At 33.9% G+C, this 72089-nt stretch overlaps 1 pseudogene; it reads left to right on the top strand.

Annotated features, from left to right (window-relative positions):
* The first annotated feature begins 36748 nt into the window (after positions 1-36748).
* LOC120174075 lies at positions 36749-56341 on the top strand (annotated as a pseudogene).
* Positions 56342-72089: the final 15748 nt, after the last annotated feature.

Below are 72089 nucleotides of genomic sequence, written 5' to 3'. Positions count from 1 at the left end.
GTTAACAAGGATAAATAATATATTTTATTTTAATTTTTTTATTTAATCTTAAATCATTTTTGTTTATTTTTAAAATTTAAAATTTAAAATTAAATACAATGTTTGTTATTATTGATACAAATATTTTATTTACATGTAATATAAAATAAAATATAATAACTATATTAAATATTATATGTAATAATTTTATTTATTTTATTATTTTGATTAAGTGGGCAAGTATTATATTTTCAAAGTAAATGTCGAGATTGAACCTTGGTAAAGTAAGTAATCACTCAGTTAATTAATTGATTGGCTTATTTATATATATTTAAAATAATTAATATATATGTATTTAGTTAATCAAATCTATTAAATTAGTTTGAACAATCCCTTCAGTTATTCTCACTCACCCTCCTTTGTATGTTGTTATTATTAAACCCCATATTTCCCTTTTTATTAAATTCTTCCCACCGAACCATAAGAACCTCTTCCTTGATCTTCACTGAAATGATAACGATGCTTGGGAGATGAACAAAAAGGACAGAATGCTGAATCTGTAATTAAGGATAGTAAGATGAAAAAGAAGAAGATGAACAATTGGAATCAGGCAATCTATGCGGATTTAAAAATATTTTTTGAAATAGATATACATATATTAATAATATAAAAATTTTATATCATCTGACCATAAATAAAGTTTCAGGATGACTACAATTAATAAAATACACGTCAACATCATCATTAATTTTTTAATGTTTTCAAAATAGTTAGATGACCAAAATGGAATAAAACTAATAGTTGGTGTACTAAAAAATATAGTTTACCAATTATTACGTGTTTGAAAATTGAAGGGTGTACTAAATTATAAAATACTAACCCATTTTAGCTTAGTAAAATATTAATTAATTTTTAAAATCGCTTATAATATTATATTATATTATTTTTATTTTTATTTAATTAAGTTTTATTAAATTTTTAAAATTTGATTAATTACAAATATTACGTATCATATTTTTAATATAAATAAAATTAAAATCACTCACAAGTATAAATAAAAATACATACATACATACATATATATATATAAACAAAATTTAAAATAAAATATTAGACTAATTAAAATTTTAAAATAAATAGAATCAATTTAATTTAGAAATTAAATTAAAAAAAGAAATGTCCAATTACTCGAAATGTTATTTACTCTTTTTATTAAAATTATGTATATTTTTTAGTTGAAGGTGTCGCGTGATTTACTATAACTTATCGAAGAAAATTTAAACGGATATTGATGATTTTAAATGAAATTGTAAGGAAACTAAACTTGAAAAATATAAATATTTGAATTTAATAAAACATGTATAATTTAAAAGATAAGTTTGTATTCATTTAATATATTTTATATTGTGCCAGGTACATTGCCGCAAGTGATTAAGGTGGTTAATTTTCGTACACGCCACTGTAGTTTGAATTTCACTGGTCACGATCTCCCTTTCGTCGATGATCAAGTTCAATATATGACAACCACTCTAGCCCCTAAACTTCTATCGTTAGAAAGAATTAAATATACCGATAAATTAAATGTTTAGTATTTAAAATATCATTTTATTTATTTTAATATATAAATTTTATTTTTTAAAATTATATGTAATGCTTAATTTAGATTTAAATTTATGGTAAAGTATAGTAATGGTCACTGAACTTTTCTAAAGCTTTCATATAGGTCCCCAACTTTTAAAACTTGTAATACAGTTCTCCAACATTTAGTCCGTTTGCAATATGGTCCCCGACGTTACACTGCCGTTAGTACGTTTGCAATATGGTCACTGAACTTTTCAGGCACTTGCATTTAGGTCCCCCAACTTTTAATACTTGCAACACAATCCTCAATTTCATTATAAACCCCAAATTCTTTTTCGATCTCGAATTTCCTTTTTCGTTTCCCTCTTCTCATTTTCAGTGTAACTTTTCAGTCGGGGATACATGGGAAATTCTAATCTAACTTTGAATTATGTGGAGGTGTTGACTTGAATAAGGGTCCTTGAGAGAAGACCCAACCAAGGGACTATCGAGACCATCAATGATTCAAGGTGTAATGTTAGATACATGTCATCTCAGGTGAAGCATAGATGTTCGATGAAATGTTTGAGAGAAAAAAATGGGGTTAGAAAAGTAGAGTTGACAAATACTACTAAGATGAACTAAGTATTATTGTTGAAAGTCACCAACAAAGCTGGAATTATTTTGTATAAATGCCATATAATAATTTATTCGTTTAATTGTGGTTAAAGATTTCTAACAGATGATCAAATATAATGAAATCCCAAACAACGCATTCACCTCTCAGTCTCTTTCACAACTCGAAAGGCATTATGACAGGGTCAAGTAGCTGCTCCAAATATAATACCCTGTCATGATGTTTTTCGAGTTGCGTGCATGCAGAATTATCTTTTAAAGCTATAATTCAATACAATTCAACTGTAAAATTTCCAAAACATATAAAAAATCCAATTCGTTCACCATATATCAGTCTCATAATCAACATAAACTTATTAAAAAGAATACGAGCTCACAGGACATCGAAAACCACAGGTCGGATCAATACAATTCCCAGTAAACTAGTACCAACAGTCTCTCGGATTGAGCCTGACTATTTCACTATGTCGATACTCACAAGCAATTCCCTGATTTAAAGAAAAACAAAACAAAAAGATAAAAAAAAGTTAGCACATGACCCTCTTTCATTTATATTCTGATGAACTTAATATATTTCATAAGGAGTACTAAAAGTTTTGATTAAAAAGAAATAAAATTATATAGTTTTTGTAACACCCAAACCCATATTCGACCCGGATATGAATTCAAAGTGCTACATTGACTTTTCAAAACCTTTGACTTTAAAAAAATAGTTGATGAGAAAATATTTTTATGAGCAATTTACATTTTTACAAAAGATAAAAGATAAAAGGTACAACTTTTAAAGTTAACTACAAAAGTATCATACATCAGTTACATAAATATTTCAAAAATATTTACATTTAAAAGAAACAAAACTGATCAGAGCATTTTCATTTAAAGTAGGAATACATGCCAACCAAAAGGAGCAAAATGTAATAACCTACTATCTCAAATGATTCTGATATGATCTTCACCGCTTATGTTGTCCCCTCCTAACCTTCACTCTTCATATCTCTTAGAACCTACGTGGGAAAAACAATCCACGCGATAAGTCGTTGACTTAGTGAGGCAATAAGTAACATAAAACATTTAAAGGATCTTTTCGATTTCATAACAAAAAATGCTTTCAAATTGGATGAACTTTGATTTCTTACACTTCATTTAACTCATTATTTATTAAACTTATAACTTTATTCACTTAGCCCAATGTATAACACTGAGAATCTAGGATATCTGAGTACACTGAGGTTGTGCACAATTATTGTCACCACAACTCATATAATTTGCACCGAAGTGCCACGTAGAATTTGTCCTGAAGGATCGTGTAGAATTTGTCCCTAAGGACCACGTAGGAATATCCGAAGAATCATATGAATTGTCCCGTAGGACCGCGTAGAACCCTCGACTCTTGGCATGCCAACTGTACCCCTAATTCTCATATATACAATTTGGGCTTCCACTTATAATTATATTAAGTTCCATCATTTAAAGTGTATCTTATGTACATTTTTATCATTCTCGTAGACAATTTACTTGTAATCATTGTAAATCTTATTCACATGTTCATGTTCAAAACAATAGATCACAAAACTTGCTTGGACAAATAATTGAATAAATATCATCAAATATTGTATAAAAGAATTGAAATTAGTTTTCGATCGAAAACTTTGAAGTTGGATTATCGTAAGCCATCCTCAAGTCCAACATAAAACAATTTGATTTCACTCACCTTTGCCTCACTAAGGTCCGATACTCTTATATTCGAAACTTGAGCTATCAAGTTGTCTGAACGTTGACTTTGATCAAAGTCTATACAAAACAATCTAAAATCAATATCGTGCTTTAACTCAATTATAACTGTTGAAAACATTTTGATATTTCGATATAACAAATTAAGTTAAATGAATTTTAAGATTTTACAAATGATTTTCTAAGGTATATTCGAATTAATTAATCGGATATCAAATTATTACTCCAAGTCTTTCAAGATCAATTTTAATCCTTACTAAATGTGTAAAATTGTGATTTGTACTTAAACAATTTTTGAAACAATTTTTACAAAGTATTTTGAACCAAAATCAAGCCTTAAATTAATTTTTCAAAGGCATGCACCGATGAATCAATCCATGCATCGATGCACCATTGAATAAATTGAACATCGAATGCATTTCTTGCATCGATGCACTCTCTATGCATCGATGCACTTGGGTTTTATTAAAACATTGAATGCATTTCATGCATCGATGCACAAGCAATGCACCAATGCACTCAGGCTATTTTCAAACATCGAATGCATTTTTTGCATCGATGCACACTTGGTGCACCGATGCACTAAGTGTTCCAACGGTCAAAATATTTGAATTTTACACTGATGCACCGATGCACTATGGTCATGCATCGATGCACCGATGCTCCCAACCAGTTTTATTAATTGTTTTCACACAATAACAGCTCTATTGACTCCACTAATCATCCCCAATGTTTGGAATCATTTAAAGGTGTATTTAAACAAGCTTAGAAGCCATTGATCAACAACAAGAAACATTAAGCAACTAGAATCAAGAGAGAATCAAAGAGAAAGCATCAAACCTCAAGTTTGAGCATTTAAAGCCTATTTTTCATTCAATATTCATTTTGCTTTCAAGAACACTTATTGTGCTCAATTGTATTTATTCTTGAGTGTTCTTTCTTTGTTCTAGAATTGTGTAAACATATTTGCCTTGTGAGGTTTTTTCTTGTAAGTTTGCAAATTTGTAATATTCTCTTTGAGAAAAGAGTGTTCTCAAGAATTGGGGTATATTCTTGAGGGAGTTGTAAGGTTATCTCTTTGGCCTCAAAAGAAAGAACAAATTAGTGAGTTTTTTGGAAAATCCTTAGTGTGGATAGCTAAGGTAGTGGACGTAGACTTTGGTTGATAAAGTCGAACCACTATAAATCGCTGTGCAATTACTTTCAATTTTCTGTAAAAGCTTTCACCAAAATTTTTATTGCCAATTCACCCCCCTCTTGGCCGATTCCATCGATCGATTAACTCAACAATTGGTATCAGAGCCTCACTCATTTGAAGGTTTAATCGCCTCTGAGTCGATTCGGGAAGAGTTACATCGATTATCAAGTTATCAATGGCCTCCGCTTCAAATTACGACTCCGGTCTTGATTCGATGCCAGTCAACAAGCCTCCTTTCTTCAATAGAGCTAACTATGCCTATTGGAAAAATAGGATGATGTACTTCATTCATGCAAAGTGAAATGGGAGCATGGAATGCTGTAGAAGAAGGATACATCAAGCCTCTCACTCATCCAAGGTTGTGGAGTAAAGGAGAGACAAGAATGTTCCAGCTCAACTCCAAAGCCATTCATATCATATTTTGTGCTCTTGGACCAGATGAATACGGAAGAGTTTCATCTTGTACAACCGCCAAAGAAATATGGGACAAGCTTCATGTCACTCTTGAAGGTACTGATGAGGTAAAGAAATCTAAAATTAGCATTCTAACGCATAGCTATGAAAATTTCAGGATGAAATCAAATGAAGATATCAAAGCTATGACGGATAGATTTTCAACGATTGTCAATGATCTCAAATCATATGGAGAGATCATTTCAAATAAAAAGCTTGTGAGGAAGTTAGTGTACCCTCTTCCAAAATCGTGGCAATCAAAGAAGACGACAATCATCGAGTCTAAGGACCTAACGTCCTTAACTCTTGAAAAGCTAATCGGTTCCCTTCTCACTCATGAGAAGATGCTTGAAGATGAAGTGGACCTCGATAAGATTGACGAGACACCAAAGGAGAAGGAGAAGAAGAAAAACATTGGAGTTACTCTCAAATCCACCAAAAGATGAGAGTGATTCGAATAATGATGATGACGACGAGGAAATGGCATTATTTGCCAAACAATTCAGAAAGTTGATGATGCCCAACTGAGGAAGAAAATTCAAACGCAATGAAGGCTTCAAAACTGAATCGAAGGAGAAAGACCCGATCATTTGCTATGAATGCAAAAAGTCGGGGCATGTCAAATATGATTGCCCACAATTGAAGAAAAAGGGTCAATCCAAAAAGAAGCACAAGGCTCATGTAGCTACATGGAGCGATGAAGAAGGTTCCAATGAAGAGGAACAAGAAGTTGCAAACTTGTGCTTGATGGCTATCGGGGAAGATTCTAAGGTAACCTCTAACTCATTCGATTCGGATGAATTATCTTATGATGAGTTATTAGAGGATTATAATGATTTGGCTTGGGATTATAAGACTCAATTTTCAAAATAAAAAAAAATGATATTTCAAAATTGAAAAACGAAAATAGTCTTTTATCCAAGACCAACAAATGAGCTTGAAAGTAAGATCAAAGAATTACAAATCAAAATTAATGATTTTGAAAAGAAAAATATTGATTTGCATAACTTACTTTCAAAAGTTCATGATGATCATCAAAAGAAGATTGATGATCTTAAAACTTCTTTTAATAAGGTTGGTACAAAAAGTTTTGAAAAAGGTGAGAATTCAAAATCCAACTTTGTTAAGAAAAGTTTTAGAAACTACAATCATAGAAGTCTTCAAAGAACTTCAAATGGTAAAATCATTAGAAGTATATGGGTTCCTAAAGAACTCATTACTACTAAAGATAAAAATGTCCTTCATAAATGGATACCTAAGGGGACAAGGATTTTAGAAACTAATGAATATGGACCCAAAAGAATTTGGGTACCAAAAATTAGAAATTAATCTATGTTTGTAGGAAAAGGAGCATTACTACAAGGCATGGGAAACAAATCCAAATTCATGGTACCTTGATAGTGGATGCTCGAGACACATGTCCAGAGACAAAGACCGGTTCATAGAGCTTAACGTCAAAAATGGAGGAGAAGTGACTTTTGGTGATAATTCAAAAGGTCACATTGAAGGTATTGGTACTATAGGTAATATCTCTTCCATACAAATTAAAAATGTGTTATATGTGAATGGATTAAAGCATAATCTATTGAGTATTAGTCAATTATGCGATAAGGGATTCAATGTCATGTTTGAAATTAATGGTTGTAAAGTCATTGACATTGCATCTAATCGGATTATGCTTGTTGGTCATAGAATAAGAAACATTTACATGGTGCATTTAGATTCTATTAATGTGACTAATTTATGCCTAGTTGCTAAGGATGAGCATGATAGTTGGTTATGGCATAAGAGACTAGGACATGCTAGTATGAGTGTTTTACAATGGCTAATTCAAGGTGATTTAGTTCGAGGGTTGCCTAAACTAAAATTTGATAATGATAAAATCTGTGATGCTTGTGCTAAAGGAAAACAAAGCGAGTTTCTTTTAAATCCATTAATGATGTATCAACTAGTAGAGTATTACAATTGATCCATATAGATCTTTTTGGGCCAACTAGGACTACTAGCTTGGGTGGAAAACAATATGCATTTATCTTGGTAGATGACTATTCTAGATATACTTGAGTTCTATTCTTAAGTACTAAAGATGAAGCATTAGAAAATTTCATCACATTTTCAAAAGTAATCCAAAACGAAAAAGGTTACTCTATCACTAGTGTTAGAAGTGATCATGGCACTGAATTTGAAAATCTTGGATTTAATGAGTTTTGTAATTCTAATGGTATTAGCCATAATTTTTCAACACCTAGAACCCCTCAACAAAATGGAGTTGTTGAGAGGAAAAATCGAACTTTAGAAGAAATGGCTAGAACCATGCTTCGTGAAAACAATTTGCCAAAATATTTTTGGGCGGAAGCCACAAATACCGCTTGTTATATTATTAATCGATTAATGATTAGGACATTTTTAAAGAAAACTCCATATGAAATTTTCAAAAATAAAAAGCCTAACATTAGTTTTTCATCCTTTTGGATGTAAATGTTTTGTTTTAAACAACGGTAAAGAAAATCTTGGCAAATTTGATGCTAAAAGTGATGAAGGAATTTTTCTGGGTTATTCCTTAAATTCTAAAGCTTATCGTGTATTTAATAAAAGAACTTTAGTTGTAGAAGAGTCTATACATGTTTTTTTCGATGATAATCCCCTTCCGAGGAAGGATTCTTGTGTTAATGATGATGTAGGTATTGTACAAGCAAATGACGTTAGACATGACGTTGGAGAATCATCATCATCATCAAAGGAGGAAACGAAAGATGAGGAAACTCATGATCCATTAGAGAATCCAACCATTGAAGAAAGATAAGTTTCTTACCCAAGAGAGTACAACTATGTCAAGGATGGTGAAATTATAGGTGATCCATCCAAAGGGGTAACTACTCGATCTTCTCTTAGAAATATTTGTAATTATGTTGCATTTATTTCATGCATAGAGCCTAAGAACATCAAAGAAGCATTAAAAGATGAACATTGGATTATGGCTATGCAAGAAGAATAAAATCAATTTGAGAGAAGTAAAGTATGGACAATAGTCGAAAGGCCTAGTAATAAATTTACTATAGGTACTAGATGGGTATTTAGGAATAAGCTTGATGAAAGTGGTAATATAGTGAGAAACAAGGCTAGACTTGTTGCTCAAGGGTATACTCAAGAAGAAGGACTAGACTATGATGAAACACGCGCTCCTGTAGCTAGGATGGAAGCAATTAGAATGTTATTAGCATTTGCATATTTCAATGAATTTAAATTATATCAAATGGATGTTAAAAGTGAATTTTTAAATGGTTTTATAAAGGACTAAGTGTATGTGGAACAATCTCCTGGTTTTGAAGATTTAAAATTTCCAAATCATGTTCTTAAATTGACAAAAGCACTTTATGGTTTAAAACAAGCTCCTAGAGCTTGGTATGAAAGATTGTCAAACTTTTTAATTGAAAAAGGTTTTTCAAAAAGGAAGGTTGAAACTACATTGTTTTTAAGCATAAAGGTAAAGATTTATTAGTAGTTCAAATTTATGTTGATGATATAATATTTGGTTCTACTAATGATGTTCTTTGCCAAGAATTTTCTAAGCTAATACAAAGTGAGTTTGAGATGAGCATGATGGGGGAACTCTCATTTTTCTTGGGACTCCAAATCAAGCAAAGAAAAGATGGCATCTTCATCAATCAAGCTAAGTACGTCAAGGATATGCTCAAGAAGTTTGGACTGGAAAATAGGAAACCTCATGACACTCCAATGAGCTCATCTACAAAGCTTTAAAAAGATGAAGGAGGTTAATGTGTGGATGTTAAATTATATAGGCCAATGATTGGCTCTTTGCTTTATTTAACCGCAAGTAAACCGGACATTATGTTTAGTGTTTGCTTATGTGCAAGATTTTAATCATGTCCTAAGGAATCACATTTACTAGCTGTTTAGAGGATCTTTAGATACCTTAAGGACACTCCTAGTTTAGGACTTTGGTATCCTAGAGACTCTAGCTTTAGCTTGCATGCCTTTTTTGATGTGGATTATGGAGGATGCAAATTAGATAGGAAAAGCACCTCCGGTACTTGCCAATTCCTTGGAAATATGTTGATTTCATGGTTTTCAAAGAAACAAAATTGTGTTGCATTATCTACCACTGAAGCGGAATACATTTCAGCCAGTAGTTGTTGTACACAAGTTTTATGGATGAAACAACTTTTTGATTATGGAATTGAAGTAGGTACTATTCCTATCAAGTGTGACAATACTAGTGCTATTTGTCTCACTAAAAATCCCATCCAACACTCTAGAACTAAACATATTGAAATTAGACATCACTTCATTAGAGACCATGTCGCTAAGGAAGATGTAGTTCTAGAATTTGTTGATACTTTGCACCAATTAGCGGATATTTTTACAAAACCCTTAGATAAGGAAAGATTTTGGACACTTAGGTAAGAATTAGGTTTAACTGACCTATCTTCACTTAGTGTTTAAAATAATTTTAGCACTTTTAAGAATAAATGAAAAATGCTTATAATAATAATTTTTGATTGCATTCTTTGCTATTAGTTAGGGGGAGTTTATGTTCTTTGGTGAAAATTAATTTTATGTTCAAATAAAGTTTAAAGATTAATTTGATTGATTGAACATAATTAATTTTTGATATATGAGTTGCCAATACCACTAGAGCCAATTAATTTAGAATTTTGAGTGTTTAAAACGGATTTTTGACATTTTTGTGCTTAATGCATCGATACACTTAACAGTGCACCGATGCATCCATTTGAATGTGCATCGCTACATCAGCTGATGCACCGATGCACGCCCTTGAATGTGCATCGATGCACAAGATCCATGCATCGATGCATCCGTCGGGTTTTGGGTTAAAATGACTTATTTTCTTTATTTTTCTCAAACCCTAAAACTAAAAACTCTCCCGGCCGTTCGTTCCTCTCTCACTCTAAATCCTACTCTTGCTCAAAATCATCGGAACATCATCGGTTTCTTCGTGCTTTTCATCTTCAAAACCTGCTTATATCATTAAATCGTGCAAAACAACTCCTCATCCCTCTCAATCCGAATTTTCAAGGTAATATTTCAAAAACCTCTATTTTATTAATTTTTGATTTTAGAACTAGTTTTGATTAGTTCTAGGATGAACATTATATCGGGAATTGATTGTTTTTGGTTCTAAAACTAGATTTTACTACCAATTTTGTCAAAAACAAACAATTTTTCAAGATTTTTCTTTGAATTTTGAAATTTTAAAAAAATTATGATTTCGAAAATTAGTAATATTTTTGATTTAATTGTTTTGTTTTCATGAAAACTATATTATGATTATCAAATATTATTTTTAAATAGTTTTCAAAACATGCCCAGCAGGTGATATTCCTTATTTCGATTTCCTTTAATCATGTCTAATCCCAAACGCCCTAGAACTTCGTCAAGTCGTTCTCGTTTAAACCAACCTCCTAATCCTGTTCCTCAACCTCCTAACAGCCTATTAGGATCTTGCTTTAATATGCCTGAACGTCGGAGAGAAGAATTATACCATAGGTACATGAATTCTTTTCAATCTTATAGAATTAGGGAATAACATATTCCATCTCTACAAGCCATGATAGACTTTAAATTTGAATACCTCCCGATTCTTAGAACATGGAAGTTTGATAAACTGTTCTCTCTTAGACCTGTCGTCTTTCATCAATTAGTCTGTATTTTCTATTCTAATGGGGTCTGTATTCAAAACGAAACTCAATGTTGAACTATAGGAATTAGATCCTACCTTTTAGGACAATATATTCTTATTGATTCCACAACTATAGCTTCAAAATTTGGGTTAGATGACGATGGTGTCTATGACGAAAAAGAAACTGTGGATTATCCATATCTCCCAAACGGTAGTGTTAGTATCCTTCGATCTCATCACGATCGTTTTCTTCATTTCATGATCTCATGGTGGTTTCGACCATCAGCAGGTAGGTACTCCACACTACGTATTAGGGATTTATGGTGAATGCACTGTATAAATAATAAGAAGAAAATAAATTTTCCACATATTATGTTCAACGAGCTTGTCGATACCATAAACATTATCCCGTCCAAACATGTCGAAACCTTAGTATATGGTTGTGTTCTAAGTAATCTCTTTATCAAACTGGGTCTAGATGTCTCCCTTGACAATCCTATACCACTTCAAAACCCTATCAATATCACATCCTTGAAGAACTCATATTGGAAATTGGATGAGGTAATTGGTTTATGGGCTTTTAAACCCGGTAAACAAACTCCGAGAGCTAGTTCCTCACGAGCTGCTCCTAGCTCCTCTCGTGCTCCTCCTCAATCCTCCAGCTCCGGCTTCTGACGATGATCCTGAATTTCAATAGCTTATGCAAGACATCGATGATCACGTACCCGATGACAAGCCTACACCAGAACCAACTCCACAAGAAGATCAAATGCCTCCATATTTTCGTTTGTTTTTGGAGACATTTTATTTACGGTATGCATCCATGGATTCGCGCTTCACATTCATTGAGTCCCAGCTCTCTACCTTGGGAGCTCGACAACAAGATATGAATGACCGTTTGGATGCACTTACGCTTGAGATGAGAGCTCGTTACCCTCCTCCTCCTTCCGATCCTTCGATGGATGAATAGACTTATCTTGCTTTGATTGTTTTTGGGTATGAACTTGAATTTAAATTGTTAAAACATTTTGGATTGTCTTTCTTTGATTTTTGGATGTTTGTTTGATGGATATTTGAACTTTTATTTCATATATATTTTGGTTTGTTTCAATATATGCATCATTTACTTTTTAGTTGAAATATGACCAATTTACCATTTCACATGAATATTGATTTATGAAACTAATGGCTAATCTCTCTTTTGATTGTGATCTTAGCAGCTTAAGCTTTATATTAATCAATTGGCTTATTTTTTTTAAATTCTTGTTTAAAAACATTTTATAGAGTTTTTTTGATTTAACAAAAAGGGGGAGAAGTGTTATAGTAAGGGGGAGTAATAGTAATTTTGATTTCAAAATTAATTTTCTTAAATAAATCTTAAAATTACCCAAGTGTTTTGTTATATCAAAAAGTGGGAGATTGTTGAAAATATTTTGATATTTCGATATAACAAATTAAGTTAAATGAATATTAAGATTTTACAAATGATTTTCTAAGGAATATTCGAATTAATTAATCGGATATCAAATTATTACTCCAAGTCTTTCAAGATCAATTTTAATCCTTACTAAATGTGTAAAATTGTTATTTGTACTTAAACTATTTTTGAAACAATTTTCACAAAGTATTTTGAACCAAAATCAAGCCTTAAATCAATTTTTCAAAGGCATGCACTGATGCATCAATCCATGCATCGATGCACCATTGAATAAATTGAACATCGAATGCATTTCATGCATCGATGCACTCTCTATGCATTGATGCACTTGGGTTTTATTAAAACATCGAATGCATTTCATGCATCGATGCACAAGCAATGCACCGATGCACTCAGGCTATTTTCAAACATCGAATGCATTTTATGCATCGATGCACACTTGGTGCACCGATGCACTAAGTGTTCCAACAGTCAAAATATTTGAATTTTACATTGATGCACCGATGCACTATGGTCATGCATCGATGCACCGACGCTCCCAACCAGTTTTATTAATTGTTTTCACACACGGCTCTATTGACTCCACTAATCATTCCCAATGTTTGGAATCATTTGAAGGTGTATTTAAACAAGCTTAGAAGCCATTGATCAACAACAAGAAACATTAAGCAACTAGAATCAAGAGAGAATCAAAGAGAAAGCATCAAACCTCAAGTTTGAGCATTTAAAACCTATTTTTCATTCAATATTCATTTTGCTTTCAAGAACACTTATTGTGCTCAATTGTATTTATTCTTGAGTGTTCTTTCTTTTTTCTAGAATTGTGCAAACATATTTGCCTTGTGAGGTTTTTTCTTGTAAGTTTGCAAATTTGTAATCTTCTCTTTGAGAAAGGAGTGTTCTTAAGAATTGGGGAATATTCTTGAGGGAGTTGTAAGGTTATCTCTTTGGCCTCAAAAGAAAGAACAAATTAGTGAATTTTTTGGAAAATCCTTAGTGTGGATAGCTAAGGTAGTGGACGTAGACTTTGGTTGATAAAGTCGAACCACTGTAAATCGTTGTGCAATTACTTTCAATTTTTTGCAAAAGCTTCCACCAAAAGTTTTATTGCCAATTCACCCCCCTCTTGGCCGATTCCATCGATCGATTAACTCAACAATACTGAATCAAAATTACTTGGAATGCAAGAAACCCTACATGTCCCTTTTATGTTCAGAAGTATCGGTACTACCCTAACAGTATTGATACTTCCCTTCAAGGGTATCGTACCTCCTCATGGTACCGATACCAAAATAGCATTCGATGTTCAAGGGTATCGATACCTCCTCAAGGTATCGATACCAATCTGGTATTCTATGTTTCAAGGGTATCGATATCATCCTTCAGGTATCGATAATACCCCTTACAGTATCGATACTCTAGCAATCAGTACCAGTACCGATTCTTAATTTTCACTTATTTAAGCCTTGAAGTATAGGTACTGTTATTGGGGTACCGATACCCTTGCCTAGATTTCTAAATCTTCCTTTTCGAATTTAACCCAAAAAACATCTAATTCTTTAACTTTTAACTCTAATCATCTCCACAAACTCACTACTACTCATACTAATCACTTATCTTAAATAAACCTCTTATAACATCCAAAATTTCTCGCCATATCCTTCAAACTAAAATCACATCATTTCAACAAACATGCTATTAATTAGTTCTAACACCTTCAATCTCTTATTTAAGACATTGACAAGTCAATTCTACCTTTAGAATTCATTAAACAACCAAATTACACATTTTCACCTCAAAACCCATTTAGTTCATTTCCTAATAAATCCTTATTAACTTAGTTTTTCTTCAATATCAAGATTTCTAAATATTCTCTATCACTTAAAGCTTTAATCCAAACACATAATTTAAGAAGATCAACACTTCAAAAAACTCACCTTAATTCCCAAGATATCACGAACCAAGAGAGGAAGAAGAGAAAAACCAAATATCCAAAAATTTCCTTCCTTATCCACTTATTATCTCTATATAAAATGGATATAAATCCTTATACTAGAAAAAGACTATCTTGCCCTTCTTGTCTTCCTTCTTTGCAATTAACTCCTAACACAAATATTCAACCATTAGTCCTTGAACTTACCACCTATTCAAAATACACTGCTAAAGTTTAATTTCCTTACATTCCAATCATTGACACGATGTTTGGGATATTACAATTCTCTCCCCCTAAATAAAATTCGCCCTCGAATTTTCATTGAACAAAGAGATGAGAAAACTACGTTTCATGTCCTCTTCACGCTCCCATGTGGCCTCTTCCACTTTATGATTTCTCCATAAAACTTTAACCAATGGAATCATTTTACTCCAAAGCTTCTTGACTTCCTCAGCCAAAATTTGCACTGATTCTTCCTCATGGGTCAAATCATCTTGGATTTCTATTTTATCAGATGCCAAGATATGCGAAAGATCTGATCTATATCTCTGGAGCATAGATACATGAAAGACATTATGAATCTTCTATAATTCTGGAGGCAAAGCCAATTGATATGCTACAAATCCAACCCACTTTAAGATTTCATAAGGTCCTATAAATCTAGGACTGAGCTTTCCTTTACGCCCAAAACGAATTACTTTCTTCGAAGGTTACACTTTGAGAAAAACTTTGTCGCCTTCTTTAAATTCGATTTCCTTTCTCTTCAAATCTGCATAAGACTTTTGTCTGTCGGATGCCACTTTAAGATTATACTAGATCACCTGAACCTTTTCTTCCATTTCTTTTAACAAATCAGGACCATGAACCTCTTTTTTTTTCAATTCATACCAATTGAGAGGCATTCTACACTTTCTTCCATATAATACTTCATACGGTGCCATCTTAATACTTGCTTGATAACTATTATTATATGCAAACTCTGTATGCAGTAAATACTTTTCCCATGATCCATGAAAATCAATTACACATGCTCTTAGCATATCCTCCAACACTTGAATCGTCCGCTTAGATTGACCATCAATTTGAGGATGAAAAACAATACTAAAATTTAGTCGAGTACCCAAAGCTTCAAACAAAGATTTCCAGAATCTGGAAGTAAATCTTAGATCTCTATCGGATACTATTGAAATTGACACTCCATGTAATCGAACTATCTCCTTGAGGTACAAATCCGCATACTTTTTCATCGAATAATCTGTTCTAACCGGAAGGAAATGAGCAGTCTTAGTCAATCTGTCTACAATGACCCAAATTGAATCCTTCTTACCAGGTGTCAAAGGTAATCCAATTACAAAATCCATCGTAACTTTTTCCCACTTCCATTGAGGAATATAAATCGGTTGCAAAAGTCCTGAAGGAACCTGATGCTCAGCTTTCACTTGTTGACAAGTGAGACATTTCGACACAAACTCCGTCACATCTCTTTTTATGCCTGACCACCAAAAACGCTCTTTCAGATCTTGATACATCTTGTTTCCCCTAGATGCATAGTCAGTGGACTATAATGTACTTGAGAAATTATTTCTCGTCTTAAATCCTCATCATTGGGAATACAAACTCGATCTTTGAAATACAAACATCCATTTGACCTTACCACAAAGTTCTTGCTATCACCCGTCTGAATTTGCTTGAGCCAAAGTAAACACTTATCATCACTCTTTTGCAATTCTTGTATCCGCTCCAATAATAACAGACTTAACTTCAATTCAGCCAGTAAAGCACCATTACTTTTCACCATAAATCGAGCATTTAAGGCAAGTAAAGGGGCAAAATTCTTCCGACTTAGAGCATCCGCTACTACGTTAGCTTTCTCGGGATAATAGTCTATGATTCCATCATAATCCTTAAGTAGCTCAATCCACCTTCTTTGCCTTAAGCTCTTTTTGAGTCAATAAATACTTCAGACTTTTATGACCAGTAAAGATGAAACATCACTCACCATATAGATAGTGATGCCAAATTTTCAATGCAAACACTATGGATGCTAACTAAATCATGAGTTGGATAATTCTTTTTATAAGGCTTAAGTTGTCTGGAAGCATAAGCAATCACTTTTTCATCTTGTATTAAAACACAACCCAATCCATTTAGTGAAGCGTCACTTCAAATAGTAAATTATTTGCCCGATTCTAGTTGTACTAGAACCGGAGCCTCGGTAAGAATATTCTTTAGAGTTTTGAAACTTTTTTGACACTGATCCGTCCATGCAAAAATCACATCTTTCCTTAGCAACTTGGTCAAAGGGAAAGAAATCATTGAAAAGTCTTTTACAAACCTTCGATAATATCCCACCAAATCCAAGAAACTTCACACTTCTGAAATATTTCTTGGGACTTCCCAATCTAAGATAGCTTTTATTTTCAAGGGATCTACTCGAATCCTATATGCAGAATTCACATGACCTAAGAAAGTCACTTCAGAAAGCCAAAACTCACTCTTAGAAAGTTTAGCATACAACTTCTTGCCACGTAACGTCTGAAGAACCACACGAAGATGAGCCTTATGATCTTCCACAGACTTTGAGTATACTAAAATATCGTCAATAAAAACTACCACGAACTGATCGAGGTAAGGTTAAAAAACTCGATTCATCAAATCCATAAATGTTGCAGGTGCATTTGTCAAACCAAATGGCATTACCACAAATTCATAATGGCCATATCGAGTCATGAATGCCGTTTTTGAAATATCATAATCTTGAACCTTCAATCGGTGATAGCCTGAACGTAGATCGATTTTTGAAAACACTGCAGCTCTCTTCGGCTGATCAAATAAATCATCAATTCTAGGGAGAGGGTACTTATTCTTAATGGTAACCTTATTGTGCTGTCGATAATCAATACAGAGGCGCATCGACCCATCATTCTTCTTTACAAATAATACCAGCGCACCCCTCAGAGACACACTGGGTCTGATGAATCCTTTGTTTAAAAGCTTTTGTAATTGAACTTTTAACTCCTTTAGCTCTCTCGGAGCCATCCTATAAGGGGTCATAGAAATAGGGACGGTTCCTGACATAACTTCAATGTGAAATTTTACCTCCCTAACTGGAGGTAACCCTGGAAATTCTTCCGGAAATACTTCTAAAAATTCTTGAAGAATAGGAATATCTTCTAATCTTCTATCCTTAACTCGAGCATCAAATATATTTACAATAAAAGTTGTACATCCTTATAGCAACAATTTATTAGCAGACATCAAGGATATTACATTTGCTAAAGGATTTAATCCTTCACTAAATATCATCCATATAGATCCCTCAGAGCTTGTCAAAATTACTCGCTTCAAATGACAATCGACATTGGCATAATACCGATATAACCAGTTTATTCCCAAAATGATCTCAAAATCTTCAAAGGGTAATTCCATTAGATTAGCAGGGAATTCAATTCCCTGAATCTTTATGGGACACCTTTGACACAACTGATTTACCTGAGCACTATATCCCAAAGGATTAGTTATTATCACATCATTTCTTATAGTTTCTAATGGAAGTTTCAGTTATTTTACCAATTCACTACATATATAAGAATAAGTTGAGCCTGGATCAGTCAAAACCAAAACAGGTTTATCACATAACTGAAAAGTACCTGCAATAATCTTAGGATCATCACGATATTCACTAGTCTTGAGGTTGTAAATTCTAGCAGTGGAACGAATTTCAGGTTGACTAGTCGATTTAGACTGATTTCTCCCTCTTCCTCGACCTCTGCCTCTCTAAGATACAATAGCCGATCTCTCAAATGATGCATATTCTCTAGTCATAAATGGGCAGTCATGGATAAAATGTATCGTACCTCCACTCCTGAAACATGCTCCAGAGGCCACTCTACATATGCCACTATGTTGTTTACCACAATGCTGATATTGGTTTACTCCTCCTACTCTAGAGCCCATTGATTGATTTTGTCTACTTCTTCCCGGATTAGATCCTCTACATTAGGATGCAGCTGACTCATATCTTGTTTGAGGTCTAAAACCCCCAATTCTTCTTTGCTTAAGAAACACCAGACGAGGTTCCAGTTCTCTTGTTCCACTAGGTCTTTTGTTCTCTAAATCTTTCATTCTGATCTCGTTCTAAAGCTTTAGCTCTATTCATCACTTCTTGAAACGTGGAAAGATTCAAAGCTAACATTAATTCTTTCAATCTAGGACGTAATCCTTCCATAAACTAGTCACAAAAATCTTTCTCTACAGGAACCAACTCAGAGGCAAATCGACTTAGCTTAATAAATTCACACACGTATTCATATACTATATGATTCCCTTGTTTCATGTTCATAAACTCTTGTTTCATCTGACGAATAAATTGATCTCCAATATATTTGTTCTTGAATTCCACTAAGAAAAATAGATATATCAACTAATCTCTCGTAGCTCTCATTGACACATTTGTCCACCATATACGAGTTTGTCCTCTCAATAACGATACAACTCCATCTAGTTTCTCTGTTTCAGAACAGTGAAGACCCTCCAACATAATCTTTATATTATTCATCCAAAGGTCTAGCACCACAGGACCTTCATCTGTGTCACCTTTAAATTCCAATGCTCCTAATCCTTTAAATTCCTTGGCCACATTTATCTTAGGGGTTAAAGAAATAGAAGGTTGGAAACGCGTCAAAATAGCGTCCAACGTTCTAAAAAACACTCCCTGATCATGCACAGGGACCCCTTGAGATGATTGTTCTTCACCTAGCCTCAATGAGGCAGGCGAATTACTACTTCCCTCATGACCTTCTCCCGCTTCACTTCGGGAACCTTCTAAATCCGACATCTATTAAGAGAAAATTATTATTCTATCAGTGAGGACAACGTAATAATAACCTTATCATATCAGAAAATTCTTCTTCTAATTGGCATGTACTCTGTTTTAAAACAAAATACATCATTTTGAACTTAAAATCAATTAAACCATAGCTAAGTCGTTGACTTAGTGAGGCAATAGGTAACATAAAACATTTAAAGGATCTTTTCGATTTCATAACAAAAAAATGCTTTCAAATTAGATGAACTTTGATTTCTTACACTTCATTTAACTCATTATTTATTAAACTTATAACTTTATTCACTTAGCTCAATGTATAACACTGAGAATCTAGGATATCTGAGTACATTGAGGTTGTGCACAGTTGTTGTCACCACAACTCATATAATTTACACCGCAGTGTCACGTAGAGTTTGTCCCGAAGAACCGCATAGAATTTGTCCCTAAGGACCATGTAGGAATATCCCGGAGGATCATATGAATTGTACCGTAGGACCGCGTAGAACCCTCGTGTTGAAAACATTTTGATGTTTCAATATAACAAATTAAGTTAAATGAATTTTAAGATTTTACAAAAGATTTTCTAAGTATATTCGATATAATTATTCGAATATCAAAATATTACTCTAAGTCTTTCAAAGTTCATTTTAATCCTTACCAAAGTGTAAAATTAAGTTTCAATCTTAAAATAATCTCAAAACAATTTTACAAAGTATTTCGAACCTTTTCAAAGCAAAAAAATTACAGTTTGTCCAGAGGGAACCGATTCCCCCCTAAAGGGGTACCGATTCCCCCTAAAGGGGTACCGATTCCCCCTAAGTGGTTTGGCTCCGAGAAATAACAGAATGCTCGGAGGAAACCGATTCCCCCCAAGGGGGTACCGATTCCCCCTGTTTAACGGTCGAAATATTTGAATTTTACATTAAGGGAATTGATTCCCTATGAGGGGGTACCAATTCTCCCCATACTCCAAGCAGTTTTATTAATTGTTTTCACACTTAAACGGCTCCATTGACTTCACTAATTATCCCCAACATTCAGAATCAATTGAAGGAGTATTTAAACAAGCTTAGAAGCCATTGATCAATAACAAGAAACAACAATCAACAAGAATGAAGAGAGAATCAAAGAGAAAGCATCAAACCTCAAGTTTGAGCATTTTCAAGCTTATTTTATTCAATATTCATTTTTGCTTTCAAGAATACTTATTGAGCTAAATTGTAACTTGAGTGTTCTTTCTTTGTTCTAGAATTATGCAAACATCTTGCCTTGTGAGGATTTTCTTGTAAGTTTGCAAAATTTGTATTGTTCTCTTGGGAGAGAGTGTTCTTAAGAATTTGGGGTATAATTCTTGAGGGATTTGTAAGGTTACTCTTTGTCCTCAAAAGAAAGACAAATTAGTAAATTTGTGGAAAATTCTTAGTGTGGATAGCTAAGGTAGTGGATGTAGACTTTGGTTGAGAAAGTCGAACGACTCTAAATCGTTGTGCAAATATTTTCAATTTTCTGCAAAAGCTTCCACCAAAATTTTAATTGCCAATTCACCACCTCTTGGCCATATTCGTCGATCGATTAACTCAACAATTGGCATCAGAGCTTGACTCATTTGAAGATTTAATCGCCTCTTGAGTAGATTTGGGAAGAGTTACATCGATAATCAAGTCATCAATGGCCTCCACTTCAAACTCCGACTTCGATCTTGATTCATTGCCCGTCAACAAGCCTCCTTTCTTCAATGGAGCTAATTATACTTATTGGAAGAATATGATGATGTATTTCATTCAAGCAAGTTACATGGGAGCATGGAATATTATAGAAGACGGATACATCAAACCTTCCACTCCTCCAAGATTGTGGAGTGAATGAGATACAAGAATGTTCCAGCTCAACTCCAAACCATTCATATTATCTTTTGTGCTCTTGGACCAGATGAATATGGGAGAGTTTCATCTTGTACAACCGCCAAGGAGATATGGGACAAACTACAAGTCACTCATGAAGACACCGGCGAGGTAAAAGAATCTAAAATTAGTCTTCTAACTCATAGCTATGAAAATTTCAGGATGAAACCGGATGAAGATATCAAAGCTATGATGGATAGATTTTCAACGATTGTCAATGGTCTCAAATCATATGGAGAGATCATTCCAAATGAAAAGCTTGTGAGGAAGTTGGTTTACTCACTTCCAAAATCATGGTAATCAAAGAATACGGCAATTATCGAGGCTAAGAACTTAAAGTCCTTAACCCTTGAAGAAATAATTGGCTCACTCCTCACTCATGAAATGATGCTTCAAGATGAGGTAGACCTCGATAAGATTGATGAGACACCAAAAGAGAAGAAGAATGTTAGAGTTGCTCTTAAATCCACAAAAGATGAGAGTGAATCGGATGAAGATGACGATGACGAGGAAATGACATTATTTGCCAAACGGTTTATAAAATTGATGAGGCCAAACCGAGGAAGAAAATTTAAACGAAATGAAGGCTTCAAAACTAAACCAAAGGAGAAGGACCCAATCATTTGCTATGAATGCAAAAAGCCGGGGCATGTCAAATACGATTTCCCTCAATTGAAGAAAAAAGATCAATCAAAGAAGAAGCACAAGGCTCATGTAGCTATATGGAGCGATGAAGAAGGTTCCGATGAAGAGGAATAAGAAGTAGCAAACTTGTGTTTGATGGCATTCGGGAAAGATTTTAAGGTAACTTATAACTCATTTGATTTGGATGAATTATTTTATGATGAGTTATTAGAGGATTATAATGGGTTGGCTTCGGATTATAATACTTTATTTTCAAAATAAAAAATGATATTTCAAAATTAAAAATGAAAATAGTCTTATGTCCAAAACCAACAATGATCTTGAAAGTAAAATAAAAAATTTGCAAATCAAACTAGAAGAGTTTGAAAAGAAAAATCTTGATTTACAAAATTTACTTTCAAAGGTCAATGATGATCATCAAAAGAAAATTGATGATCTTAAAGCTTCTTTTGATAAAGGTGGAACAAAAGGTTTTGAAAATGGAGAAAATTTAAAATACAACTTTGTTAGAAAAAGTTTTAAAAACTACAATCATAGAGGTCCCCGAAGAACCCTAATGGAAAAATCGTTAGAAGTATTTGGGTTCCTAAAGAACTCATTACTACTAAAGATAAAGATATTCTACACAAATGGATACCTAAAGGGACTAGGATTTTGGAAACTAATGAATATGAACCCAAAAGAATTTGGGTACCAAAAATCAAAAATTAATCTATATTTGTAGGAAAAAGAACATTGCTACAAGGCACGGAAACAAATTCAAACTCATTGTACCTTGATAGTGGATGCTCAAGATACATGACCGGAGATAAAAGCCGATTCATAGAGCTCAACGCCAAAAATGGAGGAGAGGTGACTTTTGGTGATAACTCAAAAGGTCACATTGAAGGTATATGCATTATAGGTAATACATTTTCCATACAAATTAATAATGTTTTATATGTGAATGGATTAAAGCATAATCTATTGAGTATTAGTCAATTATACGATAAGGGATTCAATGTCATGTTTGATATTAATGATTGTAAAGTCATTGACATTGAATCTAATTGGATTATGCTTGTTGGTCATAGAATAGGAAACATTTACATGGTGCATTTAGATTCTATAGATATGACTAATTTATGCCTAGTTGCTAAGGATGAGCATGATAGTTGGTTATGGCATAGGAGACTAGGACATGCTAGTATGAGTGTTTTGCAACGGTTAATTTAAGGAGATTTAGTTCGAGGGTTGCCTAAACTAAAACTAGTAGAGTATTACAATTGATCCATTTAGATCTTTTTGGGCCATCTAGAACTACTAGCTTAGGTGGAAAACAATATGCATTTGTATTAGTAGATGACTATTCTAGATATACTAGGGGTTCTATTCTTAAATACTAAAGATGAAGCATTAGAAAAATTTATCACATTTTCAAAAGTAATCCAAAACGAAAAAGATTACTCTATAACTAGTGTTAGGAGTGATCATGAACTGAATTTGAAAATCTGGATTTATTGAATTTTGTAATTCTAATGGTATTAACCATAATTTTTCATCACCTAGAACCCCTCAACAAAATGGAGTTGTTGAGAGGAAAAATCGAACTTTAGAAGAAATGGCTAGAACCATGCTTTGTGAAAACAATTTGCTAAAATATTTTTGGGCGGAAGCCACAAATACCGCTTGTTATGTTATTAATCGAGTAATGATTAGGCCTATTTTAAAGAAAACTCTATATGAACTTTTTAAAAATAAAAGCCTAATATTAGCTATTTTCATCATTTTGGATGTAAATGTTTTGTTTTAAATAACGGTAAAGACAATCTTGGCAAATTTGATGCTAAAAGTGATGAAGGAATTTTTCTGGGTTATTCCATAAATTCTAAAGCTTATCGAGTATTTAATAAAAGAACTTTAGTTGTAGAAGAGTCTATACATGTTGTTTTCGATGATAATCCCCTTCTGAGGAAGGATTCTTGTGTGAATGATGATGTAGGTATTATAAACTTAAATAATGTTGGACATTACGTTAGAGAACCATCATCAAAAGAAGAAACGAAAGATGAGGAAACTCAAGATCCTCTCGAGAATTCAACCATTGAAGAAAGGGAAGTCTCTTACCCAAGGAAATACAACTATGTCAAGGATGGTGAAATAATAGGTGATCCATCCAAAGGGGTAACAACTCGATCTTCTATTAGAAATATTTGTAATTATGTTGCATTTATCTCATGCATAGAGCCTAAGAATATTAAAGAAACATTAAATGATGAATATTGGATTATGGCTATGCAAGAAGATTAGTTGAAAGGCCTAGTAATAAATCTACTGTAGGTACTAGATTGGTATTTGGGAATAAGCTTGATGAAAGTGGTAATATAGTGAGAAAAAAGGCTAGACTTGTTGCTCAAGGGTATACTCAAGAAGAGGGAATAAACTATGATGAAACATACGCTCCCGTAGCTAGGATGGAAGCAATTAGAATGTTATTAGTATTTACATGTTTCAATGAATTTAAATTATATCAAATGGATGTTAAAAGTGCATTTTTAAATGGTTTTATAAAAGAAGAAGTGCATGTGGAACAACCTCCTGGTTTTGAAGATTTAAAATTTCCAAATCATGTTTTTAAATTGACAAAAGCTCTTTATGGTTTAAACAAGCTCCTAGAGCTTGGTATGAAAGATTGTCAAATTTTTTAATTGAAAAAGGTTTTTCAAAAGGGAAGGTTGACACTACATTGTTTTTAAAGCATAAAGGTAAAGATTTATTAGTAGTTCAAATTTATGTTGATTATATAATATTTGGTTCTGCTAATGATGTTCTTTGCCAAAATTTCTAAGCTAATGCAAAGTGAATTTGAGATGAGCATGATGGGGGAGCTCTCATTTTTCTCGGGACTCCAAATCAAGCAAAGAAAAGATGACATCTTCATCAATCAAGCTAAGTACGTCAAGGATATGCTCAAGAAGTTTGGACTGGAAAATAGGAAACCTCATGACACTCCAATGAGCTCATCTACAAAGCTTGAAAAAGATGAAGGAGGTAAATGTGTGGATGTTAAATTATATAGGTCAATGATTGGCTCTTTGCTTTATTTAACCGCAAGTAGACCAGACATTATGTTTAGTGTTTGCTTATGTGCAAGATTTCAATCATGTCCTAAGGAATCACATTTACTAGCTGTTAAGAGAATCTTTAGATACCTTAAGGACACTCCTAGTTTAGGACTTTGGTATCCTAGAGACTCTACCTTTAGCTTGCATGCCTTTTCTGATGTGGATTATGGAGGATGCAAATTAGATAGGAAAATCACCTCTGGTACTTTCCAATTCCTTGGAAATATGCTGATTTCTTGGTTTTCAAAGAAATAAAATTGTGTTGCATTATCTACCACTGAAGCGGAATACATTTCAGCCGGTAGTTGTTGTGCACAAGTTTTATGGATGAAACAACAACTTTTTGATTATAGAATTGAAGTAGGTACCATTCCTATCAAGTGTGACAATACTAGTGCTATTTGTCTCACTAAAAATCCCATCCAACACTCTAGAAACTAAGCATATTAAAATTAGACGTCACTTCATTAGAGACCATGTCGCAAAGGAAGATGTAGTTCTAGAATTTGTTGATACTTTGTACCAATTAGCGATATCTTTACAAAACTTTTAGACAAATAAATATTTTGGACACTTATGAGAGAATTAGGTTTAACTGACCTATCTTCACTTAGTGTTTAAATTTATTTTAGCACTTTTAAGAATAAATGAAAAATGCTTATAATAATAATAATTTTTTATTGCAATCTTTGCTATTAGTTAGGGGGAGTTTATGATTCTTAGTGAAAATTAATTTTATGTTCAAATGTAGTTTAAGGATAAAATTGATTGATTGAACATGATTAATTTTCAATATATGAGTTGCAAATACCACTAGAGCAAATTAATTGAACATTTTGAGTGTTTAAAATCATATTTTTTTAGCATTTTGGTGCAGAGGGAATCGATACCCCCTTAAAGGGGAACGTTCCCCCTTTTGAAGGGGAACTGATTCCCCTTTTGAAGGGAACCGATTCCCTCTGGAGGGAATCGATACCCCCCACGGGTTTTGGATATTACATGGCCAGAATACCCTCTTTTCTAAAACCCTCTCTTCTTCCCTTTACCGCATTCACTCTCTCCATCTCCCTAAATCTCTACTTTTCTTCAAAACAACCTTTTCAAGTCAAAATTTCATCTCCTAAACCTGCTAGATCATTAAAATTGTGCAAACTTCATCCAATCTCACTCAAATCGAAAATCTTCAAGGTATTTTTCTAAAACTTCTATTTTATCAAATTTTGATTTTAGGACTAGTTTTAATTAGTTCTAGGTTGAACTATATATCGGGCATTGATTATTTGATGTTTCTAAACTAAAGTTTACAACTAATTTAATCAAAATCTCATAATTTTTCAATTGATTTTTGAATTTTGAAATAAAAAAAAACGAAAAATCTTTAATTAATTTCAAATTTTGTGTTTTTGATTTAATTATGTTGTTACTATGAAAACTATACGCATATTAATTTTCAAAACTTTTTTTTCAAACATAATTTTTCAAAAACATGTTTTTTAAACATAAATTTTTAAAACTTTGCCCATTAGGATTTGGTTTAGAGAACTTTGAAATATTGCGGACTCAATTGAGTTTTGGGATTGATATTTGTTGCAACATGTGTTTTTAAAATTGCAGGTTACTCTTTCCATTCCGATTGTCTTACGTCATGTCTCACAAACGTTCTAGACCTTCCTCTAGTCGATCTATCCAACCTCCAAACCAACCTCAAAATCCACCTCCTATCTAACAAATTCCTAATCCCAATCCCGATGATCCTTCTATGACTGTTCTTAATTCATTCTTCATTGAACCAGGTCATAGACAAAATCTACTCTTTAGGTATTCTCAATACTTTAAGTCTTACAAAATTCGGGAAGAACGAATCCCATCTATTCAAGCCATGTTAGACATTAATTTTAGTATCTTCCTACCTTTAGAGAGTGGAAATTTGATAAACTTTGTGAACTTGAACCAATAGTTTATCACCAACTTGTTCGTATCTTCTACTCTAATGTTGTTTGTGTCCAAAACTGTGATAAAACCGCAACCATAGGAATTCGATCCTATCTTCTAGGACGATTCTTTTATATTGACTCGGAATACATAGCCACCGCATTAGGATTAGATAACGACGACTTAGAAAATGAAAAAAAAAACGGTAGGGTCTCAGTATAAACGAAGGGATAGTGCAAGTGTCTTAGATCTCCACGATCGTTTCTTTCATCTTATGCTCTCTTGGTGGTTTCGACCATCCGGATGCCGATACTCCACTTTTCGAGCATTAGATCTCTTTTGGCTACATTGTGTCCAAAATAATCTTAAAATCAACCTACCTCAGATTATTTTTGTTAAATTATCAAAACCGTAAATCTTGTTCCTAATAAGAAACTCTGTTCATCTCTAGTTTACGGTTTTATTCTGAGTAATCTGTTTTCTAAAGTCGAGCTTAGGGTTGGTCTTGATGACGCTTTTCCACTCAAAAACCAAATCAATCTTTTCTTTAACTAAATCGGGATGGAAGATCAATGAAGAAACTGGTCTATGAGTTCGTACTAATGAGCAACCTCCGGAAGCTGAAGAAGCTGAAGATGAGCCGGAACAGCACGAGGAGCAAGCACAACAAGAAGATCAAGTGCCTCCATACTTCCGATCATTTATGGAGAATCTTGATATGAGGTTTGCATCCATCGAATCACATTTGACTGCTACCAACGAAACGATGAATCGTTGCTTCGACACTTTGGACGAGATGGTCGATACACTTTCACGTGATGTGGCCAACATTTGGACACACTTATCTTCTCCTGATCCACCGATGGACGATTAGGCCCTGTTTTCTTGCTTAGCTTTGACCTTATTATTTTCAACATTTTTAATGTTTTTGGATTGTTTTACTTTGATTGTTGGATGTTTGAATTTGTTTGATATTGTTTTTGGATGATTTGAACTTATCTATATATATGTGTGTGGATTTGCTTAATTTTGTGTATCATTTACATCATGTTAGAAATATGACCAATTTCACCATTTCACATTCGTTATGAATATTAATTACAAAACTAATGGGTAACGTCTTCTCTTGATTATGTTCTTAGCAGCTTAAGCTTTAAATTTCTATATATCAATTCGCTAATTTTTCAAATCCTTGTTTAAAAACGTTTCAGAGTCTTTTTGATTTAACAAAAAGGGGAGAAGTCTAATAGTAAGGGGGAGTAATTCAAAATTTATTTTCAATTAGAAAATCTTAAAATTACTAAAATGTTTTGTTATATCAAAAAGGGGGAAATTGTTGAAAACATTTTGATGTTTCGATATAACAAATTAAATTGAATGAATTTTAAGATTTTACAAAAGATTTTCTAAGTATATTCGATATAATTATTCGAATATCAAAATATTACTCCAAGTCTTTCAAAGTTCATTTTAATCCTTACCAAAGTGTAAAATTAAGTTTCAATCTTAAAATAATCTCAAAACAATTTTACAAAGTATTTCAAACCTTTTCAAAGCCAAAAATTACAGTTTGTCCAGAGGGAACTGATTCCCCCCCAAGGGGTACCAATTCCCCCTTAATGGTTTGTCTCCGAGAAATAACAGATTGCTCGGAGGGAACCGATTCCCCCTGTTCAACGGTCAAAATATTTGAATTTTACACTAAGGGAATTGATTCCCTATGAGGGGGTACCGATTCCCCCCACGCTCCAAGCAGTTTTATTAATTGTTTTCACACTTAAACAGCTCCATCGACTCCACTAATCATCCCCAAAGTTCAAAATCAATTGAAGGAGTATTTAAACAAGCTTAGAAGCCATTGATGAATAACAAGAAACAACAATCAACAAGAATCAAGAGAGAATCAACGAGAAAACATCAAACCTCAAGTTTGAGCATTTTCAAGCCTATTTTATTCAATATTCATTTTTGCTTTCAAGAACACTTACTGAGCTAAATTGTATTATTCTTGAGTGTTCTTTCTTTGTTCTAGAATAGTGCAAACATCTTGCCTTGTGAGGATTTTCTTGTAAGTTTTCAAAATTTGTATTGTTCTCTTTGGGAGAGAGTGTTCTCAAGAATTTGGGGTATAACTCTTGAGGGATTTGTAAGGTTACTCTTTGTCCTCAAAAGAAAGACAAATTAGTGAATTTGTGAAAAATCCTTAGTGTGGATATCTAAGGTAGTAGACATAGACTTTGGTTGAGAAATTCGAACAACTTTAAATCGCTGTGCAAATATTTTCAATTTTCTGCAAAAGCTTCCACCAAAATTTTAATTTCCAATTCACCCCCTCTTGGCCATATTCGTCGATCGATTAACTCAAAACCTCGACTCTTGGCAAACCAACTATTACCCTAATTCCCACATATACAATTTGGGCTTCCACTTATAATTATATTAAGTTCCATCATTTAAAGTGTATCTTATGTACATTTGTATCATTCTCGTAGACAATTTACTCGTAATCATTTCAAAATCTCATTCACATGTTCATGTTCAAAACAATAGATCACAAAACTTGCTTGAACAAATAATTGAATAAATATCATGAAATATTGTATAAAAGAATTGAAATTAGTTTTCGATCGAAAACTTTGAAGTTGGCTTATTGCAAGCCGTCCTCAAGTCCAATATAAAACAATTTGATTTCACTCACCTTTGCCTCACTAAGGTCCGCTACTCTTATATTCGAAACTTGAGCTATCGAGTTCTCCGAACGTTGACTTTGATCACAGTCTACACAAAACAATCTAAAATCAATATCGTGCTTTAACTCAATTATACCGAATCAAAATAACTTGGAATACAAGAAACCCTACATATCCCTTTTATGTTCAGAAGTATCGGTACTACCCTAACAATACTGATACTTACCTTCAAGGGTATCGTACCTCCTCATGGTATCGATACCAAAATAGCATTCGATGTTCAAGGGTATCGATACCTCCTCAAGGTACTGATACTATCTGGCATTTAATGTTTCAAGGGTATCGATACCATCATTCAGGTATCAATACTACCCCTTACAGTATCAATACTCTAGCAATCAGTACCGATATCGATTCTTAATTTTCACTTATTTAAGCCTTGAAGTATTGGTATTGTTCTTGGGGTACTGATACCCTTGCCCAGATTTCTAAATCTTCCTTTTCGAATTTAACCCAAAAACCATATAATTCTTTAACTTTTAACTCTAATCATCTCCTCAAACTCACTATTACTCATACTAATCACTTATCTTCAATAAACCTCTTATAACATCCAAAATTTGTCACCATATCCTTGAAACTAAAAATCATATCATTTCAACAAACATGTTGTTAATTAGTTCTAACACCTCAAATCTCTTATTTAAGACTTTGACAAGTCAATTCTACCTTTAGAATTCATTAAACAACCAAATTACACATTTTCACCTCAAAACCCATTTAGTTCATTTCCTAATAAATCCTTATTAACTTAGTTTTTCTTCAATATCTAGCTTTCTAAATATTCTTTATCACTTAAAGCTTTAATCCAAACCTATAATTTAGGAAGATCAACAACTCACCTTAATTCCCAAGATATCACAAACCAAGAGAGAAGAAGAGAAAAACCAAATATCCAGAATTTTCCTTCATTATCCACTTATTATCTCTTTATAAAATGGATATAAAATCCATATACTAGAAAAAGACCATCTTGCCCTTTTTCTCTTTCTTCTTTGCAATTAACTTCTAACACAAAATATTAAACCATTAGTCTTGAACTTACTTATTCCAAATACGCTACTAAATTTTAATTTCCTTAACTTCCAATCATTGACCCGATGTTTGGGATATTACAGTTTTGGTTCAAAACTAACACTGAATATCTAGATCATTGACATGCAATTCCATAAACATAAAAATTTCAACAAAAAACAAACAATGCGAGCTGAAAATAGGAAAGTGCGAAAGAGGAAAAGCTTACATCCAGATAGCCCAAAAGGGAAAATAAATACCTTCTTGCAAGTAAGGGGCAGAGACTAAGAAATAAATGAAATCGGTGTTGCGTTCCAGTAATTCTTCCTCCATTTTTTCTTTGTAAATAAAAAACTGAAAGACATGACACTACTTGGGTTTACAATTTTACATTGCGGAAAATTGAAGAATAAAAATCAAACGAGAGTGCATGTGAGCGAAAGAGACTGAGAGGTGAATGTGATGTTTGGGATTTCATTATATTTGATCATATGTTAGAAAATCTTTAACCACAAGGATTAAACGAATAAATTATTATATGTCATTTATACAAAATAATTCCAGCTTTGTTGGTGACTTTCAACAATGATACTTAGTTCATCTTCGTAGTATTTATACAAAATAATTCTAGCTTTGTTGGTGACTTTCAACAATGATACTTAGTTCATCTTAGATAACTGTATCTAACATTACACCTTGAATCGTTGATGGTCTCGATAATCCCTTGGTCGGGTCTTCTCTCAATGGGCCCTTATTCAAGTCAACACCTCAACATAATTCAAAGTTATAATAGAATTTCCATGTATCCCCGACTGAAAAGCTACGCTGTAAATGAGAAGAGAAAAGCGAAAAAGGAAATTTGAGATTAAAAAAGAATTTAGGGTTTATAATGAAATTGAGGAATGTGTTGTATGTTTTAACAGTTAGGGGACCTAAATGCAAGTGCCTAAAAAGTTCAGTGATCATATTGCAAATGTACTAACGACAGTGTAACGTCGGGGACCATATTGCAAATGGACAAAATATTAGAGGAATGTATTGCAAGTTTTAAAAGTTGGGGGACCTGAATGAAAGCTTTAGAAAAGTTCAGTGACTATTACTATACTTTACCCTTAAATTTATTATTCCATCATTAAAAAATTAATAAAAATATTAATGTGATTTTTTTATATTTCCAATGATGACATGACAAATGAATATAACAAATGTTTAGTTTAAATTTTATATTTTTATATTTTTATAAATGTCCGACACAAGTTCCGTGTTTAATATTGAAAAACAAATTGAAAATAAAGTCAACCAATCCATGTTAAAATAGAGTCAAATAAATATCAAATAAATATCATAACCTTCCCAACTATGAATTAACACTATGTATTATAAACAATGATTTTACCTTTTGTTTATCAGGCATAAATTTCACATTACGAGAGTTAACTATGTCTAAGTCCTCTCTCAATAATTGTAGGAACGATTTTAAACTATCATAGTTTTCAGATTCAACAGCTGCCACTAGTATGAAATGAATGTAATTATTTGCATTAATTCCCACAATAGCCAATATGAAATCTTGGTAATAGCCCTTCAAAAAGCATATATCAAGACAAATGAAAGGTCTACAGTAGTCCTTAAATATAAGTTTACTCTCCAAACATGTACATAACCTAACAAAAAGTCTATCGTCTAACTTGCATATTGTGATTGTATCGGATTTAAGTGTATCAATTCTCCTAGATATTCATAAAATTTGCTATATTGTTCTTTAAAAGAACCTAAGACTTTCTATACAATCAATTTTCTTACCCTAGAATATTTTACTAAACAAACATAAGTTTCATAAGTTTCTCTAATTTCTTACTGCTATGAGACAATTGGAGAATTTAGGTAAGTCTTAAATTTGGATAAATATGTTTTGACAATCCACTTTGCATACATCAACCTTTGATTTCTCATTCCTTTTTAGCAACTATACTCATCCTTAAGTGACTTAATCTGCCATGTCTCATCATTAGGATTCCTAGTGTTCAACTTATATGCCCATAGTACCCAAGAGAAATTATCATTACTACACACATCTTGCACTCGTCGATTATCATTCTTCTTTAATAACGTGCTAAACCTTTCAATCTTTCCATATTGTCTAATAGTCTCTTTCAAGACTTTCTTACCAATAAACATAAGATTCTTATTTTAAAAAAAACATGCCATATCAAGTTCAAAATTAAATTTAGGAAATTTTTTTCTGCTACCACCAATGCTATCAGTAGAAGAGGCATTATGCAACGGCTCTGCATCATCATCATTACTATCAGAAAAAAAAACTATCACAAGTAGTATGATTAGACACAAACCCTAGGTTCTGTTGTATCCTACCAGTGACAAATACATCTAAACCTCTTTAAATCCATCAAAAGCATCATTTTCGCTATCCACAAACTCATATTCTGAAGTTTCATGTTCAGATGGATAATAATCAGAACCTTCAAATTCTGATTTTTTTTACAGTAGTTTTTGACAAAGAGAAATAAAAGAAAAACAAATATAAATTAAATGACAAAAAAAGAAAGGAAAAGAAATATATGTTAAATGTATAATAAGCCAAAACAATTTATATTCAAACACCCTACATCCTATGTACCACAATTTCATTAAAGTTTCAACAACCAAACAATCAAACATGCACACACGGGTTCACCACCTAATTTATGTCCCAACAATCAATAATTAAATAATATAAATATTTACCATTTTATATTCGAACACACTGCCTAATACACAAGCAATAAAATATAATATTAACAATAAGCTATAAAATTGGGATTGTCTACTATACATGCAATTACACAACAACTCATTAAAACAATAACAGTAAATTCAAAATCAATTACAGCTCTATCTATTTTTTTGTTTCAAATCCTATTGGGACTAAAATCACATTCAATATGATAAATAGTAATTTCATAATATGAAAAGTCTCTCAGTTTCATATTTCAAAAGATTTAAACAAACATTCGATAATAATAAAAATTACTTATGAATCAAATCAGAAATAAAATTTTCAAATACATAAAAATAACAACTTACCGTTCGCCACACTTGAACAAACCTTTGATCAAGTCATTTTGTCCCTTATTTTCATCCACCAACAATTGATAATCTAGAAAAATCCTAAACTAAAAATCTCAAATTAAACCTAATTTACTCCCTTGAATTTGATTGCTGAATAAATTTTAAACCATTTTAACCTTTCCCAAATTTAATACGACATCGATTGAGAATATTTGTTTTAATTTTTATCCAGTTGAAAACAGGGATAGTAACGTGCCATGTCATATTCAAATAACGTGAGGTAGCGTCAGAGACCGTGCTGAAAACCAACTAAAAGTTTGGTGACTATGTTGTAAGTTTTAAAAGTTGGGTAATCAAATGCAAGCGCCCTAAAAGTTTGGGGATTATTTATGTACTTTACCTTAATTTTAATTACTTATTTTATCCAATAAAAACTTGAAATGTTTAAATAAAAATATATACTTTTATACTTATTTATAATATAAAATTTATTTTTTATCAGTTAATCAATCCGTTTATGTAGTAAATTAAAATATTTATATTAATTTTTTACCAACCATAATGATAAATGAATGTGGCGAACTAGTGAACGAATTATAAATAACGCTGATTTTTCTTTTAAGGGTAAAGTATAGTAATAGTCACTGAACGTTTCTAAAGCTTTCATTCAAGTCCCCCAACTTTTAAAACTTGCAATATAGTCCTCCAACATTTAGTCTGTTTGCAATATGGTCCCCGACGTTACAATGTCGTTAGTACGTTTGCAATATGGTCACTAAACTTGTCAGGAACTTACATTTAGGTGCCCTAACTTTTAAAACTTGCAACACAATCCTTTATTTCATTATAAACCCTAATTTTTTTTTCAATCTCGAATTTTCTTTTTCGTTTCGCTCTTCTCATTTCCAACGTAGCTTTTCAGTCGGGGATGCATGGGAAATTCTAATATAACTTTGAATTATGTTGAGGTGTTGACTTGAATAAGGGTTCATTGAGAGAATACCTGACCAATGGACTATCTGGACCATCAACGATTCAAGGTGTAATGTTAGATACATGTCATCTCAGGTAAAGTATAGATGTTTGATGAAATACTTGTGAGAAAAAAATGGGGTTAGAAATTCAGAGTTGACAAATACTACTAAGATGAACTAAATATCATTGTTGAAAGTCACCAACAAAGTTGGAATTATTTTGTATAAATGACATATAATAATTTATTCGTTTAATCCTTGTGGTTAAAGATTTTCCAACAGATGATCAAATATAATGAAATCCCAAACAACACATTCACCTCTCAGTCTCTTTCGCTCACATGTACTCTCGTTTGGTTTTTGTTCTTCAATTTTCCGTCATGTAAAATTGTAAACCCAAGCAGTGCTCTGTCTTTCAGTTTTTTATTTACAAAGAAAAAATGGAGGAAGAATTGCTGGAACAAAACACCGATTGCGTTTATTTCTTAGCCTCTCCCCTCACTTGCAAGAAGGTATTTATTTTCTCTTTTGGGCTTTCTGGAAGTAAACTTTTCCTCTTTCGTACTTTCCCATTTTCAGCTCGCATTGTTTGTTTTTTGTTGAATTTTTTATGTTTCTGGAATTGCATGTCAATGATCTAGATATTCAATGTTAGTTTTGAACCAAAACTATCTAATTTTCTTTCTTTCTTTTCAATCAAAACTTTTACTACTCCTTATGAAAGATATTAAGTCCATCAGAATAGAAGTGAAAGAGGGTCATAGGCTAATTTTTTTGATCTTCTTATTTGTTTTTTCTTTAAATCAAGGAATTGGTTATGAGTATCGACATAGTGAAATCGCTAGGCTTAATTTGAGAGATTGCTGGTGCTAGTTTACTGGAAATTGTATTGACCCGACCTGTGGTTTTTGATGTCCTGTGAGCTCGTATTATTTTTTAATAAGTTCATATTGATTATGAGACTGATATATCATGAGCGAATTGGATTTTTTTACATGTTTTGTAAATTTTACAGTTGCATTGTATTGAATTATAGCTTTAGAAGACAATTCTGTACGCACACAACTCCAAAAGCATCATGATAGGGTATTATATTTGGAGCAGCTACTTAACCCTGTCATGATGCCTTTCGAGTTACGAAAGAGACTGAGAGGTGAATCGCTGTTTGGGATTTCATTATATTTGATCATTTGTTGGAAAATCTTTAACTACAAGGATTAAACGAATAAATTATTATATGCCATTTATAAAAAATAATTTCAGCTTTGTTGGTGACTTTCAACAATGATACTTTGTTAATCTTAGTAGTATTTGTCAACTCTGCATTTCTATCCCCATTTTTTTCTCACAAGAATTTCATCGAACATCTATGCTTCACCTGAGATGACCTGTATCTAACATTGCACCTTGAATAGTTGATGGTCCTAATAGTCCCTTGTTGGGTCTTGTCTGAATGGACCCTTATTCAAGTCAACACCTCCACATAATTCAAAGTTAGATTAAAATTTTTCATGCATCCCCGACTGAAAAGTTACGCTGAAAATGAGAAGAGGGAAGCGAAAAAGGAAATTCTAGATCGAAAAAGAACTTGGGATTTAGAATGAAATTGATGATTGTGTTGCAAGTTTTAAAAGTTAGGGACCTAAATGCAAGCGTCTGAAAAGTTCAATGATCATATTGCAAACGTACTAACGACAGTGTAACATCGGGACCATATTGCAAACAAACTAAATGTTGGAGGACTATATTGCAAGTTTAAAGGTTAGGGGACCTTAATGAAAGTTTAGAAAAGTTCAATGACTATTACTATATTTACCCTTCTTTTAATTGCAATTTCTTGTTTTTCACAATAAAAACATTTTCAGATAATTTTTTATTCCAACAAAAGGAAAAAAATTGTCAAAGTAGGTCTATCTGTTGTTTAGTCCAGAAAGAAAGAGCTCAAAATCATAGTCATTGTTGGTCGCTTTTATGTGTTAACTGTGTAGCAGTTTTCATATTTCTAAAAGAAGCATGGCATCGGATCATGAGCAACCCGGGCTTTCCTCTCTTTCAAAGGTTTATTTTGTGTATTCATTGCTCAATCTGGGTTTCCTTCCCTTTTCAATCTGTTTGGCTGCCAAGAAAATACCTAAACGTGTAAGAAAATGAAGGACAAGTATTGGGTTTTGCTTTGTATCTTTCTTAAAGTGTTTGGCTGAAGTCGTGAACCGTTTTATTGCTCTTGAACAGATCTTTGAAGGATTTACTTTTCCTTTTTCATTTTCAAGAACTGGAAACAATTTTTTTTTTAAAAAACTAGAAAACCAAAAGTTTAATACCTTTCTTCTAAATAGTTTTAGAGCAAAACAAGTTAGGAATGCTTCTTACCTCATATTAATGATTAAAATTGATTCACTTCTATGAGTTTTTGATTTATTTAAATTCATGGTTAGAAGACATTATTGTGCTTTTAATTTGTCATTAGATCATTTAGTGTACCCTGATTTCTCTGTAACTAACCAGTAGCCTTCCCTCTTAGCTGCATGAGTTAATCTTGGAGTTGTTAATAATATTGTTGGTTGATTAGTATGGAAGGTCTTCTGGTGAGATTGATACGGAACATGAGCCTCTTATTAATGGGGTTCGCAGTTCTGAGAGCTATTCTGCTTCTGCGGCTATCTTTCCGTGAGTTTCTCCTCAAGGTTTTTATTTATGGTTTGTTTTTATCTTGAAATCTGCAATAATAAACATCAAACATCCATGCGTTGTTGAGACATTGGCAACCATATCTTTCTTACCATGATTTTAACATGTAGTAACTAGTTGGAAAAATTGTGCTTTGCCAAATGTTCAATTGGGTGCTGGTTCGGCCTAGTATGAAAGAAGTTCATGGATGAGAATTAGGGGGGAATGGTTATGAGCTTCACTTGTATTACTGTGAATGTGGCTGTTATTTAATCGGTTTAAAGTAGCATTGTTTGATCACGAATTGAGTCGCAATCCGAGTTTTCCTTTGAATTTGTGGATCATTTTCCTTTCACGTGAAAATATTTTATCATATCTGGAGATATATTATGACTTAAAGAAGTCATTCAACGGAGTAGAAATGTTAATTGCGTGTAAGCATAGATGGAATAAGTTTCTAGTAAAGTGTGTATTCTGAGAAATATTCTTTAGTCTGGATCCTTCATCAATAATTTCATCAAAACAGACAATTTAGGGCACAATCCATTGAATTTTCAATACTACCAATCAAATTGAAACTGATACAAAGCCCACTCTGATTAGCTGATTATTTATTGTAACTTCAATTAGGAGCCGAAACGTTTGTTTAATATTATTTCTTACTGAATGAATGTCTTTCTGATTTCAGATTTCTCTTCCCAGCACTCGGGGGGCTATTATATGGTTATGATATTGGTTCTACATCCTGCGCCACAATTTCTATTAAGGTATACTTTGTACGAAGTATTGAGCTGCAGTAAAAATTGTTAATTATCATGTTTTGGTTGTAGTACCATTTGGTTATTTAGTGATTAGTTCTTTAGATTCTATTATACCATGTTTCTGGATGCGTATCTAATCCTCTTATTTTGCTGCAGTCAGCTACTCTAAGTGGAATTTCATGGTATGACTTGTCTTCAGTTGATATTGGTCTCATTGTGAGTGCCGATTTTTTCTCATTATTACTTGACATTATCAATTATTAGCACAAGCTTTTCTTTTCTTCTTGAAGCACATATTTGTAAGCTGCAATGCAAAGAACTTTGCAAATTCTGTTTTTGTCGCTGTCTACAGACTAGTGGCTCGTTATATGGGGCCTTGATTGGCTCGATCTTGGCTTTCAATATTGCTGACTTTCTAGGTTCGTTGATTTAATTATTTTTAATTTTTATGATGGGAATCCTTTCTTTGAACTTGATTAAAAGGCTTTTTCTGATGAAATTGCAACGGTTTATCTGAATTATAGGACGACGAAGGGAGTTAATTACGGCTTCCATCATGTACCTTGTAGGAGCACTTGTGACAGCATTTGCACCTAACTTAGTAGTTATGGTGATTGGACGTTTTGTGTATGGCATAGGGATCGGACTGGTAATATAGCATCAGCTTTTGAGTTTTGTGGATGCCCATGATGTAGCATACACATATATGTTTAGGGTTTTTACTTACTGTTTCTTTGAGACATATGTACATGTATAACCTCTATGCCTAGCAGTATATCATTTAATGAAGCATGTTACAAGATAAATTTTCCGTACATTGTGGTATACTTATATTCCAGGAAACCACATTCAATAATTAGCTGGCAGGTGACATAGTCATTGAAAAGAATCATCTATACTTATAAACAAGAATTTATTTATTTGCTTTTGTTTTTTCATTTTTAAAATAAACTAGTTCTTGCATGAATCAATGATTTTTATGTTTATTCACTTCCAGGCAATGCATTCTGCTCCAATGTACATTGCTGAGACAGCTCCAAGTAAGATTCGTGGTGTACTAATCTCTCTGAAAGAGTTCTTCATAGTTCTTGGGATGGTTGTAAGTACTTCAACTCTTCTCTTGGAAGGGATTTTTATTTTGTTTTAAATCATTATAATGTGATCTCTTATCCACCAATATATTCTTTCAACTTTTCCCCTATAATTGAAACATGGAACAGTAAGCTACTGGATATTTTTGCAGGCTGGTTATGGAATTGGCAGCCTCTTAGTTGAAACAGTTTCTGGCTGGCGCTATATGTATGGAGTTAGTACCCCATTGTCAGTGATCATGGGAATTGGAATGTGGTGGCTTCCAGCATCACCCAGATGGCTGCTATTACGTGCCATCCAGGGAAATGGCAATATGCAGGAGTTAAGAGAAACTGCAATATGTTGTTTATGCCAACTTAGGGGTCAATCTATTGGTGACTCGGCTTCTCAGCAGGTAGATGAGATTTTGACTGAGCTTTCTTATGTTGGTGAAGAGAAAGAAGTCACACTAGGGGAAATATTCCATGGAAAATGCTTGAAAGCCATGTTTATAGGTGCAGGTTTAGTTTTGTTTCAACAGGTATTTACCATTAACTAAGGAGCTATGCCATGTAGATATTTTCTACCTGCAGTTTGACTGACTTTGTATCCACAATTTCATGATAGATCACTGGTCAACCAAGTGTGCTGTATTATGCTGCATCAATACTTCAGGTATCAAATTTATTAACATTTACGATACTTGCTACAAATTTAATGCGATTTTCTGATAGATATTCTAACTGACAAAAATCTAATAGAGTGCAGGATTTTCTGCAGAATCTGATGCTACTCGAGTCTCAATTTTACTTGGTTTATTGAAGGTAGATTCATTTCCTTAACAGATAAGTTTGTTCAAAAACTTTTAATTTTCTATATGTTTACATATTTATGTTTTATTGCTTCATGCATTCGTGGGTATACATATGTGCACAGTAAAGTTTCATTTTACTTGGATGACAGAAGGTGCTTGACTCCACCATTCAACCGTAGGAAAGATATTCACTAACATTTTCGAAGTCTAGAGTGTTAGCCTTCATTTTACTCAGTTGACACGAGATGCTCGACTATGCTATTCTGTAGAATATAGATATTTGGTGGAGAGTAAATATGATTCTCTCTTTTTCACTTGTGTTTTATTGAGAAAAGTAGTACCTATTTATAGGTTACAAAAGAGCCTAATCTATTCTAGGAAAGTTACACAAAATCAGCTATCAAATTCCTAATAATTAGCAGATATATGAGAATTTAATCCCATATTTTCTGCAATCTAAATTACAAGAATTACTCTATTTACAATCAATGTAAATATTGTACAACTTATTTTGTTCACATTAACATTCCCCCTCAAGGTGGGGAGTAGATGTTGTAAAGACCCAGCTTGAACGTGAGTTCATCAAAGGTAACTCTTGGATGTTCCTTGGTAAGAATATATGCCAGTTGCTCTTTAGTAAAAACATAATTTAATTTCACTGACCCACCATTTACCTTATCAGAAATGAAATGTCTGTCAATTTCCACATGTTTCGTTCTATCATGATGGACTGGTTTTTAGCTATATTTATGGCAGACTTACTGTGACTTTGAAGTTCAAAGTACTTGTTGTCACAAAGGTCCAATTCAGTCAAAAGTCTTTGTAACCAAATTCATTCACATATTCCAAGTGCCATGACTCTAAACTTTGTTTTTACACTGCTTCTGGAAACTAAAACCTTCTTTTTACTTCTCCATGTCACCTATAGAGTTTGCCCATTCCCCAACAATTTGATCTTGTAAATTAATACCAAAAATCCTGCTCTTCAACAGATTCAGCTGCACCCCTGTACACAACTCAAATACAATCAAAACCCTCTTAAGATTTTCCAATTGACCTTTAGAGGCTTTGCAAAAAATTATCAAGTCACAACAAATTGTAAATGAGAAAGCGTTACTGATGAATTAACGCAGTCTATCTAAAAACCGTTGAACAACCCCAACACTACTGCTTTAGAAAGCAAAAGATTCAGAAATTCACCCACAATATTAAACAGAAGCGGGGATAAAGAACATCCTTGTCTAAGCCCCCTAGAAACTTTAAAGCTTTCTGTAGGAGAACCATTGACAAGAACTGAAATTGAAGTTGAATTCAAACAATTTAATATCCAAGACCTCCATTTTTGACCGAACCCCATACACTCCGTAATTTTTTTTTTGATAGGATACACTCCGTAATTTTGATTAAGATATCCCAATCCACAGTATCATAAGCTCTCTTAAAGTCCACTTTGAACACAATACCTTCCCTCCCTTTCCTCCTTTAATAATCAATGCCTTCATTAGCTATTACAGAGCAGTCACAAATCTCTCCCCGGGATAAAAGCAAATTGAGAATGACCAATCAACCCACCTATGCACATCCTTAACCTTCTTGACAAAACTTTAGACAAAATTTTGTATAATCCCCCTACCAAACTTATTGGTCTATAGTCTTCAATGCCAACCGGATTCGACTTCTTTGGAATTAGAGTAATAAAAGAATGGTTCACACCTTTTCCAAACTCTTCCCATCATAGAAATCTTTGAAAAACTTCTGAATATCTCCTTTCAAAACCTGCTAAAATTTCTTGAAAAAGCCCATATTCAATCCATCCGGACCCGGAGCTTTGTTACTATCCGGTGACTATTGCCTCCCAAATTTCCTTAGAGAAATTCCTTTCGAAAAGTGCGACTTGATCCTCCGAGAGCCTATTAAAATTCAGGTCCAGCTTCTCCACCTCAACCGCCGGCTTAACATTGTAAGCATCCTTGAAAAAATAAAAAATGAAGGATTTTATCTTTTTTTGGGTCCTCAAACAAAATTCCTCTCACGTCCAAAGAATTAAGAGCATTGATCCTCCCTCTATTTGTAGCACATTGATGAAAATACCTCGAGTTCCGATCTCCATCGTGAATCCAATTCGCCCTTGATTTTTGGAACCAAATTAATTCTTCCTTTTTATACAAGGCCCATAATTCACTTTTTCTTTTGCAATATCCACCATTGAAACCATTGAATTCCTTCGTTGTATTTGTGCTTCTTGGTTCGAAATTAACTTCTCCTTGCTGTCAATCAATCTTGGTAATTGCAATCTGCTTTCATTAAACCAGTTTTTGATCACTTCCTTTGTTTCTCTAAGTAACACTTCAATGTTCAGCCTCTTCATTCTCTTCAAGTCTGTAATTTTCCTTTCAACAACTTCTTTAAAACCCTCCTCATCCATGATGTAACTTAAAAGTCTGAAAGGCTTCGGATCCCAATTTAACTTACTGGACTCCAACGCCACTACATTATGATCCGAAAGAGATTTTGGTAATAGTACCTGTACAATGTCCGAGAATAGCCTTAAAAAATTGTTCGAAACTAGAAACCTACCCAGTCTCACAAACGTAGGTTCTTCCCTATTGTTACCCCATGTGAATCTCCCTCCAACTAAAGGTAGATCCAATAATTTTGCTTGAAACAGAAAATCCCTGAACAATCTAATTGAATTTACATTCTGTGATTTTCCCATATTCTCATCTTCTGATAAATGAGCGTTAAAATCTCCTGCTACACATAAGGGACAGTCCAATGTAGAAATAAAACTGAATAATTCCTCAAAACACGCCTCTTTATCCGATTCAACAGAAGGCCCATACACATTGATAAAACAATAGTCTTCTTGACTTTCTTTGACTATACCTTTCATAGCTACAAACCTAAATGATATTTTCTGCAACTGAGGTAAAAACTAGTTCTCATCCCATAAAGTGAGTATTCCTCTGATGCTCCCTCTGTCAGCGACTCAACAAAACCATCAAGGTATTTACCCCCAACTTCCTTCTCTTAGACTGATTAACCAGCTCCAATTTCGTTTCTTGCAGAAAAAGAAACGAAGGTTTCTTATTTAAAACCACCTTCTTCACTGCCCTTGCATTTTCCTTCCTTCCTAATCCCCTAATATTCCAAGTTACACAAGATACACCTACCATTACTGATTAATAAACACCTTAAGCAGAGATGTAGGATTAATTCCCACCCTCACGCCTACTCGGATTGATATCCGTAAACTTCTCAGCAAAGGCCGTCTTCCCTCCCTTAAAATTAACACCCAACATTTTGTTAACCTGCCAAGTTAAATCCAGCTCCTCATTTTCTATCGAAAATTCGACTGCAGAAAATCCCTTCTCCGATTCACCTCTTTGATTTTTCTTACTTGACCTGTTGTATACTCTATCGCAGAAGATGGTAGCAGTAGTAATCGGACGTCTTCGATTTCTTGGTGGGGATGAAGAACACCTCCTGCTAGGCAATTTCCTTACTTGTAAACCACTGAAACCTTTCTGTAATGAACCTTCCCCTATTTCTGTATCTTCCCAAACTGTCTGTTGTAGATCTCCTTGTCTCTCCACCCGTAATTCTTTCTGTTTACCATACCCCAATTTAATTAAATTTACAGCTGGCCCAATGGATTAATTCTTGGATTATTTGAAATGGGCTCACTTAATTCATCTGACTGGGCTATTTCACTTCCATTTAAAATTTTTTCCTCAATCCAAGGCCCTGATAATCCCCTCTAAAATTCAAATCCTCCGCTGGAAACTCTGACACCCTTTCTCCACTAGGTTGACTTTCTCCTACTGCCACATTAATTGCTGACCCCCACAACCGCCATCCACAGCAACACATTCATTCCCTTCCAACCACGTGTCCACTCTACACTTGGCATCCTCAGCTAACATTTCAGATCCACCAACTCCTCCTGAACAACGATCTTCTTCCTCCTCTGATGAAGCAACATCCCTATACACACCATCGTCGGCCACCGCTAATGACATTACTGAAAAACCATTATGTTTTCTAAAAACCACCCCAAATTAATTTTAACCTTGAATGATCTCCCATATGAACCCAATGTGATTGTTTCCAGAATGTCAAACGGACTGACCACCCTCAACAGCGCCCTTGCCACTGTCATGTCTACTCTTCTAACCGTCGAATCATGGATACAAATCAGCTCCCCCCACCTTGAAACAAGTTTTTCCAGAAACTGAACATTCCAACATAATAAGGGACACCAACTAACTCAACTGAACAAAAGGCCATTGGTAAACCTTCCTCATTTAGAAGTGGATCAAGCCATTCAAACCAAAATGACAATTCCTCCATTTTCCTCGACCAAGTCTCCTTTAATTCTTCCACTGAACCAAAGGTTATTATGCATGAGTTCCATGCATATCCCATTTAGCTATCTTAACCTTGATCCCATCACTAGCCAGACCCTTCTGCACTAGTTCCAAATCAAAATGGGGTTTAATAATCCTTGTCAAGGATGTTTTCACCCAATCCGATTCATCCAAGGGGATATGCATCTCCCACACGTTCCTCTTCCTTGAGTCTTTTCTTGGAAGCCCCTTCCTAGTCTCTTTACTCACCTGATCTTCCATCAGCCTACCATTGGAAACTAAAGCATCCTTATATGATCTTTCATCCCTGAAACGACTCAAAGACTCATCTCCAACTCTTCTCCAGTTCACTACCTTTTACGACGTATCTTCTTCCATTTTGGATTTTTTACTAGCAGCTTGCCTAGACCTCTGTTTTTGATATTTAGCAACCCCGACAGATACTTTCTTCCCATCAATCCAAATACCATTAACATTCGCTATCGCCTTCTTTAAACCTTCCTCCTTCGCAAACTGAATGAAAGCAAATGTATGGTTTCTATATTTCGGTTTGTTAGAAATACTCGGTATATAGACTCGTAGAACACTACCTTGTTGCTGAAAAATTTCCTTAGCCGTTCTCCAAGAGACTCTTACTCAGATTATCCACAAACACCGTCCAATCCTCACCGGAGGACTGATAACCTTTGATACTCTCTCACTCTCTCTCTGACACTCTCATATTTTCTTGTTAAAGCAGTGCCTCATTTGCTCCGTTTTAAAACCATTGTCACTGATTAATTATGATAATGTATTTTCCTCCCTCCACTGGACTTGGAATGCGAAGATTATCAACATTTGCTGTAAAAGTATTAAAGCTAGACACTAATTTTCCATATGCAACAAATCTATCGATTGGGTGATTAGTGCACTTCCTTACTCCTTTTCTTTGAGCAATTGTTAGATCACTAGTGTCAACCATAGGTAAATCATTTGGAAGAAATTGATTACCTTCATTCTCTGAGGCATTCAATCTTGGTTCTAGCTCTTGGCAGTATTTAGGCCGTGTAAATGCTTCTGGGATAGGTTTATGTCTCCTTTTGTAAACACACAGTTCTCCTTTTTCGGTTTGAGAAGTTATAGGTGAAGAAGGTAGATTTGGTGTTGGCGTTTTAGGACTGGATGGTATTTGTGGTGAAGAAATTGTTGGTTGAGATATGGGAAACAAGATAGGTTTTGTTCGGGGCAAATCTATTGGTGGTAGTGTTTGTTTTGTTAAAGGTAAATCAGCTGGTAGGTGTGACATTGGTTGAAGGGCAGACTTAGAGCTCTCAAATGGTGGAAGAATCTGAAATTCATCAAATGACTCCCCCTTGAATTTCAGATTTAGAGAAATAGGGCTTGTTTTCAAAGAAGGTGACATCCATAGAAGTATAAACCTTTCCAATTTGGGGACAATAGCATTTGTACCCTTTTTGATTAGAGGAACTCCTGATGGAAACACACCTAAGAGCTCTAGGATCCAGTTTAGACCTGGTAGGATTCTGATTATGGACAAAAACATACACCCAAAAACTTAGAGGAATGGAAGAGATCAACGATTTAAAATGGGAAAAACTCTTAAGAAGGACATCTCTCGGACAATGGAAATTTAGAACCTTGCTAGGCATTCGATTAATCAAATAAGTAGCAGTCAAGAGAACCTCCCCCAAAGATATTTAGGAATGTTGGCAGAAAATAAAAGAGATCTAGTAACTTCAAGAAGGTTTCTATTTTTTTATCTCAGTCACTCCATATGGTTGAGGTGAATTCACACAAGACGTAATATAAACAATTCCTTTTTTTTTTAAAAAATGACCCCAGGGTTGAGCAAAGCATTCACTGCCTTTATCAGACCGAATAACTTGAATATAACTTTGATATTGATTTTCATCCATTGTGTAAAATCTTTTAAAGATGTTACTAGTGTCGGATTTGTGTTCCATTAGGAAGGTCCACGTAGTCCTAGAATGATCATCAATAAAGGAGACACTGCGAAACCCATTTAAACTATTGACTCTGGAAGGACCCCAAATATCACTGTGAAATATAGAAAACGGTTTGGATGATTTGTACGAAGAAAGAGAATAAACACTCTTTGTTTGTTTGGCTAATTGAAAAATGTCACAAGAAAATGTTTAGGACATTTATGGATAAATAACTTAGGGAACAATTTTGCAAGGTAAAAGAAACTAGGATGTCCTAATCGATAATGCCATAACAAGATTTCATCAGAGGAACCGAAAATAGGATTTGGGATAGATGCAAACCGAGACAGAGAGTTGGAGTAAGCTTGGGTTCGAGAAGGCAAGGTCTCCTCTAGAATGTATAAGCCTCCACAAAGCTTAGCACTGCCAATCACCTTTCCCGAGCTCAAATCCTGAAATTCATAGATATTAGAATTAAACTTGGCATTGCAATGTAAATCAGTAGATAATTTACTGACAGAAAGAAGGTTGCATGCAAGATTAGGAACATAAAGGACAAATCGTAATGTAAGATCTGGATTTATAGTGATTGAACCACTCCCATTAACAGGAGATAAAGAACCATCTGATGTTTGGACTTGAGACTGGGAACCCACTGTACGAAAGGTTTGAAAAAAAACTAAGATCGCCTGTCATATGGTCACTAGCCCCTATTTCCATAATCCATGTAGCAGCAGAGCTTTTGTTAGCCACTTTGGCGAATGAGAGTCTACCTTCATGGGTTGTATAAGAAGATTTGGAAAAAAAGATGAGAAAATCCCACAATATCCCATAAAGTTTCATTGATTATTCCTCTTTAGGCAGGAGTAAAACAAGAGTGCTAGAGAGAGAGTGGGAGAGAGAGAGAGTGGGAGAGGTTTTCAATCTTCCAGCGAGGATTGGACGGTGTTTGTGGACAATCTGAGTAAGAGTCACGTGGAGAATAGTTGATTTTTTTCAACAACAGGGTCGTGTAGTGCGAGTTTACATTTCGAGTAGCTCTAACAAGCCAAATTATAGAAATCATACGTTTTCTTTCGTTCAGCTTGAGAAGGAGGAAAGTTTGAAGAAAGGGAGCAAATGTCAATGGTTTTTGGATAGATGGAAAGAAAGTGTCGGTCGGGGTAGCTAAGTATCAGAAGCAGAGGTTTAGGCAAGCTGTTAGTAGGAATTTTAATAGGAAAGAAGATAAGTTGAATAAGGGAGTGAACTGGAGAAGAAAGTTGGAAATGAGTCTTTCAGTCGATTGAGGGATGAAAGATCATATAAGTATGCGTTAGTCTCTTATGGTGGGCGGAGGGAAGCTCCAGTGAGTAAAGAGAATAAGGAGGGTTTCCCAGAAAGGATGCAGGGATGAGAAACTTGTGGGAGATGCATATCCCATCCGATGAATCGGATTGGGTGAAAAGATCATTGATAGGGATTGTCAAAACCCATTTCGATTTGGAAATAGTGCTGAAGGGGTGGCTAGTGACGAGATCAAGGTCAAGTTAGCTAAATGGGGTTATGCATGGAACTCGTGCATTTTAACCTTTGGTTCGGTGGATGAACTAAAGAAGGCGTGGTCGAGCAGACTGGAGGAATTGTCATTTTGGTTTGAATGGCTTCATCCGATTCTGAATGAGGAAGGTGTTCCGATGACCTTTTGTTCTGTTGAATTAGTTGGAGTCCCCTTATTATGTTGGAATGTTTCCTTTCTTGAAAAGCTTGTTTCAAGGTGGGGGAAGCTAATTTGTATTCACGATTCGACAGTCAGAAGAGAGGATATAGCGGTTGCAAGGGCACTGTTTAGGGTGGCCAATCCATTTGATATACCGGAAACTGTTACATTGGGATCGTTTGGGAGATCTTTTAAGGTTAAAATTATTGTGGGGTCGGTTAGTATTAAACAAAAGGTTTTTCAGTAGAAAATTCAGCGGTGGCTGGCGATGGCGTATACAGTAAAGCTGCATTATCAGAGGAGGAAGAAGATCGGTGTTCAGGGAAGAGTAGCCAAGTGGTTGGCAGTTGATGATTGTACAGTTGTGTCTAGCGGCAGTGGGGGTCAACATTTAATGAGGCAGGTAGGAGGTCAACCTAGTGGAGAAAGGGTGTCAAAATTTTCAGAAGGTTTGAATTTTAAAGGGGATTATCAGGGTCTTGGGTTGAGGAATAGTTTTTTAAATGGTAGTGAGAAAGCCCAATCAGATGACTTGAGTGAGCCCATCTCTAACAATCCTAGAATCTCACCGACTGGGCCAGCTGTTAATTTAATTAAATTGGGTTATGGTAAACCAAAAGAATTTCGGGTGGAGATACAAGGAGAGCTGCAGCAAACAATTTTGGTTGAATCAAATTTGCAGAATTTGGTTCCTGCTAGGCCTGACTGTAACTCAAAAGGGATTGATGGAGGGTCCAATGACAGATTACAGTCTCAGTGTAGAGGGATTTCAAAAAAGTCAAATATGGAAGCGTTAGAGGAAGTAGTAGAATTAGACAAATAAGTCAGAAGTGTGGAAGAAACAGAGGTGGAAAGGGAAGCAATATCAGTTCAATCGGTTAACAATCAAGTGTGGGATACAATAAGGAGTCCTTTTCAAATGGTCTAAGGAGTTGGAGTCTTTTGGATCACTTGTCTAGAAGTTTGTACTTTAGAAATTCCCCGGTTGGAAGGTGAAATAGAGGAACTTGTTCTAGAGTGTATAGAATATCTAGAAAAAGAAAGTTTTGGTATAATTCGAATAGTGAGGAAGGGGTATTGCAAACTATGGTGTTGACTGATCAAAACAGGAATATACTTAATCATATTTCAAGTAGTCATTCTTTTCCAACTATCTTGGAGAAAGGATCCACATGTATTGATGAGGAAGGTGGTGTTCAGAATTCTGCAGTGGACCAATTACAGCAGCCTTTGAGTGTAGAAGAAATTTTAAAAGGAGGTCAGTGTGGATTAGTGGCAGGGAATGAGAGTAGAAGAAAGAGAAGGTTCTTGATTAGGGAAGCTCTGGAAGTGGCTAGCTGCCCTACTGTCCCGCCTTCAACTTTTTCGATGTTCTTGGAGGAGGCTTTGGCTACATGGGAAGTCAGTAAAATACTGGGGATTTCATTTAAAGAGGGGAAAAAGGCCTTTTTGGAAAAAATTATAAATCTGGAGGAAGGTTTGGCCGAAAGTAGGAAAGGGTTGGAATCGGGGAATAGGTCTCTCTTTGTTTGTTTGCTTTGAGGCCTTTGGTTGTAAATTTATCTTTATGATGAAGATTAATATTATTTCGTGGAATGTAAGGGGTATTGGAAAGAAGGAAAATCCAGAGCTATTGCTAATATGGTCAAGAAGAACAAGCCGTGCATTCTCCTCATTCAAGAAACTAAGCCGTGGATTAATGGTTTCGTGGAATGATAATAAATTTGAAGTTTCCAACAGCCACTTAAGAGAGATTCATAGCAGTTTTTGGGAAGTTTAAGAATTCTAGTGAATAATGTGTGATTATTAATGTTTATGGTCCATCCATTGAATCTGAAAAGGATGAATTTTTCAGGGAGTTGTTGGAGTTTGTTGCTGTTCAAACTTTGTCAGTTTGCATTGGGGGAGATTTTAATGTGTACCTTGATCCGGCAGAGAAGTTGGGCAAGTCTCAAAACTGGCATTCTATAGATATCCTAAGAAATTTCCTGAACCAAACTAATTTTATTAATCTTCCTCTGGTGGGAGGAAGGTTTACTTGGTGCAACAATAGAGAAGATTCTACTTGGGTCAGACTCGACAGGTTCTTAATTTCAGGGAAGTTTCTGATCTGTTATCCGAATGTAGTGCAAAGTTTATTACCTAGGTCCTTATCTGAGAGGAAAAATCTGTATACTGGGGTCCTAAACCCTTCAGATTTTTTAATTATCTATTAGAGGAGGAAGGCTTTGAGGACTTGGTTAAATCTTCCTTGGATTACTGGAGAGTGAGAAAGAAGAGAAGGGGTATCTTCAGTTTACTACAAGGAACAAAAAAAATCAATCAGAAACTGGTCTGGCAGAAAATTTTATGGGATTTCTGAGTCAATTTCATAACTAGAAATGAAAATTAACGATCTAGAATTCAAGGACAAGGTGGTAAGTTTTCAAATAAGGAGTGGGGCCAGATGATGCAGTTCAGATCGAAACTTTAGAGGTTGTATAGGATTGAAGAAAGTATTTGGTTTCAGAAGTCGAGGACGAGATGGATTAAAGATGGGGACAGGAATACACGATTTTTTCATTTGTTTGCGCTGAACAGAAGTAAAAGAAATGAAATTCGAAGCTTGAAGATTAATGGGGTTGTTGTCTCAGATCCTCACACGATTAAGTTACATATTTCGGATTTTTTCAAGAACGCTTACAATTCCAAATCAACAATGGAAGTAGAGGATTTATTTCTGGATTTTGCAAAGCTGATAGGGGACCAGTCTTCAAAGCTAGAGGAGCACTTTTTAAAACAGGAAATATGGCAAGCTATAGCATCGTCGGACAACTCTAAAGCTCCAGGTACGGATGGTTTCACGATGGGATTCTTTAAGAAATGTTGTCCTAATTTAAAGGAGTATGTAATGAAATTTTTTATGATTTCTACTTTGGAAGGAAATGGGAACACGGGGTAAACCATGCTTTTATCACGCTTATTCCGAAGAAGCTTAATCCGGATAGTGTAGAGGACTTTAGACCAATCAGTCTTGTAGGCAGTTTGTATAAGATCCTCTCTAAAGTTTTATCTAAGAGGCTGAGTTGTTGTGTTGGGGATATTATCAGTCAGTCCCAGTTTGCTTTTATACCAGGGAGATAATTGTTGGATTGTGCTTTCATTGCAAATGAAGGGATTGATTATTGGAGAAAACAAGGGTTGCAAGGGGTTGTTCTAAAAGTTGATTTTCGTAGAGCTTATGACTCGGTTGAATGGCCAATTTTAATCAGAGCTATGTCAGAGATGGGATTTTGTAATAGATGGTCCTCGTGGATTTCTCAGTGCATTTCTTCAGCCTCAATTCCGGTCCTTGTTAATGGTTCTCCTTCGGAAGAGTTTCTTATGGCCAAAGGATTAAGACAAGGTTGTAGTCTCTCTCCGCTTTTGTTTAACATAGTTGGTGAGTTGCTTCATTTGATGCTGTCTAAAGCAGTAGACAAGGGTCTTTTTCAAGGTTTTGTTCTTGGGAATTCTGAAAATTCTGTTTGGTTATCTCATCTTCAGTTTGTCGATGACTTGATCATTTTTTGTCAAGCTTCTATTTCCCAGATTAAAAATGTTAAAAGAGTGTTGAGGATTTTCAGTAGTATGGCAGGGTTGCATCTAAACCTAGTGAAGAGCAAACTGTTTGGAATTAATGTGGATGACGCAGTTTTAACAGATTGGGCAGCAGCAGTGGGTTGTTCAGTTGGTTCCTTTCCCACAGATTATTTGGGACTTCCCCTAGGTGCTAAGAAAAATTCAGAGGTCTTATGGGATCCATTCTTTAAGAACTTTAGTTCCAAACTTGCTGGGTGGAAAGCTTCTTCTCTTTCATTGTTTGGCAGGACAGTATTATTGAAGTCGGTATTAACTTCCTTACCAATTTTTTTCTTATCACTTTTTAAAATGCCATGCAAAATTGGTAAGAAGTTGAATTCATTAATGGCTAATTTCCTATGGGGTGATAAGGAGGAAACGAGGAGGATACATTGGGTGAATTGGAGTACAGTGTGTAAGCCCTTGAACTGTGGTGGTCTCGGTGTTCTTGATTTGAATCTTACTAATCGGGCTCTATTGGGAAAATGGGTGTGGAAATTTGCCAATGAAAAAAAATTCCTTATGGAAAAGTGTGTTGTGTAGCAAACATAAGGTTAGTTGCAATACCATGTCTATTAGGAAGGTTACTTCTACCCAATCTTCTTGGATTTTGAGAGGTATTGCCAATAATTTCTTGAAGAACGATTCGGGGGGTGATTGCCTCAGATCACATTCGAAGCTACAAGTGGAAAATGGAAAGTTCATTTCTTTTTGGAATGATGCATGGATAGATGAGTTTCCTTTAAAAAATTTATTCCCTAGAATCTTTGCCCTATCTCTTAACAAATGGGGGAAGGTTGTTGAGTTTGGCAGCTTTGAATTGAACGGTTGGGTGTGGAATATTCAAACTAGAAGGAATTTGTGATTGAGAATTGGATCAATGGATGGATTTGATGTCAAAACTGATGGATATTAAACTGCCAGATTCAGTAGAAGACTTTCTAACTTGGTCTGCAAATGGTGATGGACTGTTTTCAGTTAAATCTTGTAGAAGTATCCTCGATAATGTGTCTGGGGTAGTGATATGTGGTTAAAAGGGGTATGGTTGGGATTGTCTCCACCTCGTGTGGAAGCTTTTCTTTGGCAGCTAGCTCATTAGAAAGTGGCAGTCAAATCAGAGTTGGTTAAGAGAGGATTGGATATAGGTGATTATATTCTCTGTCCTTTTTGTAAGAAACATGAGGAATCAGCACAACACTTATTTATTTCGTGTTATGTAGTCTAGGAATTATGGAATAAAATAGTTAGCTTTTGGGATTTATCCGTAGTTCTACCCCCAAGACCCTCCTTCTCTACTTAGCTCCTGGGGTGAGTTGAGGGTGAACTCGTTGATTTGAAAGTTTATACCGGGAGTCGTATTCTGGTCCATCTGGAAAGTTAGGAATGCAATGGTGTTTGAAGGGTCATCTCTTGACAGGATGTCTCTGTTTTTCATTGTTAGATACAGGTTATCCAAATGGTTCCTAGCCAAGTTCCCAAAGTTCCCTATACTTGAGGATATGTTGATTGGTGACCCATCTCTTGCAGATGGTATTTCAGTTCCTAAATCTAAAGATTGTCATGTGATTCCTTGGCTTCCCCTTGTAGACTTTTTAAAGATGAATGTTGATGGAGCTGTAAGGTTAGATGGTTCGGATAGAGGGATTGGAGGTATTCTAAGAGATTGGAATAGTTGTACTCTTCTGACTTTTTTAGAGAATGTTGGTCAAGGGCCTCCTCGGTTGCAGAATTAAAGGCTATAAAAAGAGGCATTGAAATTTTTGTCTTCACGTTAGGTTTCTGTTGGTAGGTTGATTGTTGAAAGTGACTGTAAGTCTGCAGTGGAATGGATTCATGCTCCGTATTTGGCTCATGTTTTTTTCTCGCCTTTAGTTAAACAAATTTCGACATTCATCTCAGATAAGGTGCAATCAATTAGGTTGATTCCAAGGGCATGTAATGGGGAGGCAGACAGTTTAGCAAAGAAAGGGATTTGTTGATTGTCAGGTTTCATATGTGGTTTGTTATGTTTATGAGAGCAGGTTTCTGTGGTTGGAGGAGTTTTTAAGTTTTATGTAGTGCAGTTTGGTGTAAGTGTTAAATCTTATGTAATTTCTTATTATTAATATTTTTTTATGGCACTCTTTTCCTCCTTCCACTGATTAAGGAGCTTTCATTCAAGCTCCATTAATCAAGAAGGGGGTTTTTAACGAGGTCTTCAATTCCTATCAAAAAAAGTATAAGAAGATTTGCAATCATGGGATTTAGCCCCAAAGATAATCTAAGAAAAGGACGGAGCCTTCATTGTTAGGCTAGGATCAATAACCTAAACTGATACCGGTAGAATATAGGTATTTGGTGGAGAGAGTAAATATGATTCTCTCTTTTTCACTTGTGTTTTATTGAGAAAAGTAGTACCTATTTATAGGTTACAAAAGAGTCTAATCTAGGAAAGTTACACAAAATCAGCTATCAAATTCCTAATAATTAGCAACTAGATATATGGGAATTTAATCCCATATTTTCTGCAATCTAAATTACAAGAATTACTCTATTTACAATCTATGTAAATATTCTACAACTTGTTCTGTTCACACTAACATATTCAACCAGAAAAGATATTCAGTAACATTTTCAAAATTTCAAAGATATTCAACCAGAAAGATCTTTGGTGTCCTGATGGTTTTTGACTGATTCTGTTCATTGAACGATTAGCTATCTCCAATTCTTCAGTTGTACAAGCATCAACATAATGAAACACATATTATATCCTATAAGATGTCATCACAAACTAAAAGTTATTTGTTTTAAAAATCATTTACACCTATAAGATGGTTCCCATTTCTCCATTCTGCATAATTGACATATCTTCCTGAAATTGGGACTTGGCAGCTGTTTCAACCAGAAGGTCCTGACATGTTTGTTGCTATAGTTGATTATGACAGGAATAGCTGTTGTAGTTGTTGATAGGCTTGGGAGGAGACCTTTATTATTGGGTGGCGTTTCTGGGATGGTAAGTCTCTTTATATCTTTTTTTTCCTTGATCTGTTAGAGGCAAAAATTTACTTTCTTTTGTCAAGTTCATGTGGTCATTCTGTTGGGTCCATGTTTCTGCTTGTTTGAGTCTTATTCTTACGCCCTGCAAGTAAATAAATCAAATCTGAGTTCAGCAATTTGACATGAAATTCCAGTGAGAATCTAAAACGATATCCTATTATGAAATTGTTCTTGCCTGTGCAACAGGTTATTTCTTTGTTCCTTCTTGGATCATACTATCTTTTCCTGGGTGATTTGGCGGCTATTGCTGTTTGCATTGCTGTTGTATGTTGGGTGTTATCAGGTTATCATCTTTCCTTTCTTCGTGTTAATTCTCTTTTGCACTATTTGTAATTCTAATATGACTGCTCACGTTTTGTAGAACTCATTAATGCCATCATTACCTTATTGGTCTCTATTGATGTTCATTAGGCTGAAACACTAAGCCATTCTTCTATTAATTATGATTTGTGTCTAAAATTCTTTTATGAGCATTTGATAAGTTGTACTGAAGACTTTTCACCATTTCTAGGAATACAGGATTATAAATTTTGGATTCAAATATATTTATTTATTCATTTTTTTGGCTTCCGTGCCTTGTAAAACTTGTGTTGCAGCTATCCTTTGGTCCTATCGGTTGGCTGATGATCTCGGAGGTGTTTCCCCTACGTGTCAGAGGGCGAGGACTTAGTGTTGCCGTGCTTGTGAATTTTGGAGCAAATGCACTCGTAACATTTGCATTCTCTCCTTTGGAGGTACTTAAGCATTTCCAATATATTTACCGTCTCAACCATGAATCCTTTGAATGATTTGTTAGTTTCATCCCTTAGACCCATCCTATCCACCAAGACAGAGACAGTCTTGGAGAAACTCTATCTTCATAATTTTCTTTATCATATCAGTGTCTTTATAAAAGTAAGATACGTCTGAAGTGAATATATAGTAGTATATTCTCTTAACTATTCTGTTCACTTGCTGTTGAATTCCGTTTCTTTGACTCGGGATAAGTTTCGCATGTTAGTATGTGTCCTACATAGCTATGCTTAATCTTACTATGTGTCCTGCATGATGTGTGTACATTCCAAATATGTGTGAAAACACGGGTACTTAAGGAAATAAGTTTTGCATGCGAGTTTGTCCTGCATGACACGTGTACATTCCAAATATGTGTTTACATTCCTTGGTTTTTAGGAATTGCTGGTGGTTAATGTTGATTCGTTTTTAAATACAGGCATGGCTTGGAGCTGGAATTGTGTTTTATGTGTTTGGAGTCATAGCTATATTATCTCTCGTCTTTATATTCTGCATCATACCGGAGACAAAGGGGCTAACGCTCGAGGAAATCGAGGCGAGATGTCTGTAAGTTTCAGTGCCATGCTTACCTGTTCAATGGTAGAATGCTTTGTAGAATATATCCCTATGCAAGTTCATACATGCAGGATAGTTCATCCTTTCTCCAAATCAAAACAAACTTATGCAACTTCTAAGGTAGAAAGTCAATATGTATCTCATGGATGAAGTCAACATATTTTTCAATCCACTTTGCCTCTCTGTTCTGGTAGAATGAATTTGAAGGCATGGGGCCATTTGATATGGTCTTCTAAATATATAGACAAAGTAATATAGTGGCATCAAATATTGACTTCAATCTAAGAAAAATAAATGAATTTAAATTCAGCTTGCTGCAAGTTTTGAAAAATTCAAGGCAAGCAAGATATTTTGTAAAATTCACTGAATTTCTTAAAGATAACATTATTTTTATGCTAATATGTTTATATTACATTGACATTTTCTTTTACAACATTCACTTTCACTACAAGGAAAAGAAAGGTATTCTTTAACATTATTATTATGATCCTATGTTGTGTTCACAAACATGTTCGTTTAATATGAAAGTTCATCACCTGTTTAATTTAGTTCATATCTTCGTCAATATTTAAAATATAAAAAATAAAAGGAAAAAGAATTGGGTAAACGAGTTGATAAACAAGCCAATAAATGAGCTTGTTTGTGAAAATGAACTGGACGTACATATGTTTGTGTTCGTTAGTTTATTAAATGAACATAAAAATTTACTCATATTTGTTTGTTTAAAATTAATAAACAAATATATACAAACGTTATATGAATGGTTACGGAACAATTTGTCAAGCATTATGTTCATTTACACCCTTTAAATTCGTTTAACTAAACCAAAACAATGAACACAACCATCGATGTCAAATAGGTAAAAATGAAAGTAAACATACAATATAAAAGGAAAAATAATGTCAAACCTGCACTACAGATGAGATCCAGTGACTCATATTTCCAAATGCTTTGCTGAAGATGAGATCCAGAAGCATTTAACTGGTGTATGCAGGCAGCTGAATTTGAGATATTTGTATAAGCAAATTGATTGAAAATTAGAAGCATTTAACTGGAGTATGCAGGCAGCTGAATTTGAGATATTTGTAGAAGCAAATTGATTGAAAATATATTAGAGTGATGCTCAACATCAAACATGCACAACAAGAGCAAATGAACAATTCACCAAATCTTCATTTCATCCCATGTAATAAAATTATCTGCAATAGCAACACAAATAATCATAATTTGGGCTAACACAAACAACCCATTAGCCTCCAACTCTGTTGTATGAATTTATAAGCAAAAAAAAAATAACTAAAACGATATCAACGTAAAATAGAACATACGAGAGAGATAAGATTTGACGTGATTCAACCCTGACTACCTTCATTAAATAGGTAGAGATCACAAATGATACAAATACATAATATATTCTAAAATTTAATATCTATACTAAAATTTGAAGTATCCAAAATTATTCTATTATCTTATAAAATTCTCTCTCTAGCGTAAACCCTAAAAGTTATAGACTATAAAATAGTTAATCTCCCCTAAACAAAAACCAGTTAATTGGGAAAACAAAAAGAACAAGTATAGATTGTGTAGGTATATACAAACACACACAAGTGTACACACACATACAAATATACAAATATAAATGAGTATCTGGTGGAGGAAAAGGAAAACATGGAAAAAGGCAATAACCTGGTAAATCAGGGCCTTCTTCTAAAGAAGAAAAAGAAACTAGTCCTCGGCTAGAAATGAAGATGCTTTCTGAATCTGAAGCATTTTACTGAAATGATACTGTTAAAGATGAAGAGGTTTTCATCTTGACTCCTACTTTGAGGTTTTTCCAAAAATTACTCGTGGAATCCTGAATACTTCTACCTTCAGGTTCCTTTCCTGCATACTTGTAAATATGTACAGACGCACTCATGTTACTTTTGAGGTACACACAATTAATAATTAAAAATTCAAGGTGGTTGTAATCAATAAAATGAATAATTAATCAAAGAAAATTTAGGTTTTAAGATGCCCAGGGATCTATCATTGCCTGGGCTATTACTCGCACCCCATTTTCTACGGTCTCTAATTTCTTTTTTGAGTTTCATAAACTTATTAATTTTTACCCCTTGCCTCATTCTTTTTCATTAATTCGTTTAAGCTCCGTTAGGTGTGAAAAAAATAATTTTAGCTAAAAAGCTCGTTTTGACCACAAATAAATACCAAACGAGTAAAAAAAATTACGGTAGAAACGGTGGTTTCAAATTAACCACAAAAGCTAGAATTTCTAATTTTTTTCATTTTCAACTTTACGTTTGGAAGCAAATTATAATTTTACACTGACTAATGTATAAGCTCCACTCAATTATGTATTTCCATTTTATTTTAATAATTTAATACTAGCATCCTTAAAAAATGTTTTATTACTTAATAATTTATTTTAATTACTTAAAAGTAAATAAAATTCATAGTTTATGTTTAAAATAGTAATAGTGAGTTATTATAAAATATATTTTTATTATATAATTATATATTTTTATTTGTATTTTTTATATTTTATTATAGTTTACATAGATATATTTTATATATAATAATATTTTCTTTTGATTTTTTATAATATATATATATGTTTATTTTTGAATGGTTAAAATAATAAATATATCATTTAAATTATGTTATTTTAAATTTTAAATGAGTGAATGTTATTGAATTGAAATAATTAAACATTTCATCTCGTCATAAAATAGAATTAATGAGAATACCAATATACCATAGCTTATAGTTTAATAAATTTACTTTAATTTGCAAGCACTATCGTTTTTTTAATATTCTTTTTGTCAAAACAAGTATTTAAATTTTTATTTCTTTATAATTTTATATCCACATTTTTTATCTTTTTAAACTCACTTTTTATCTTAAAATATTATTAAGTGACATTATGTTACAACATAAAAATATTATTAATGAGTTATCTTAAAATATTTTTTTATATTTTTATTATAGTTTAAATTGATATATTTTATATATCATATTATTAATAAGTGTAAATATAATTTAAATTCTATATTTTTAATTTACAACATAATATCTATAATGAACATTTTATCTTTTAAAACTCGTTTTTAACAACAATCACAAACAATTCAATTTTAAACTACACTTTTAAAAGTTATTTTCTACGTTATTTTTAAATGTCACTTTTCAAAAGTAATGTCAAACTGGTCATTAATTTAGAATTAAATCTAACTATGTTTTTCTCTCATTTCCAAATTTCATTTATTTATTTATTGAATAACTCTTAGTCTTCTTCAATCTCAATTAACAGTAAAATAATACATCATTTTTCATTTTTTATGTATTATCAAAATCAAGCTCCATATCATACTCAGGTTCAATATTTATTTATTTATTTATTATCTCTTAGTTGTATTTAATGTGTTTTCTTAACAAAACAATAAAAATAATATTGTATTTGACAAAATTTAATTATTTTTCTATGATTAATTAATATAATATTAAATTAATTGTTCAAAGTAATGAAATATACTTTCTTTCTATAAGGATTTATTTTTAAATTTTTGTTCATGATCTCAAAAATGTCTAAGATGAATCTGTCCTATTTGGTTCATTATCACTGATATTCTAAAAAAAAAAGCTTATGCCTTCTTCCACCAATCCATATTCAATGTAACATACTAGCATGACATGGCCGTTCAGGGCTTATACCAGTTGCAATTAGCTCCTCATAAACTCACTTTGCTTCCCCGGTCATCCCTACATACTTTTGTAAAAACATACAATAAAAGATTAAAATGAGCACAAGATGCCCACTTCCTCATACATGTTATGCTTTGCATATTTCAACCATCTCTATGCATGGCTTCCATAAGTTTCTCAACTTCATCACATAGACTTGGAGTGGCATAAATGTTGATCATAATTTTGTAGCTTACCTGCATTATACCAAAAAGGCAACGGTAGCACTAGGGTTGAGCAAAAAATCGATTTGAACCGCACTGTGCGATTCAATTAGGTTCAGATTTTTCGTTTTACGGTTCAGTTTTAGTTCGGTTTAGACATTTAATTTTATAATTCGGTTCTCTTTCGGTTTTTTCATATGGAACCTATTTGTTTCAAATCAAATCTATTTAAAAAAATAAAAAAGAAATAATGATCCAAATCAAATTCATTTTGAATTTGTTACAAGACAAATTTAAATAAATAAAGTTCTAAAACTAATAATATTATTTTTTATGAATTTGAACTTGTGTGTTTGCATTAGATTTAAGCTTGAATTTTTCCTTTTTTAGATGTTGAGTTTGAAAAATAGTGAACTGTTAAAAACCACAAAATTGAATCTAATCGAATCAAAAGTTACAAATTTTATATCATTCAATTTTGGTTTCATTTTTAGAAAATCGCATAGTACAAATCAATTCATATTTTATTAAAAGACTAAATCGAATCCAACTGAATACACCCCTAAGTAACACCAAATGAGTTGATCAACATATGCATTTTAAAATGTATGATATTGATATGGTCACTACATGAACATATGAAATACATACACATATTTATCCTATGGGTATAACTAGGAGCCAAGCCAATCAAAGCTAAAGTAATTCTACCTATACATAGGAAAACTGATACAAACATATGCAGCAATAATTCTCCTCTTAAATGACTAGAAATTGACAGCAAGAATGAGAGAAGGACGAGGCAGTCGTAAAAGAGAAATAATTCTATTTTCTTCTCAAGTATGCAAAAAATATAAACAACGGATAATATTTTATTTTCACGAGAGCAACTATAAACAATGATGTGCTCTCTTTAAAGATAAATTACAACCTCGCCATATTGATGGCCATATGATCATATTGGGCAAAATTGGGTAAGTAAAAATTTATTTTGTCATCTACGATATTTTTTACAATGATATGAAATTCATTATGTCGAGGTGACAAGTTTCAATAAAAAAACATTTTTTATTCTATTTTTTTACCTCTATATGATATATTTTAATAAAAATTAACTCATCACCTCGACGTGACGAGTTCAATGAACACTGTAGAAAATACCGTAAATCTCAAAATATAAACGAGATGCCCTAATGAGCTAAATAAAAAATCCGTTACCTTATTGGGCAAAAAAAACCACTATATTGAATCATTAAGCCCATGTTTCAAATTCATATAACAATTTAAATCAAAAAGTTAAATTTGTGTATCTAATTAGACCAGAAAAATATCTAGGTATCGAACTGAATATTGAAAACAAATTTAGATAACCCAAATCTAACATAATTTATTGCCCTATTTATTCTTTAAGCCTAACAATTAAAACTTTCGCTAAACTTTCATGGGTATTTCATTTGAATGTCGAGGTATAAAGAGATGAAACAAACATAATTAAAAGCTTTTAAATGGGGATGTAGCTCAAATGGTAGAGTGCTCGCTTTGCATGCAAAATGTACTAAGTTCGATCCCTTGCATCTCTATTCTTCTATGTAATCTCCCCTGCTTCCTGAAGATTTGTTATTAAAATAAAACTGAATTTGGTTTGTGTTTTACACAAAATGAGAGTTTTTATTTAGATGATTAAATTATGGTGGTATTCACCAATAGCATGATGAATGTTGTTAGTTTTTATATGAGTATGCAATTAAGGCAAAATTTAAAAACTATCTAATCAATATATCAAATTAAAATGAAATAATTAAAAAAATATTAAATACTCAACTACTCACAGAAAACAATTTCTACGATAATTTTTAAATACAAAATCACTAATAATAATATATATCAAAACAATATAACATATTTCTTAATACATAAAATAGTTAGATCATTCAAACTTTCTTATAGCATTAATGATCTTAAGTTTTCAACAATTTTAACTTTAAAAGGTTTATGTCTATAAATACAATTGTCACTAACATAATTAAGAGGTTTCGATAAGTAATTGAAACATTTGAATAACAATCTACAATTTTGTTGCATTTTGTGAGTACTATAAAATTATACGCAAATAATGTGCAAGTATACACAATCGCTCAATTAATAAAGTGATGAGTGAGTATCGTCTCCACAGGGATTGGTGGAAATTACAAAGTTTAACCAAAACAAAACACTACTCTATCTAAGTATAGTTAGTGATGATATGTACCAATGAAGAATGTCACGTCAATAAAAAGTATATGTAGGTGGATATGGATAGTGGAAAAGAGCAGATTATAATGTTGAAAATGATAGAAATGTCAAGACAATGAAAAACGGTAAGAACAACAAATAAATGATAGTTTGATAATTTTCACACAACAAGCTGCCTACAGGAATGAATGGTAGGGATTGATTTAAGGATGCTAAAACGTATCTATCAAGCAGATTTAATCTATCTAAGCTTCACTTGCTCGACGGATTTTGCTAAAAATGCTCTCCCTATCTCTAGGAAAAGGAACCTAATAGCATAGAATGCCACTGTATCTCCTCTCAGTCTCAACTATGGCAGCCTACGCTATTGATAAAACTACCCCTCTTAGTCGTTGAAATCCTATCTTAGCCTCTCTCAAGCACTAGGGGATTAGGATATAGTACTATTATGCCGAGTTTAAGCTTAAGAAAATACTACATCCCATTTCTTATGTGGATCTTACTCTTGTTTCTCTCGAATACTACAAGCATTAATTGTAACACCCCCAACCCGTATCCGACCCGGATACGAATCCGAGGTGTCACATTGACAATTCAAAACATGTATTTTTAAAAACCATAGAAAATTTAAAAACTTTCATTACTATAAAGTTATTCTTTTACATAAATATGTTCAAAACATTACCAAACTCCATCAGAGCGTACATACTTAATGACTTTGTTACATGCCAACATACTAAATTACATAACAAGACATACTTTACAAAATGTTTCTGATCTGATCTTCGAGTGGAGATATGTTGTTCTGCTGGTCCTAAGCTTGATCCTCTTGCTTATCAACACCTGCGTGTAAGACACTTACACGCTAAGTCATAGACTTAGTGAGACATGTAAATATATAATATAAACTATTACTAATTAACAAAACATGTACATATTATATAACACAACACAATGCGGTATGCATACATAAATCATCATCAGCATGTTTATCATTACTTATATTATTATCTCTACTTCCTTTTTATCATATTTACATATACTTAATAATGCATGAACATTTCACAATTCATATCATAATATAATACCACCATTATATACTAATTCATATACATGCACACATATCATCATTTATTCTAGTCATATTTTTGTCATTATCACTATCATTAATCCATTTAGAACATATAATTTGATCTTAACTTTTGAAGTACCTCATACTATATCTTTAACAAACGAAGCATATAACACCATACAAGATTTCCTTATGTTATTTCTTTGTTTAGCCCATGTATACTTTTAATAACTTAAGGTATGCGAGTACATAGAAGTTGTGCACAATGTTGTCACCACAGCTCGTATATTTCCCACTAGGGGCGCGTAGAATTTGTCCCGAAGGACCACTATGTCTTGAAAGACCACATAGAACACATATGTCCCGAAGGACCACGTTGAACACATATGTCCCGAAAGACCACGTAGAACCCTCGACTCTTGGCATGCCAACTATACCCCTAGCTCTCATAACACATAACATGGGCATTATTATTATGTTATCATGTGGTCACATATATCACCTAACACATATATCATGTATTACATATAATTCATATCTTTTCATTTATTTTATGTTTATCTTTTTATATTCATATAAATCACATACATGTAATACATACAAAGCATATTCACACTTACATATATTCACACAGATCACATATAAAAATGCACTTACTTCTAATATATGCAAGGACTCAGATACATATAAGCATAATATCCCTATATGCTTATATTCACATATTTATGTAACCTAATATCGAAATTAGACTTATCACAAGTCTTAATTCCTTATCATAACTTACTCTTATCATCATGTACTCACCTGGGTCTCAATGGACACTACCAAACTCTTGTTCTCTTGAGAATCTTACTCTGACGATCTATCCGAACTTTACTTCCGATCGATATCTACACAAATATGAGATTTAATGAATGATGAGATTCAAACTACTTATATGATTCATATCAATATAAACCAATTAAAACTCCAATTTCAACTTTCCAACTTTAGTGGTATCGGTACTACCCTCACGGTACTGATACCACTATGCTAGGGTACCGATACCCTACCCAAGTATTGATACCAAAATTAGCTTCGATATTCCCCCTGTATCGATACCCTCCATATAGGTATGATACCTCTTCCATAGGATATCGATATTGTTCATACAGGTACCGATACCCCTTGCATCATATCCTTGTAAATTTCCTTGTAGTATCGATACCCACTCAACAGGTACTGATACCCCCTTACCCAGAAAATGCTTTTTAGCCCAAAATTTCCAACACTTTGCCTCAAACTCTAACTATTTACCTCTTATCATGCCCTTAAACTCATCCATACACATGCAAACCCTCTTTAAACACTATAACACTTCATTATATTTAATATCTCACTATAACTCTTGTATCAAAGAATTTCATCAAACTTTCCATGTGTTCTAAATTCAATTCTAATGCTTTAGACTTCTTAATCCTTCTTATGGAAAATCAAAAATCTTATCCAGACTCTAAAAACCACTCCATCTCAACAATTCATCTTAAAACTCATTTTACAAATTCCTTCTTAATACACTAATCTTATTGTTTAAATCCTATATAAGCTTTCCTTAAGCTTATTTAACACCCAAAGAATCAAAACTCACTTATAAATTCAATAAATCAACCATAAAAATCCAAATTACCTTTGTATCTAAAGCCAACGTGAAGAAGAGGAAAGCAATAAGAAGAAGAGAGCTTCCAGATAACTCTCCCCCACGTGTTTCCCTCTTATTTAAGGGAGAAAAATATCTTTTAAAATAAAAAAGACCATAATAACCTTTCAATATTTCTATAATTACAACCTAATCCAATACTAAAATATTCCTATTTAAGTCCTTAAACTTTTAAATTTTCCTACATTAATCCCCAAATTTCAAAAATTCTCATTTTAGTCATTGACCCAGATTTCGGGATGTTACATTAATAACCAAATTTATTTCGAACACCTAGCCTTCATCTAAGTAATGGACACGCTCATGCCTCTTACAAACAAATTCAAAAGATAAATTTAAATCTAACATTAAAACAAAATCAAACATCCATAAAATCAACCCCACCAAATAAGGTTAGTTCATGGTGGGGTTCGAATCATCCATGAAATAAAACATGAAATTTATTTGTTCCAACAACCCAATATCAAATGAAAAATAACAAAAAAAGGGGAAGGGAGAAGAAGCCTTCGACGCGCACAGTATGAGCTCTCCTCGACCACAACGACTCGCCTTAGCTTGCTAGCTCCTCTCGGACACCTAGCTCGCCACTTCTTGGAGCTCGTTAATGGAGGAACACCACTAAGTGAATGGAGGGAAGGAAATAGTGGATAAGATAAAGAAAATCTATCTGGAGATAGTGAGTACTTAACCTCCTTCCTCTCTTATGTGAGGTGCATTAAATAATAAAAAAATATCTAAGGGTATTAATGAGATTTAACACTCTAAATACCCATCATACCCCTAGAGTCACTCCTTGTGAATGAGTTTTATCCTCCCAGGTGGCAGTGGTCCTTAGCAGGTGGTTATAACCATCAGACATGTGCCTTGCCAGTTGTCATTTTATTAAATTATATGTTTGTCTTTTTCTGAGTCAGAAATGCCAAGACATCTCAATCTGCTTCAGCAACGTGTGATATCACAACATTCCTTCCCATTTCAATCTTTTGCTTGTTATTTCCTACACAACATAAACAACCACACCTTCCTCTCATACATAACCTTTATAAGATAAAATAGCCCAACCACCATTAATGCAATTATATGAAACTATATGCATATAAAATGACCTAAATGAGCCTTTAAACAAACAATAACTTAAGTGAAAAAAACCTTAAAATAGCCTTTTTAGGGAGTTATCTCACCCCCTAAACTTAAGCTATTTCTTGTCCTCAAGTAATAGATATCACTTAACACAAACAAAATGTCATGGCAATGTTCAATAGCAAGACAATCAAGAAAAAATATAATTTCAACCCTCAGAAAAATTAGGCTTCAACATGCTAGACATATCAAGAATTCAAGTACTTTCCCTAAGTCAAGAGTCTTTGTGGTAATGTGTGTGCATGATTGTATCCAATCTATACTTAAAAATTTAAACAATTTCTAATTGAGTCCTTTAGTTTTACCCCAATATTTACTCATTCATTAAGCATATTTATACTCCCTTTTTACTTAATACATATATTTTATACTGCTACGAGAAGAATCAACCCATCACACCTACCTTCCCACACTCTAGGTGAAAGGGATCATACCTTCCACCCCAAGCTAGTTAGGTAGAGTCATCCTGTGACTACTTTCATTCACTCATATGTATTTAGATGCCATTTATTCAAGAAAGTTTTAGGAAATGCCACAACAAAGATGAGTGTCCCTCTACAACTATGCCAAAGCATTTATTCACAATTTCATATATAAGGGAGTTTTCATTGATTTATCATTTAAATACAATACCAAATTTCAATGCCAAGACTAACCAGAGTTCCTTCATAAAATTTTTCTAAATTTCCTAAGTATAGAGAACATACAAATCGTGTAAGAGTAATTCACAGAGCATCAAGCCCTAGAGTCAGTTCTATCATTCTCAACAGTTATTTACATTCAATTTCTAGCCTAAAAGTTCATCATCATTGGGTATCACCAAAACATTTTTTTCTAATTATCTTACCATTTACTGATGCCATGGCATATTGTTATACTAATACTATTATGTGTATGTTCTACCAAGAACACTACCTCCCTCAAACTTAAGAGAAGCACTGTCCTCAATGCTTAAAGAGAACTAATTAAGAAATAAAACTAAATGACATGCTATGAAATGAAAAATAAATGCAAATGGATGTACCTCACTTTTTCGGTGCTGGTGTTGCAGTGGAGGTGCTAGCAGCTCCTTGTCTTGTACGCTTGCGAAGTGGTGCAGGGCTGGAATCGAAAGAAGTAAAATAATAGTGGGTGATATTAACACGCCCTGCCAAGGTCTTAGTGCGATGGCTGGTCTGATGATAGGACGGAGGTGTAGCAATTGGACTGGGGGTTGATTCGGATGGTGCCACAGGAGACTTCGGAGTAGGGGAAATGTGGGAAGGATTTGGTATTAGCTCAGCAATAGGAGGGTCAGAATCATCGATCTCATGAGATATCTCACATTAAATGTCGGCAGAATTTCATCTGGGAAACCCGATAATTTTTGTTCGAAGTGGGGAATCATCTCTTGAAACATTGATTCCATCACAGCATCCCTGTGTTTAACATAACCAAAGAAATTTCTCATATTTCCATGTAGAGTATGTAAATGAGTCTGTGTCTACTAGATAGTTTCTTCGAGAGCAAGCAGTCTTGCCTCGACATTGGATGGTTTTTCATCCCCATACTATTCATTAGCAGTTGCCTTAGACTTAGGGTTATCCAAACCCAACAGCAATGGAAACTGGGCTCTTGTTTGGCCCGAGACACCAAACAAAACTTCATCAAAATTACTCTCACTAACATTTTTCTTGCGACATAATGATGTAATAAGATTAGGAAAGACCAACGCACTAGCTTTCTTACTTAAGCAATCATGCACTTGTTCAACAATTATCTTACCCACATCAATAGAACGTGTAACCATAATAGAGTGTAAGAGCAATAACCGGGGTAGGGATACCATTGTATTATGGGCAGTTGGCATTAGTTTATGCTTTATGAAATGGTTCCAGATTTTTGCTCATGGTTAAAGATATTCCCTATTAACGGAGTAATGATTGGTTTGTCGGCCATTCCAAGAGGTATACAAAAACCAAAAATCCTCCAAGACTCTGTCGTAAGTTGCACTGTCGGCATCTCTCTCAAAGTTTGCATGTTGATCTTCAACACCCTGCAAATGAAAATACCGATTAATGGAAGACGGTGTGAAACAAATATTTACCACGGACAAAAATAGAATGTTGATTTGGCTTGGAAATATTGGCATAAAACTCATTCACTAAAGAAGCATTAACGGGACCGGGGTGTCTTGCAAATTTGTGCCATTTTAATGGAATAACAATGTCCATCACATCTGGCCCAAAGCCACCATCTTGCCCATCAGTGAAAATGAACCCCAATTCAAAGAAAAGCTTACGATTTTTAAAAAATTGAAATCGTTCATTTGTTGTATTGTCTACAAATTGTTAAGGAATCCTAGTTTCAGCTTCTGCGGGTCTCGTGCGCACCATTGTTATACTGATTTGAGAGTGAAAAGATGAAAAAGGTGAGAACTTTGCCTTCTTTAAGAGTTTAGGTTATGGAGGAAAATGAGAGAAGAAGAATATGAAAAGGAAAAGTTAAAAGAAATAATGGAAGATATGGAGTGAGTGGACGGTTGAAAAAACTGAGTGAATGAGATAAATGGGTAGGTGGGAAAAAGAAAAAGTAAATTGTAAAATTAAATGCGGTGTGAAAGGACAATGCAAAGAGAGAAATAAAGATATGGAAATAAAATAAAATAAAATAAAGAAAGAAAGCATAAAAGAATATTTCCCCCTTTAATTGCTTTGTCTTTTTCCTTCCCCTTGGTAACCGCTCCACGTATGGCTGTAGTACTGTGGGTCCCCTATAAAAAACAAAATTATTCACTATGTAAGAAAAATAAAAAATAAAGGAAATAATGAATTTATTATTTATGCACAATCAGTGAAATTCAATGTTGTGACATTGAAATTTGGTTTTCAGGTGGGCACACTCAAGCATCGTCCAAGTACAACACTACCTTGTCACGCAAATGTGGAACTCCATTATAAGCTTTCAAACGCTAGTCATTGACTTTGAAGATTGTACCATCATCTATGTTATTGATATTAACAGCTCCTTACGGATAAACATAATGCACCTCAAATGGTCCTGACCATCGAGATTTAAGTTTCCCATGGAAAAGTTTAAGTCTGGAATTGTAAAGCAATACTTGTTGGCCAACATGAAAATGCCATGGCATCAGTTTTTAGCCGTGCCACTTCTTGGTTTTTTCCATGTATATCCTTGCATTTTCATATGCTTGTGTCCTAAACTCTTCTGTTTCATTAAGTTCCAGTAGTCTCTGCTCCCCAGCTAACTGAGCATCAAAATTCAGTCGCTTAATGGCCCAGTACGCCTTATGTTCGAGATCAACAGGGAGATGACAAGCTTTTCCATACACCAGCTTGAATGGTGATATGCCCAGAGCAGTTTTGAAAGTTGTTCTATATGCCCAAAGTACCTCATCTAACTTTGGTGACCAATCCTTCCGCTTTGTATTCACCACTTTTTTCTAAAATTTGCTTGATCTCGCGGTTGGATATCTCAGCTTGACCATTTGTCTATGGATGATATGCCATGGTAATCTTATGAATAACTCCATATCTCCTTAGTGCCTTGGCAATAAACTTGTGATCGAAGTGGGTTCCCTCATCACTAATGATGACTCGAGGTACTCCAAACTGAGTGAAGATATTCTTGTGCAAAAACTTGAGTACGGTTTTAGAGTCATTCTTTGATGTTGTTATTGCTTCCACCCACTTGGATACATAATCCACAATAAGAAAGATGTATATATCACCTCTAGAAGATGGGAATGGTCCCATGAAATCAATTCCCCTAACATCAAAATCTCTATTTCCAAAATGCCTTGCAGTGGCATTTCATGTCCCTTGGATATGTTTCTAGTGTGTTGGCATCGATCGCAAGATTTGTAAAATGTCTAAGCATCTATGGATAGACTTGGCCAATAAAAGCTCGATTGCAGGACCTAGGCAGCAGTCCTTGCTCCTTCAAAATGGCCTCCACTTGGGCCCTTGTGACAATGATATAAAATGCCGCATTGTTCCTCTTCAGGTAGACATCGTCTAATGAGCTGGTTAGCACAATGCTTGAACAAATATGGCTCGTCCCAAAAATTATACCTAGCATCGTGCTTGAATTTCTTTTTTTCCTGGCTGTTCAAATCGAAAGGCATTATTCCACCAACAAGAAAATTAACAAGGTCAGCGTACCATGGGATTTTTGTGGCATATAAGATTTTCTCATCACGAAATTCCTCTTGAATATCTACAATGTTATGGCATTTAGAGTTGTTCTTTAGCCTAGATAAATGATCAGCAACCTGGTTCTCAGTACCTTTTCTATCTGCAAACTCTAAGTCGAATTCTTGAAAAAGTAAGATCCACCTAATAAGTCTAGGCTTTGCATCCTTTTTGTTCACTAAGTATTTTATAGTCGAGTGATCAGTGTGAAGTGTGAACAATAACTTTATGCCTATTAGGTATGGTCTAAATTTATCAAAAGTAAATACCACAACAAGTAATTCTTTCTAAGTGGTTGTGTAGTTCAGGTGTGCTTTATTCAAGGTACAACTAGCATAATTTATAACATGAAAACATTTACCTTGACGTTGCCCCAAAACAACTCCTACGACATAATCGCTCGCATCACACATCAGCTCAAATGGTGATGTTCAATTGGGAGGAACTACAATAGGCGCTGAGATCAATCGTTGCTTCAGCTCAGTGAATGCGCAGAGGCATAACTCGTCAAACACAAAGGGTTGGTTTTGTTGAAGCAAAGTGCATAAGGGCTTAGAGAATTTGGATAAGTCCTTGATGAACCTTCTATAAAAGCCAGCGTATCCAAGAAAACTCTTTATGCCCTTAACAGAGGTTGGCGGTGGCAATTTTTCAATCACTTCAATTTTTGCTTTATCCACTTCAATGCCCTTGTGAGATATCTTGTGGCCTAATACAATGCCATCAGCCACCATGAAATGACATTTCTCCCAATTTAAGACCAAATCATCCTCCTCGCATCTTTTGAGAACTTTTGTCAAATTGTCGAGGCATCGATCAAAATCGTCTCCAGAAATGGAGAAATCATCCATGAATATCTCAAGGAAGTCCTCACCCATATCAGAAAAAATAGCATGCATGCAATGCTGAAAAGTTATCGGGGCATTAAAGAGTCCAAAAGCATCCTCTTAACAATCACTTCAATTATGCTTGATCTCTCTCCCGCTACGGGCAACAAGATACACCTACACAAAATGTGGTAACCCAACAACCAAAGATGCAGTCCTCACAGAGGTCTCCACTTATGAAACTTTACAACACGCAAGAGATCGAACGAAGAAACCCGTCCTGGAACCCAAAACTCTCCTACTTGCTACACTACTTCTCACTCACAACAGATAAAAACACCACGAGACAAACAATCATAACGAAAAAAATTGGGTATCAATACAACTAGATCAGCCAACCAAGGCAACCAAACATTATCCTTCACTCCAGCCTTGAACATTTCACACCATAAAAAGATCAAAACATCGAGATAATCTACCTCTCTAGTACACCCTGGGTCACAGAACTCCCCTACTTGCTTCACTACTACTCACTTCTAGCAGATAAAAACACCATGAGACCATAATCCATAAAAACAGAGAACTCAGTTACACTACAGCTATCCAGGGCAACCGAACATTAACCATCACTTCAACATTGAACATTTCACACCACAAAAAGACCAAAATATAGAGCTAATATGCCTCTCAAGTACACCTAAACCATTTGAGAAAGAGACCACAAATTACTACCTATTCATCCCTGAGTAATTATAAACACTCTACACCACTAACCAGAGCTTTAAACAGTTTTACAATGCGCACCCAGACAAATCATTAGCTCAAACAAACTAAGACTTAGCAGTACAAGCAATCGACAGAAGTAGCACTTAGTACAGTAAAAACCACCAAGTTAAAATCACAATG

Source organism: Hibiscus syriacus, unplaced genomic scaffold, assembly GCF_006381635.1.
Source record: "Hibiscus syriacus cultivar Baekdansim isolate YM2019G1 unplaced genomic scaffold, ASM638163v2 tig00112000_pilon, whole genome shotgun sequence".
Classification (NCBI taxonomy): domain Eukaryota; kingdom Viridiplantae; phylum Streptophyta; class Magnoliopsida; order Malvales; family Malvaceae; genus Hibiscus; species Hibiscus syriacus.
The sequence above is the reverse complement of the archived record's forward strand: the minus strand, read 5'-3'. Positions and strand labels throughout refer to the sequence as shown.